The sequence below is a fragment of the Chrysemys picta genome, chromosome 2 (assembly GCF_011386835.1).
Source record: "Chrysemys picta bellii isolate R12L10 chromosome 2, ASM1138683v2, whole genome shotgun sequence".
Taxonomy (NCBI): Eukaryota; Metazoa; Chordata; order Testudines; family Emydidae; genus Chrysemys; species Chrysemys picta.
In genome coordinates this window covers 183,194,720-183,266,808 of record NC_088792.1, presented here as the reverse complement: position 1 = coordinate 183,266,808, position 72,089 = coordinate 183,194,720, and the positions used below count along the sequence as shown (strand labels likewise).

At 42.5% G+C, this 72,089-nt stretch overlaps 1 long non-coding RNA gene across 1 annotated transcript; it reads right to left on the bottom strand.

Annotated features, from left to right (window-relative positions):
* Positions 1-24,946: 24,946 nt before the first annotated feature.
* On the bottom strand, positions 24,947-70,853 carry LOC122174711 (uncharacterized). Its single transcript, XR_006176899.2, has 3 exons — positions 70,735-70,853; positions 30,691-30,771; positions 24,947-28,760 (listed from the first exon to the last, which is right to left on the bottom strand). It is a non-coding gene; the product is annotated as an uncharacterized LOC122174711 (long non-coding RNA).
* Positions 70,854-72,089: the final 1,236 nt, after the last annotated feature.

Genomic DNA, 72,089 nt, shown 5'->3' with positions numbered 1-72,089 from the left:
GCTGGCCAGAAGCCTGAGTGGGGAGGGAAGCGTGCTGCACCCCAACTTCCTTCCAGGGCTCCAGCTTTAAGTTGTGTTCAAGGCTCCATATGTGCTGCGCCGGGGGAGGCTGACTTGGGGAGGTGCTGCCACACCTTGCAGGCCTCCTGCTATGAGGGAGCTTTGTAAGAATCTGCAGGAACCTGTTACCTTATGCCTGAAATACCCCTCTGGATAGGCTTATTACTATCAAGGGCCATGGGGTATATTAATGAAAGCCAGAGCTGAAAGTTTTATGTGAACTACTGTATTATGCAGGATTAATACAAAATCCTGGGCCATATCCTCAGCTGGGGTAGATCATTCACTTCAGCGGAGTGCGTCCATTTTACATCAGCTGAGGGATCTGTCCTAGGGTAGCCAGACAGCAAGTGTGAAAAATCGGGATGGGAGTGTGGGGGGGAGGGGAATAGGAGCCTATGTAAGAAAAAGACCCAAAAATCAGGACTGTCCCTATAAAATCGGGACATCTGGTCACCCTAATCTGTCCCTTAAATACACTGCAGTTGTACACACAGCAGAACCCATTTAGCATGTTATGAAAGTATAGCTACTAGAGTAGGGACCTTTTTTTTTTTTTTAAGAAAAAGGCCAAATCCTGAAGTCCTTTCCCCAGTCAAAACTCTCATTTGACGTTCATTGAGAGATTTAACAGAGTAAGGATTTAGAGTGGGATTTTTCAAAAGCTCTCAGTCCTATTTCCACTGGGGTCCATAGTATGGCAGAGTTGGTTCAACTCGAAGCACCTTTGCTCTATTATTCATATCCCCACAGAATTTAGACTTCTACTCCCACATGTGGATTTCGGTGCGTGCTTGCAGCCTCCCATTTTGTGCACACAAATTACTGCTTGACTTGTGTTCATTTTGCAGGTGCAATTTCAGTTCCAGTCTGGATTTCTAACCTTGATGTCAGGTATTCATCTTTCCTCTTTGCACAACAGTAACCCCTTTCCAGCCCAGCAAGGGCGGCACGGGGAGTAGCTTCTATTCATATCTTTAGCAACTAGCTTTTAAAGCTACTTTAAAAAAAAATTTAGCCAAAGTAAAACTGAAATGGGAAGATTTAACAATCCTGCAAATGTAGCTCCTTTAATAAAATGAACAAGTTTGTTTTCCAGGAGTAGAGCTGACCCTGCTGTAGTTAAAAGGAAAAAGAAGAAGAAGGCTATAGTTTACTTTTGGTGAGTTTACATTTATTGCCAGCAGAATGTCACTCCAGTGCCACTGCTTCTCCGTCCCTCCCCTCCAGGCTACGTGAAAGCAACTTTGGTTTGCTTCTCTCGCTCACAAAAACAAGCAGTGCTGCAATAACAGCAAATGGTCCTTGGAAATCACAGTCACATTAGGCTTCTGTTCAAATAGCTTTTAGGGCTGTGATAATAGGAGGCATTCCTAATAACTGGTGACTCGATGAGACCCTGCACAGAAGGCCTCCAAATGACAGTATGCAATTTAGAATTTAATCTAGGAACAAGTGGCAGTGATGAGATTCCAGCTGGGGACCTTCTGGTCTAAAGACCAGTGCTGTACCAAACACACTAAAGTAACGATTGCACAGGATCAGTGTGTAGATGCCTGTCTTCTGGTTACTACCTTCACAGTAACTTTGGCTCCAACCAGGCTGTCTTTGACCTGAGAAAGACAAGGCGGGTGAGGTAATATCTTTTATTGGACCCATTTCTGTCGGTGAGAGAGACAAGCTTTCGAGTGTATGCTGAGCTTTTCTTCGGCTCTGTGTAAGATCCAAAGCTTGTCTCTCTCACCGACAGAAATGGGTCCAATAAAAGATATTACTTCACCCGCCTTGTCTTTCTAATATCCTGGGATCAACATGGCTACAGCAACACTAAATTTGACCTAAGAAGCAGGCAGTCCCTAGATTCTGTCACTACTCACCCCTGAGCTCAGAGCATATTATTCACTGACAGCAAGTGGGAAAGGTTCAGCGTAATACAAACACACAGACTTTATACAAAAGTAAATTCAGAGTCATGGATCTTCAGTGCTCTTCACTTCATAGACCCCCCAGGACAGGTTTTTGGCTGTCCTGGGTCTGCTATAAGCCTAGATTGTATGTGTGCAGCAGAAACACTGTTTATGTTGACTTACATGTTACCAAGCCCTACACGTGGCAATAGCAGTTAAATAAACAAAAGGTTTCTCTTTTGGACTGGATGAATCAGCTGGCCTGGTTGGTAGTGGAGCACACCTTTACTACTTGAAAATCCAGCTTTGAAACCATCACTCCTTGACTCAACAGGAGCAGAAGGTGTCACAATGGCAACTTCAACAGATTTTCCTTCACGGGGAGACCACTGACCACGAGTGGCTATTGGCAGCCCATGATGAGATGACCAGGAAAGGGGAGAATGGACACCAGAGAAAAATTTGGTGCATAAAGGGGACTGTTATGAACCACTTCATACTAACCTAATATCCCTATTTTCTGCCTTAGGAAGGTAAGGACCCCCTTATTCACTCACCTTTGGAGATATCCCATCTCCTAGAACTGGAAGGGACCTTGAAAGGTCATTGAGTCCAGCCCCCTGCCTTCACTAGCAGGACCAAGTACTGATTTTGCCCCAGATCCCTAAGTGGCCCCCTCAAGGATTGAACTCACAACCCTGGGTTTAACAGGCTAATGCGCAAACCACTGAGGTCTTCGAATGTGCATGTGTAACATCTGCTACCAATGGTGCAAACTCCATGCATGTGAATGAAGAAGAAAGGATACCCCTGCATCAGGAAAGCAGGTCTGGAGTAGAAGAGCCCATGCTTAGATGGCTGGGTCGCATCTGTTGCAAAAGCACAACAATAACAAATTTAAGGAAGCCAAGAGCACATTTACTGGTGGTTATAGGAATAAACACCAGTGTTTGGGAATTTTTTTTTGTAGATAGTCTTCAAATGAGGTGTAATATTTGCTAACATAAGGTAATTTGAATTATCCATGGATAGTTCAAAACACAAAGAGTACATTACCCAGATATCTCTATTTAAAGTAGATTTGCTTTTGTTCATCAGTGCAATGCACATGGCTGGGAAATGGCAAGGTGCCAGAATGAAACTGCTCCTAATTTTCAGAGGAGACCACTGGCTAATTACACAGACTGCAGGTGTGAAGAGAGAAGCTCAAAGTAATCAATAGCAGTAATTAATCTGCTAGTCTGGAGCTAAAGAGCTAACAGCTGGACATCAGAAATGGACACATGCAACAAGATCAGCAATAATTACCTCTTTAAATATTGAATTGCCATAGCAACAATTAGGCATATAAATAAAGGCTTGAAATCTAGGCTCGGCGGCACGATGCTGAATCTCAAACACAACATTCTCCAAATCAACCTTTTTAATAAAACAGCAACAATATGCTTTGGCTGGGTTGACCAGGGCTCCAGTGCTATTGCAAACTCAGCTTCTGCTGCCTCCAGATTCTTTGGTATTTCTTTCTTGGCAGCTTCCAAACCTAAAGGTTCTGCTGTAACTTCTCCTTGTTCAGCCACCATATAAAGAGGACAGGTGCTATTTCAGTTTGACAGGATACAAATCCTGTTTCCCCACCCACCACCCCACCATGCCTTTTGGGTTTTTTATTTGATGGTTTGCCCCTGTAAACTAGGGATGAAATTCTCTTGAAATACCATCTAGACAGGATTCTCATTCCAGCATCTTGCACTCCCACCATGAGAAAAGTGGAACTCTTTAAGCTCTATATTTTTGGCCCCTAAGGACAGAAGTGGAGGGTTGGGTGCTTACAGTGTAGCATCAGAACATTAATAACTGAATGCCATTCATAGCATCATCTGGCTGGAGGTCCAGCATGCAGTCCACAGATGACACTTCTGTTTGAAGATGGTACTTTGAGCATTATAGCATCATGGGAAACACCTTCAGTCCCTGCTCAAGGCACCACCAGGAGATCCCTGTAAGTTTGGCACAAGGCTGGCACACAGGGCTTCAAAGACAAATCCTCACAGCATACAAGTGACTCAGCTTTCACCACTGAGTACCAGGATTCTGTTAGTACCACTTGTGGCAACAGAGCCCCATCTTTCCTCTCTGCCCAGTGTGGAAGCTTCATCACTGAATCAACCCTCCCAAGAACATTTTCAGATATTAAAAAAGACTCTAGCACACCTTCTGTATCTCAGTGCCTGAAGCTGGTGAAACTGAGCTCTGGCTCATCTGATGAAAGAGCACTTCTGAATAAGCAGCAACAGCATGAGATGACCTATGATGCATTGCTAGTGAAGCATCACCTTCATGTAACTTTAAAACTGAGGCCTTCAGGGACCACCACCACCCCCCTCTCTTCGCTTCAGGTTCTGGGAATGGAGACAGACAGAAATCCTGAATGACAGGGTGTGTTCAGGGACACTGGCCAGGTCATTTGCTTATCTCTGATCCTGCCTTCACAGTTCTGCTCTCTCCCTGCCAGATGATGTTGAGTCCCTTGGTGCAATTGGAGGGCCTTTTGATCAGGTGTGGGCAGACTTTGCTGTGAGTAACAGCTACTCGGTCAGGGTAGATTCCCTACATCTGTGTGTCTGTAGGCCTCTGTGTTCCACGAGAAGGTCTAGAAGAATTTTTAGGACCTACCCTTCACCAGGGAAAAACTGCTTGGGCCACAGATAGAATTAACTATAGCAAAAGAAAAGGAGTCTAAGACCACCCTGTGTCCTCTCACATCCCTGTGCTGCCCCTTTCACCTCTCCCACTAGGAAAAGCCTTCACTTAGAAGTGCTCCTTCATATCAACAGCTGGTTGCAGGAGGCCTCTTCCTGTAGCCATTTTTGGAGAAAGCCTAGCAACTTTTATACCTGATGCCCCCCTAACCATCTCTGACTTGTGGGTTTCTAGCATCACTCAGTGGAATTACAAGATCAGGTTTTTAGGAAACCTTCCAGATTGCCCCTCCTCCCTTCAAGAATGCTCTTTTTGATCCTTAATATCAGGAAGATATGCTACAGTAAATCCAACCCCTGATAGCAAAGCAAGCCATCAAGACTGTACCACCACATTCACTGTGTGAGCCACAGTACTGAGTGTATGTGAAATTCAACCCACTTCCCATCCTGCCAATATTTAGAGTTAGGTCCTATTTGTCGAAGAAGATGCTGGACTGCACGAGTCTGAATAAAAGTAAATTTCCCTTCAGAATTTAACATGGAAATTATGTGATCCATTGTAGGGGGAGTTTTTTAAACAAGCTATGTTGTGAACAATCATGATCAGGTTAAGATTCTTAAAATGCCATTCACTTTCAGTAATAAATGAAGGCAGGGGACAAATAACAACATGGTTGGAGGACCAAAACAAACTTGCCTGCAGAAGGCTCTGGCTGTGTTTAGCCTGACCCCACCTAGCAGAATGCCAATGTGAACATCAACAGCGCTTTCTCCGTCCTGGAATGATACGGGTAGTAAGACAATTTCCATTCTAAATCTGATTTTGACCATTCCCACTCTCACCCTTGGGCAACTCACTGTGTCTCAGGCCCGGATGCTAAAGGCACAGGCTACAGCAGACATCTCCTCCGAGGGCAGATCAGTATTCACTCAGTATCCTCCACCAGCCTTCTCTCTAATGCAAATTTCCCACTGGCCTCTTCATCTGTATGGCAAATAGCTATTATTTAATGGCTGAGCACTATTAAAAATTAGCAACAGTGCCTAGCCAGACAAAAATACAGGCCATTTACTGGACAGCCTGGAATGATTTTAGCGGCCTAAGTATCCTGGGCCAGTCTGTCCATGCCTACTCTGCTTATAACTTTAGCGTGCACACACACACACACACACACACACACACACACACCACCCAGCCATCTCCTTCTGACCTGAATTTCCATAATTAGTGTTACACCAGAAGAAAATTTGCGGGGTTGGGAGGGGATCAATCATGATTATTTGTGAAGCCTCAATTCTGATTTTCCTGAATTTCAAGCATTTATTTCTCTATACATTTATCCCCATCTTAGAATTGCCTTGCTTTCACACAGGTTTTTTTCTCCCAAATAGCTAGAAGTAATGGACTCTTCTCTACAACCTTATCTGTATTTTATTTGAGGCCCTAGATGTACAATCCAATAGCATGGACCCCTCAAGAGCTTCACTGATTTCAGCACAACTCTGCAAGGGTCCACACTAGCTGATCTCCCAGGAAGACTGGGATCTATAGCTTGTGTTTTGGAAATGAAAAGTATTTCATAATCACCCTCATGTATTGATTTCTACAACCAACATTCCTGAGTCTCTGTGGTCTATAATATTTCTTTACAAAGAAATTTCAAGTCCCTGTATTATTGATTTATGTTGTATGTCTCATTCTATAATATTTTGTTTTGCACAGTGCTTTTGCAGTCCCAGTATTGATGGCAGCAGTTTTCCGCCTCTCTAACAAGTGGGAGGGGCCTCACCCTCCCAAGAACACTTTTCAGATATTAAAAAAGACTCTTTATAAAAAAAATCCCAACTGGGTTTATTTAAGAAGTGGTTTTTAAGCAGTTTAACTGGAAGCCAAGATATGACTTCTGACCAGGAGGGCACCCACTGTCAGCTTAACCTGTCACTACTAGTCACTGCGTGGTCCCCCTCATCTGTTCTCCTCCCCCTTTCTCTGTGTGGTAGGAAGGGTTCAGCCATTTTATTGCTGCAGCCACCAATAGCTGGGGTGTGGAGAAGCTAGAGCCAATGAAGAAGGGCTCTTTTCTGTGGCTCTGATGAATGGTGTGATTGGTCCATCCATAAACCCTCCCTGTGCTGCTCAAAGCTGAGGTGTGGAATGAATACCACAGATGAAGGGGATACTCTGAGCTACATTGCTCTGGAGAATGGGAGTTAGGCAATAGATATAACAGCTAAAAAAAACCCTGAAAAGTGCTGTCTTCCTGTGGCAGAAGGCAGGGGATCCTGTTCTCCAATGCCTTACATCTTAAGCCTTTGCAAAGCAGGTGTAAACTGCCAGTCTTATCTGGGGATACAGGATCATCTTGTAGTTGATCTACTGGGGCTTTGGGAGACCTGGGTTCAATTCCTTGCTCTGCCACAGCCTTCCTATGTGCCCTTGGCTAAATTACGAATGGTCTCAGAGCATCAGTTCACTATTTTTCTGGGGGTGGAGGGGAACTTCCTTTTTTGCACTCTTTGTCCAGCTTCTCTATTTACATTATAAACTCTTTGGGACAGGTACTGTCCTACTAAGGTTTGTCTACATTCCGCTAAGAAGGTCAGGTTAGTGAACTCCGTCATTTTTGCCTGATCTGGACAAAACTATGTTTGTACAGTGCCTAGCACGAGGGACCAATCTCAATCAGAGCATCTCGGCACTACTGTATTACAAATAATATTCACCAAGTTATGCATTGGGCTGGTGCTATGGAGTACACAGGAGCTAGGCAGTGCACAATCAGCCCCACAGTCCTTGTTCCAGGAGGCTTACAATGTGCGTTATGTGTTTTGACATGGAACATGTCTGCTTCTTCACTTAAGGAAACAAGATGGGTGGATGGGTTTTAGAACATGTTCTGTTCATCACCCAGGCCACATCCGGGTTCCCTAACAGCATCTCTAGGATCATCCCTAGTCTGATAAATGGAGGCAAAATGGAAAATATACATCCCCTTATCTCCAAGTGCAGCCCCAACAATCTTGATAATAAAATACACATAAAGTTTAGTGTGAGAATTAGGCTGTTATTCAGAAGAAACCTTCTCTGATGCAAGGCACAAAAAAAAAATCTTTGGTAATGTAGAGTTAAGATTGAAAAATTTACTTCAGGGAAATAATATCTTAAAGGTCGCCTGAAAAGGATAAATGATAAAGAGGGAAGTTTGCTTTAGATTTTTTGGTTTTGTTTCGGGGTTTTTTTGCAAATGTCTCAGTAGGTCTCTGTGACAGGAATCCATCTGGGAGCTTACAAATTGCATAGGACTCAGGTGGAGCTGGAAGCTGTGCCAGGTTGGAACCTGCTCCCACCTCTGCTATGACTACTGACGGTCTCCCCATCTGCCTTTCCCCTTCCTTCCATCTGCCACATGGACACTCTTACTTCCCTTGTGTGTGTGTGTGTGTGTGTCTCCCCCATTCTCTCCAGACCAGCCCTGACAGCCCAGGTGGTTCCTTGCCTGCTGCTCCGTCCATCCTAGCCATCTGTATCAGGGACATGCAGAATTTATAAAAGCTTTAATGGAAGGCTTTCCAGATTGTGCCTCAGGCATCAGGGTCATGCAAGCTTTCTAGGGCACAAATCATGGCTGAGGCAGTGTTTTGGAAATCCACATCAAGCTGGTGTCATCACACGTGAGGTCAGCAACCAATTGTGCCTTTGCTATGGGCAGGCCCTAGGGTGTAGAACTCTCTCTCACCTGAAATCTATCTCATTACATTTTCCTACCATGTACATACCCACAGAACAGATGTTTGTAGAAAACAGTGTTGGCCACATCTGTAGATATCTTCTTTCCTACCCATGCCTTTTCTCCCTTTTTATCTTTCGTACGGGACCCCGTTCAGTTTGTTTGACTTGTTAATTTAACATAGGGTGGTTTTTTGTGTTCATATTTTAGTGTATTTTTTAGAAATGGGTTGTAAGTATATTTTACAGCACCACCCAAAGCCTCTTGGTGGGGTGATATTGATTAAAATAGTGACATTAAACAGGCTTGGATCTCTCTCTGTGAAGGGGTTGACTCACAACTAAAGCCTCCCCACCAGGTACCTCCTGCTAACAGTCACTCTAGCACTGGGGTAGTCTGCCTTTTGCTGTGACTTGGCCCTCTGGCAAGGTCACTTTAAAGTCTCTCCTCTTACAGGGCAGTCAATGAACAGAACTAAGGGGAATTAACACAAATCGTTCATCCCAAACTTGAGTTAAGACTCTTCCTCCAGAGGGCGCATCTCAGGCTGTGGTCCCTAAACTGAGTTCATAGGTAGTAGAGGGAAATGATTCCTTCTCAAAGGGTGTGTCTACACAGCAAAGAAGAACCCATGGTTGGCCCATGCCCCCCGACTTGGGCTCATGGGTCTCGGGTTGCAGGGCTGTTTCATGGCTGTGTAGACGTCTGGGCTTGGGCTAGAGCCCAAGCTCTGGGATCCTCCCACCCCCAGCCCAGGCCCAGACGTCTACACAGCCATGAAACAGCTCCACAGCCCGAGCCCCACAAGACCAAATTGACTGGCACGGGCCAGTTGCAGGTGTCTAGTTGCTGTGTAGACATACCCAAAGTAAGGTAGCATCTGCTCCTCCCTTCCTTCCGGTGGGGCCTTGGGCAACAGTCATCGGGGAGCTCCTGCCTTCGGTCAGCCTTCTCTCCAGGAGCTGAGGACTGAAGGTCTGCTCTCCTCCCTTGTCTGCCATCAACTGAGCTGGTCAGACATAAAAATGGCCATACTGGGTCAAACCAATGTTCCATCTAGCCCAGTATCCTGTCTTCCAACATGGATAAGTGCCAGATGCTTCAGAGGGAATGAACAGAACAGGGCAATTATAGAGTGATCCATCCCCTGTCATCCAGTCCCAACTTCTGGGAGTTGGAGGTTTAGGACCACCCACAGCATGGGGTTGCGTCCCTACAGTCTTGGTTAATAACCATTGATGGATTTATCCTCCATGAACTTATCTAATTCTTTTTTGAACCCACATCATCTCCTGGCAATGAGTTCCACAAGTTGACTGTGTATTGTGTGAAGAATGCTTCTCTCTTAAGCTCCTCTCTTACAGGTGTGATGGGTTGAAGCCACCTGATCCCACATTTGCCCAGTGTGGGATTTGTATATCCCATTCTCCCACAGCTTTTCTTTCTTCCCTGTATAACCACCCTTTTGCCATTTCATGGAAGAAACTGCAATGATCAATCAGGTCAATACCAGTTCATTAAGGAAAACACCAAGGCTGCCTTTCTCAGGGTCTTTAGAGCACTTTCACCCTGGAAATACACAAGGATAAGAAGTTTCATGATATTTCTGCCAATTCATGTCAGGATTGCATTAATATTTGAGAATGAATACGGACTCAGCACAAAACCAGTCATTAAAGTGAGCCAAAACTTGGCGCAATTGTCTATAGAATACAGTACAGTGCAAATACAGTGCAGTCCTAGGCCCCAGTCTTGCATTGGGATCTACTACCACAGCCCCTTGTAGCCATGCTGACTCCAAGTAACATCAATGGGGTATTCAGAAAAATTGGATCTCTTGATTAGGTGCCTAAATATGAAGTTAGAAGCTTACGTTTAGACACCTCGCTGTGAACAGTTTGGCCTCTGCAGATTATCAATAGTGAGTTCATACAATTTTTAAGACCTTATAAATCCACAAGTCTCAGTCTTTCATTGGACCCTTGTCTGTGTCGAGTCCCATTGACTTGGTGTTTATAAATTCTTGCACTGTGTGTTGTACACACACTACGGTAATTATAGAGTCTTCTCTTAACTTTTCAAAGACATGTATCATTTTATTGAATAACTTGACATCAAATTAAAAATCCTCTTGGGCTAATCACAGTTTGTTACCGCAGGACTGGCTCATTACACTCTAGTTCTGTCTTGACTTCCAGTCGTAAGGATTTAACCTAGGGAGATCCTCAGATTTGCCATATAAAACAGTAAGCTTCAAACAGTGAAAACTTCCCAGGTCCCATTGAAGGGCACCACCGGTTCAATGAAGCCACTAAAATCATACCTGCAAATTGCTTAATGTTCTTTCACTTTTATTGCACTTATACCTTCACAGTGTCAGCGCTATATTCTCAGTAATCTACTTGGTACTTTTTAACTGCCACCCTCCTTAACCCCCTTCAGCATTAGACAATATTTATTATATATGGTAACTAGCTGCTTAACTCACCCGTTGTCTAGACACTGATTTACTGTCAGTGATCTCCAGAATAAATGCGTAAATTAGAACTTTTGCTGTACAACGATACTACAGGCACTGGTGTGTGGATTTCTGTGTAACATCATAACCACTTGCATATTTATGATATGGGAGTGTTTTCATTTTGTCATGTATACTATATGAATAAGAGCAGCAAAGGCACATGCATACATCTCTGTGGCTCTTTATACATTAGAGAAACACTTTCATACCACAAAGCTGCTCTTTTACTTTCAGCTGCTACGGAATGAGCATCAAGGTGAAAATTTAGATCAGTGTGACACATCACAGCCCCTAGATATGGAGAAAGACATCTCAATAGGGTCACTTGTCTATTGCTGGTAACATTTCCTGAAACGCTTGGAAATGACCTAATGCCAAATACAGATAGCTGTTTCTGGAAGACTGAAATTATGATTGTGTCCAGTGTTAAAATACAACCTCCAAGCTAGTGCACTGCATGGTCCAAGAGGACTCGTCATTGAACCAGATGCTGAGCTTCTTATTCACACAAAACCACTGTTTAAGTCCCAGTATAGGACCATCGGTGTTTTAACTGAACAAAGTTTGGCTCATTCTTTTTAGGTGCATGCCCTTTGGATTCTTTACTCAGACTACTATACTTAGAAGACCCACACTCTGCTCTTTCTCCTCCTTAAGCCTACTGTCTAGCTTACATGAACCCATATTCTTATTACTGGCTCCATTGTCTTCCCTCCTACTACACTCATGTGTTGCATCTTGTCTGAATTAGATTATAAACTATTCCAAGCAGGCAATGTCTTTCATTTGTGCCTTGTACAGCACCTAGCACACTGAGGCTCTAATCCTACATAGCAAAGAGACTCCTTGACATTTGTGTCAGGTATTTCTGGTTTCAGTTTTTTGCTATTGTTCTCATTCAGTTGGAGGCAAGTAAGGCAAAATTTAACAAAGGATAAGAACTGAAAATTCTGAGTGCCCGTTCTCTGCACATAGACTGGTGTCACTCCACTGGCTTGATGGAGTCATTCCTAATTTCTGAGGGTCCAAGTGAGAGGAGACTCTCCAGACTCTTCCACTAATCACTCCTGAATCCTGCTGTGCATAGACATGACTATTTTTTCCTTCTAGACAGGTAAACATTCTTAGTACTTAACAAAGAAACGTGCACAAATGTTTGCCATATTGTTCACACAGGAAATCAAAACGGTTTATTTTTGTAACACAGATGTATTTATTCAGTGACTCATTAACAGTAAATATCAAGGACCTAATTTACTGCAACCTCAGCACCCAGACTGTGGTAAATTATGCTACACAAGAGAAACTTCTAGAAAGGGTGGGATTTTCTATCAGCCTTTTTAAGCCTCTTTCTCCAGCCTCTGCCCTTAGCTCTAGTCCCAATCTTATTTTTAAGCTCATGCAACTCAGGTTCTATATTAGGTATGCTTTAGAATGGTACTGGGGAGGAATTTAGGGCCAGATTCTGCTAACACTTACACATGGGAATAACCATACACACATGAATAGCCCGCTTAAAATCTCACAGACGGGCAGGAGGTCTGTCTCTGCTTTGGGGTGAGGTAATGGTATTCTGCCCTCACCAGCCTACCCCTTCTTATACTAGAACAACTCACCTAAGGCTCATCTGAAAACAATGGAAATTGATTATGCTTAGTGCCCCATAGGAGACTTGCCAAGCACCTTGCAGAATCAGTCCCCTAAAAACTTGTATTGAGGAGTTTGTGTAAATGTTGAACGTCTTGGTCCCACATTCAATATCCCGTTTACACTTCCAGGCCAAGATTCACAAGAGTGACTAATGATTCTGGATGCCCAATTTATGCCATCTTAGACGAGCTGGATTTTTCAGAGGCTGAGTGCTCAGCACTTTCTGAAAGTCGGGCCCCTTTAGGGTATCTCAGTTGGGACACCCAAAAATCAGTACTCACTCTTAAAAGTCTTGGCCCTCTGTCCCTCCACCTGACTTAGGGTGACCAGATAGCAAGTGTGAAAAATCAGAACAGGGGGGTGGGCAGTTATAGGTGTCTGTATCAGACAAAGCTATAAATATCAGGACTGGCCCAATAAAATCAGGATATCTGGTCGCCCTAACCTGACTACATTGTAATAATGACATCTCTTCAGTCAAACATAGACTATAAATATTCTGAGAATTTTGTTGACTTGAAACCAGTGAATGTCTGTGTTTAAATCCAATGCTTTCCTTCCATCCCCCAGATTTATACATATAGGCTTCAGTGTTATGCTTTTTTTCCACTGACATTACATACAGCAGCTAAATATAAGAGTGATTAACTAGGCATCCATGCAGAATAATTTTATACCAGTCAGATCAAAATTAATGAAACCGATATTTTCCATGATTTACAATTCCATCCTTCTATTGTATGGTGTATATTCTGAATGTGTATGAATGGATTTTGAATGTGTTTATTACATGTAATGCATTTGTGGTCTCTTGCCACAGCATCCTGGTGAAAAATGCCCCTTGGTTAAAAATGTTTGAATAAATTAGTAAATCCAACACAAAGGAAGAAAGCAAGCAAAGAAATTGGGAAGAAGGAGAAATCAGTGCGAGAAGAGAATATATTCTTAGATATGAACTCCCTTGCATAATACTTTCTTTGGTAGATTGTATTTTTTTTTTTTTTTTAGCACCTGGGGAGAGTTTTTGCAGATCAGAACATTTTGAGTATTTGAAGGAAGACAGGGTGAGTTTCTAAATAAACAAAACTGTAAAAGAACAATAGGCACTTACATCTGTAGTCACTTGTGAGTTATGTTTCTAAGTATCAGCCTGAGAATATGAATTATTTCTAGGCAGACCATGTAGTTCATCATCAAGCCCAGTTCAGTGAGCATAACACCCCAGCACATGCAATTATATGTCTTCAGTATTAATCCCACACAAGACAATAATTTGGAAAATAGAAGCATTGTATTTGTGAGGAGCTTTTAAATCATAAAAAAGTCATTTTCCCCTCTAAACCCCTTTTTCCCTCTCCATTATAGGTACAAAACAGTGCTCCACCTGCTAACACTCAGACCAATAACTTTAATTTTTGGCACTTATTTATAGACTGAATAGATCCATCCACACCTGCTTTCCCCTTAATTAGTTGGCTATCTAAAGGCTGCAGATTGGCTGCTGCCAGCTTCCTGTACTAATAGGAAGATCATTTAGGGCTGATGTAAGAGCACTTAAAAAAAAAAACCTCACACAGAAACACTAAAGGGGAAAACATTAGCACAAAAGGAAGAAAATTAACAAAAACTAAGAGGTGACAGCAAGGTTGGTGCACCATGTTTTTTTAAGTGAACTGTGAAAAACATTAGTACTTTATCAGACTTTAAGAAATGTACAGTAAGTAATATAGGGCCTGATTCAATGTCTATTGAAGTCAATGGGAGTTCTTGTATTGATGTCAGTGGGTTTTGGACCAGGCCTATAATCAATGCTCTTAAGATCTAAAAATTTTAGCCTCTTACCACCACATGTTACAAAAAGAACCACTGTGATTGCAAGATTCAAATTGATATTAGATTAGTTATTAACCAAAGGGAGGAAAATAGCTAGCAGAGACTCAATTTACATAGTGAAATCAGCTGAAAATATAGAGTAGCAGCAGTGTTGAAATACTATAACAGAAGCCATAAAAGTACCTAAATTGATAGAGAATGTGTTAAAAAAATTACACTGGTTCTCTTCTACCATCTTAATAAATCAGAAGTAATGTAAGAAAAATACAGCAATTTTATTAAAAATAAAACGTAGCTCCACAAAAGTCTGGTTAAATCAGGGCTATCTATGATGCAAACTATAGTTTTGCTGTAGAATGCCACCGTGGTTAGGGTTAAAATACTATCAAGAATATAAAAGAATAGTCGTCGATAAGATCTTATCTACACTAAGGGTAGAATTTTCAAAATCCCCACTTTTGGCCTAAGGCTGCTCCCACGGAAGTCACTGGTGCTCAGCACTTTTGAAATCCTTTGGCAGTAGCAATAGGAGAAATGCTAGGATGGGTAAGTCATCACTGGTCATTAGCATTTTAACCGTCTTGTCTTAGTTAGTGATTGTAGCTCCAGTAGGCACACCCATGCTAGCTTTAATCTAGCTAGCATGGTAAAAAATAGCAGAGAAGATGGAGCAGCTCGGACAAGCCTGCCCGGAGCCCTGGGTATGTACTTGCATTGCTAGCCCAGGATCCATGCCACTGCTTTTTCACTGTTAGTTTAGCAATGCTAGCTAGATTAAAGCTAATGTGGTTATTCCTACACGGGCTGCAGTCACATCTCTGACTTTGACATGACAAAGACATACCCTGACTTTGAGCCAACACACACAGCAGCACCCAGTTACGGTTGCCAATTTTGATTGGATGTGTTCCTGGAGGTTTCATCACATGACATAATCTTTAATGAATAATTAATCTTTCATTCCTGGAAACTCCAGGGCAATCCTGGAGGGTTGGCAACCCTACTAGTGCTCCCACTTTTACTACTTAATACCGGTACCAAATGCATGCTCTTCATTCACAGGGAGCAGCAGCAGGAAATATCATCTCCCAAGTGCTTTATGGAGCTCTGCAGAGCTGCACCTCTCCCTAATCAGGGTTTGGGGCTCAGTATCACAGTCTAGGAAATGATGGCAAGGTGCTCAGAGACTATGCTGAGAAGGAAGAATGGTCTTGTAGTGAAGGGAGTGGGACTCATGAGATGAGGCTTCAGTTCCAACTTTGCCACAGACTTTGTGTGACCTGGACAACCCAGGCCTGCCGATAATGAGGGGCACAAGTAAGGGCAGCGGCTTCAGCAGATGTTACTGAGCATGCTCAATCCGTGTGAGTATGCTCATTACACGTCAAGCAGTTATATCTGGGGGGCACGTGACTCCACGTGTCGTCTTCCCTTGACTTGATCCAATGCCACTGAAGTCTTTTAATTGACTTAAGTGGGGATTAGAGCAGGTTTTCTGTTCTTCAGTTCCCCATCTGTAACTACACTGATGTCAGTGGATTGTGCAGTATCTAAATCAGGGGTCGCAAACATGCGGCCCGCGGAGCTCTTCCCTGTGGCCCGCCAAGCTCCCAGCGCCCCTCCTCCCCCGTTACTTCCTGTCGCCGCCAAACTCCCCTCACCCCTGCCCCCCCGCCGAGTTATTTTATGTGGCAGCTAAGCTCCCCGCGCACTGCTCCACAATGTTTGGGGCCGAGTCTCTCCCTCGGCCCCGCCTGCTGCCCTCACAGACCTCCCCCGAGTGTAGGGTGACCAGATGTCCCAATTTTATAGGGACAGTCCCGATTTTGGGGTCTTTTTCTTATATAGGCTCCTATTACCCCCCACCCCTGTCCCGATTTTTCACATTTGCTGTCTGGTCACCCTACCCGAGTGTCTCCCGGGCTCACTTGCTGCCCCCTCACCGCCATGGAGCCTGCAGCTCATGCTGACTCCGCTCGGATCTGCCAGCTTCCGGCATTACCTGCTGCCTCAGGGTCCTAGTGCCCTCTTCCACTAGGGCCAGGGCAGGCTGCCCTTCCCCTGCCCTAGTCCTGAGCATCTCCAATGCCCCAAACTCCCCAGCCCCACAGCCCTCACCCCTGCACCCCCCTCCTATCCCCAAACTCCATCCCAGAGCCTGGACCCCCACCCAGCACCCAAACTCCATCCCAGAGCCTGCATCCCAGACCCCCTCCCCCATCCAAACTCCCTTCCAGAGCCTTAAGCAGGTGGGGGCGGAGTTTGGGGGGGCAGGTTCTGGGCACCACCAAAATTTCTACAAACCTGCCACTCCTGGAAGAGGCAGAGCAGGGGTGGATGGTGGTGCAGCCCAGTGCAGTGGGAGGGCTTTACTGAGTGTATATTTTATATTAAAACCGCTTGGAGGAGGAGGTGGAGAAGAGACGGGGCCTCATGGAAGGGGTGGAGTGGGGGCGGGGCCAGGGGCAGCAAGGGAGGGTGTCGGTGATGCGGCCCTCGAGCGAATGCACTAGTCCTCATGTGGCCCTTGTGGGGTTTGAGACCCCTGATCTAAATCAAAGCAGAAGTTGGCCCCTTGTCTTTATTTAGGCTCCGATTAGGCAATGTACATAAACCCATGCTTAGTTATTCTGCAAAACACCATAGCATATACATAACTTTAAACATGTGCTCAAGTGCTATTGAAGTCTATGGGTTTTAAGTATTTGTTTAAAGTATATGTTTAAATGCTTTGCCGAATTGGGACCTCAGTTTTTAACCTCCTGACTTAATGTACATTTGTATAGCACCCAGTAAAACAAAGCTCTGATCCCGCTTGAGTCCTCTGTGTGCCACCATAATACAAACAAATATTATGACAATTCTAGTCCTACCACTTCTCAGACATTTCAGAAACGCATTCCCCTGAGCTTTATTTTGAGGAGAGTAGCGCTAGCCAGCACATCATTTTTACTGTTTCCCAGGCACAAAGAAAAAAAATCAGCACGCAGTATATGTTAGGACAGATTAAAAAATAATATGTATAATTAAGTACATAAGGATGTAACAGAACAAGTAAGAGAGCAAGAATTAATTACTCATCTGAGAATTTGCTTTGACCTGTTATGTTGCAGTCACACCTATTTCACTATAATGTCTCAATAACCCATTTTGTTCTGCTCCAAGGCTCAGACCTGTGATACTGCATTAGATGAATTCCCCACATTGTTCTTTTCTCTTTGGAAAGTGGTATGATTATAATGACTGGTTTTGAGAGCAATAGTTTGAAAACATTGCCTGAGGCATGCAAAAGTTCCATTACTTCTTAATTAGTCACATCTTTCTCAGGGGCATTTTATAGCTGTTTCTTGGAATAAAGTTACTATTTGATTATTACAATTGTCTACTATTGTCTGTATGTTGAAAACAAAGATTATGGAATATCTGAGTATATTATTTATGATACTAGGAACTTCCTTGTGTTATGACTAATGTAATTATTTTTGAGGGCTTTGCCTCAGAGTTTTTAGTTTCTCATGCAGTATATTATCTACAGTGTGGAACTGGAATGTATAATGGCAAACTACAGAACCTGAATTGAAAGAGTTACTGACAATAGGAGATGATGTCTGAAAGCACTAAAACTGATCACCTACTGAAAACACAGATTTGCAAATAAATGACTTCAGTTTCACAGACTGTTATTGGGAGGCTACTAATAGTAAGTGTCAGGGCTATGTAAGTACCTGGCCAGAGAGACAAATTCATAGGCTCAGACTGTTCATTATTGATGAATATTCAGATGGCTGACAGTAGTCATTAAAGAGACAAGGTAGGTGAGGTAATCTCTCTCTCACCAACAGAAGTTGGTCCAATAAAAGATATTATCTCACCCACCTGGTCTCTCTAATATCCCGGGACTGAGACAGCTACAACAACATTGCATACGGTAGTCATTAAAACATTTAAGAGACCTATCAGTCCCACAAATTCATACCAGGAGCATATTATTCACTATGGAGAAGTTTTTCAATAGCACGTAAGGAATGTAGGAGCACAAGTCCATTGGAAAATCCCATTGTGACTTGTGCTCCTAAACCCCTTAGGTGCTTTTGAAAATCGCCACCAGTACACCTAGGGTGACAATTAACACACACCTGGCTACACTTGGGGAAGGATTCAGTCCTGGTAAAAGAAAACTACATTCCATTTAAGGTTTCACAGCATCCTCAATGGCAGAAGCTTCTTGAGAGGTTCACTGAATCAGTTTGTTTCCCACATGCCATAGCCCTACCCCATCTTCATCTGGTCCCACCTAGTTTTCAAGGGATGACAACAAACTCCAGACCCCCTGGTAGAGCAGGGGTTAGACAGATATGGGCACAGTCAAGTTAATTGAGACCATGATTATGCTCCATTCATAACTAATCAGCTGTTGTACACCTGATGGATAAACAATGTTGTCACTATTCCCCCACCACAAGGGTAAATCCATCATGGGTTAGTTATTTAGAATGAAAGACTACCTGGCCTGGCTGGCCACTGCCTTGCATTTGTGCAACGTGAGTGAAAAAGGCCCTTTGCGCAGATGTAAAGGGCTACACAATGGGCAAGCTAATAGAGAATCAGGCCCTATAGCTCATGTAGAAATCAATATATATTCCAGATCCCTGACCTAACCCTCAAACTGGCAGCTTTCACTAGACCAGAGACTCTAACTCTGTAGACAGTGTAGTTTCGTCAAGATCAGAAGAGAGATTGTTCACTCAGCAGTATGGAAATGATCACAATTGAGCCAAATCTGTATCAGTGTAAGCCCAGAGTAAGCCCACTGAAATCCACTGTATCTACAGTACCTACCTTGAGCTGTACATTCATTGTATATTTTTACTTAATGTCATGGAAAAAAGCCGTTAGCTACTTATCTTTTTTTTTTAAAAAATCAATAACTTTGACTAGCCATATGGAGTCATCAGGTTTGCTCAAAGGCTATTTATCTTACTCAGAAGCATTTGAGTTTAGAAACACTTAGCTTTAGTTCCTGTTGTTTTGGCTTACTGGAATAAATTTAGATTTTAATTTCTCAATTAAAGTGCCCCTCTCATCTCTTTCATCCCTTGCTTCCATCAGAACATCTGAGAAAGCATCGATGTCTTTTGCTCCTATCCACACAGCTCCTTCTTTCTACTAAGAGAAAAGAAAAGGAAAAAGGAAAGGAAAGGTCAAGCATGCAACTCACCATTATCAAAAATCATTTTTGTAAACTATGGATATTCTACAAAGCCCCATCTCCTTCTTCTCTTAATTGGACTCTTTAAAGGGCACCAATATTCCCAGGGAAAAGATGCCTTCTTCTTTTACTGCACCAGAAAATGCATTTCAAACATAAGCTAGCTGCAACCATATCTTTGTTTGGCAAATGGAGTATTCTCATCACTGAGTCCTGTTCATAGCAACACACAAAAGAGTACTCTGTAGCCAGGGGTAATAGCTGATCCCATAATCTGGCACTAACACTTAGAAAGATTAATTACCCTATTAAAAGCTTAGACATTACTAAGAAAATCTTTGTATAAGCGTTTTAACTCACAACAAATGCAGCATATTTGGTGCCATCAGTTTGTTGCACAATAAAGGTTCTCACCTTCCCACACTTGTTCAGTTTTGTCTCTGTCTCCTATACTATATATACGCATGCACATGTGCACATACACAGAGAGCTTTTGCTGTTTTCCAATACAAAGGAATAAAGTACAAGTGTGTTTGGAGCAGATAAAGTAAAAACTCCTTCTGTCCTCAAATTGGCTGCCTCAGAGATTAAGCAGCAAGAACAGACACTTACTGATTCAAAGGCTGCTGCTATATCAGAAACCCGAGGTACCTAAACAGATTCAGGTTGTAATCCCTACATAAATTATATACCCAAATTATGAAAATATGAGGAGGGTTACATTATTAAAGCATGTTATCAAAGACACCTTCTAGAGTACATCATTACTGCTTAGTGCCATCAGATGCCAATACAAAATAGCTTGTCACCTTGGCGTGCTTTCATACTTTCCTCTTATATCTCCCTCTGCCACACTGTCATTGGCAAGGAAAGCTTTAACAATATGAACAGATCTAAATAAAGCAAATGTTAGTCATGCATCAATGTTTAAGATCAAAATGATTGGCCTGGCTACTGGACAGACTATGTCATATGAACAACATCTTGTGCAAGTATGAAACCAATACTGCAGTCTGTCCTGTAGGAAAGTAGACGGGTGAGTAAGAGCTAAAATGCTAAACGGGGAAAGCAAGCTCATCAGAAGCAGAAAGTAATGCTATTGCTATCGTTATAGTGCTCGCACTCATACTTTAAGGACATGTATATGCTCTCAAATACTTTTTTCTTCAAGGGTCGTCTTCCCTGCTTCTTGGTAAGCCTTGAGTCTTCTCTCTGACAAAAAGATGGTGGAAAGAATGGAAGCTTCCCTTTCTCCCCTAGAACCTAAGACATGACCACTGCTGGAATAGTGTGTCCAGGTCTGGTGCCCACTATTCAAGAAGGATGTTGATAGATTGGAGAGGGTTCCGAGAAGAGCTATGAGAATGATTAAAAGGATGAGAAAACATGCCTTATTTTGATAGACCCAAGGAGCTCAATCTATTTAGCTTAACAAAAGAGGAGTTAAGGGGTAACTTGATTACAGCCCATATGTACCTATATGGGGAACAAGTATTTAATAAAAAGCTCTTCAATCTAGCCGCGAAAAATATAACATGATATAACTTCCAATGGCTGGAAGTTGAAGCAAGACAAATTCAGAGTGGAAATAAGGTATACATTTTTAACTGTGAGGGTAATTAACATTTGGAACAATTTACCAAGGGTCTTCATGGGTTTTTAAATCAATGTTGGATGTTTTTTCTAAGAGCTCTACTCTGGGAATTATTTTGGGGAAGTTCCATGGCCTGTGTTATACAGGAGGTCAGACTAGATGATCACAATGCCTCTTTCTGGCCTTGGAATCTATGAGTACTTTACACACACGTAATGATTTTTAGCCAATGATCTCAAAGCACTTTACAAAGGTGAATGTTACTATCCCCATTTTACTGTTAGCTCATGCTTTGTCAGACCTGTGTTGTTTTAGATCAGTACCTGTATTGCACACATCTGTGCAAACTGAAATTGAGAAAAGGATTAACCCTGCCCCTGAGACATTTACCTTCTTGTGGACACATTCCAAAGTAATTGAATGGTTACCAGCCTTGGAAAGAAAACACTGAGTGAAAAAGCTTTCCTTGGTTTCTGTGGCACCTGATGATGACGACCAAAAAGACCCAATCTCCCAGGTTCTTTTTGTCTGACTTTTTGCTAACCACTTGAGGCTAAATAACTCTTGGATTTAGATGAAGAGAAACCAAATGAAAACAAAGTAGGAGGGATGGGTGGGGAAGGGGAAGCATCACTAAAACCTTTATACTGTATAACTATTATGCTTTTTCCTGGTCCAGGTACACAAATAGCCAGATGACAATATTATCTACCTATGTGAGACTTGGAGCTCTGTGCAATGCCTTTGAACTCTTGTTGCCTGGACTTGCTCACTTGATTTTGCTCTATTCCTAAAGAAGCTGGCTTTGGGAATAAGCCATCAAGCATCTGGGGACCATTCATGTCTGAATCACTATTTCCTTGCCACTCATTATAGCCCTTCTTAATCTTCCAGCACAATTTTTTCCTCCTTCCTCTGTTTTTTTAGGAATAAATCTTATATGGTGGGTGTGTATGCAGCCATCACTAACTGTACAGGAATATCCACTACAGCTTCATTCCTTCATTGGGATTCCACCTGAACAGCTCATGTTATTTAAGTCAGATATTGGCCTCACGAGTTGCACGTGCTTTACAGTTCACATCCTGCTGCCGAGAGCAGAGCTCATCCCATTTCCAATTCTGTCTCTATAATCACACTCACTAGAATACAAAGGTAACTGTGCAACTTTTGCTCACATTGCTGAGCACTTATTCATATGAGTAGTCAATGGAACTACTTGTGTAAAATGTACCTTGATCATCACCCATTTCTTCACTGTTGCCATCTGACAATTTCCCTGCTACTCGATGGCAGGAAATCTAATAGCCTCTGAAGCAGCATCCTTTCCATGCCTTCTGGCCTGACTGCTCCTGTTGCAATGATTATGGAGGCAGCAGTTGTACTGCAATTAGGATCCTCATGGGTCGGCCAATCTGACTGAGCAATGGAGGCCAGCTGCTCCACTGCCAGCAAGATCTTCTTGGCACTCTTCCTTTCCTAGAATCCATCCTCACTTCCAGGCCACTGGCAATATTCAGTTAGGCCTCTGGCCAACAAAACCACCTCATTTCCTCCACAGACCAAAGTCACTTAAACAGCTCTGTAAAAGCACCACCTGTGACTGTGACCCACAGTCTGTGCTTGAGGCCCAAGCTGTGCTGGAAGTAGATCTTCATGTTCTTAGAATCCTCTTTGCTGCCTCTTTTTCACTGAGTGTAACAGATCTTTTAGACCTTCCACTGGGAATGCTAAATCCTTGCAGCACTATCCAGTTCTGGTCTTTCACTAACCTTCATATTCCCCAATCTTATATGTCCATCTAATACAGCCCCCTCCACCTATTGTTCAGTTTTTGTGAAAACCCACATATGCACAGCATTTTCACCCATAGTGGATAAGAGAGAGATAAGGTGGATGAGGTAATATTTTTTATTGGACCAACTTATTGGTGAGAGAGAGAAGCTTGTGAGCAACACAGAGCTCTTCTTCACGTCTGGGACAGGAACTCCCAGCCTCACAGCAAAGTCCAGGGTGAAACAGATTGTTTAGCATAAGTAGTTAGCACATATTATAAGGGACCATTCAAGGAAGAGTGGCTACAACTACACTGCATATAGTGGATAAAGGCATTTTACTTAGACAAAGAAGAGAGGAGTGAGCTCCCCTATGTTGTTATACTTCATCCTCTTCCCTCACTGGTGATGATTCAGTGGATTACAGCTATTTTGGCTCTCTTCTGGTTATGACTTCAGAAATTTCATGAAAAACTATTGTTTAAAGTTTCATCTTTCTAACTTTTCAGAATTAACATTTTGTCATATGCTTGTTTCACTTTTATGTTTAATTAAAGAGGGAGAAACATAACATAAGAATGGCCATACTGGTTCAGAACAATGGTCCATCTAGCCCAGTATCCTGTCTTCTGACACTGGCTAGTGCCAGATTCTTCAGAGGGAGTGAACAGAACAAGGCAATTTATTGACTTACCCATCCCATGTCATCCAGTCCCAGCTTCTAGCAGTCAGAAGTATAGGGATATCCAGAGCATAGGAGATCGGCTCCTTGCTCTTCTTACAGACCCAATGGCTCATGCGGACAGGTCTCCGATCCCTCTTCCAAACTTTGTGAAGAAAGGGAGAGGTATGATCCCTCTGCAGTAGGCTCAGGGTCAGATTGCCTGGCTAGTTTGTACCATTTCTGGTGATGCAAAGCAGCTGAGAACACAGATTAAGTGGCCACTAAAAACAAGTTTATGGCTAAATTGCATCACTAGAGCGGCACATAATAACTAGAGTGTAATGGTGAACCTGGCCTGTGATGTTTCAGCCCACTATGCAGATGACTAGCCAAATGTTGGACTCTTCATATGTCCTTAATGAGCAAAGACAACAAACAGTGCCTCTCAGAAGTGAGAGACAAGAACTTTAATACCCTTGAAATATTCTTCACCATCAGGAATGCTAACAGCTAATTTCAAACTGTTGTAATCATCCTCCTGGATTACCTGGAGAATCATCATGCACTCAGATGTAGAAAAAAAATAGCTGAAGGGTATGCTGCTCTTTGGCAGATCCATGGGTTAACGTGGGCCACTCGGTCTTTCTACCAGCATGGAATTTTGTGGTTCCAATCTTTCATTTCTTGGTACACACTAGAAAGTCAAAACTCTCTCTGGAGTATATTACAACATACTTCAGTTCCACATTTAACCAACCCTCCCCACAAATGTTAGAGCTCTCTTCACAGTAATCATTTTATGTTTTACTTAGCATTACTGTATTAATGTGAAGAAATTTGAGAGTTAAGGATTTACATGAGATCGAGTCAGTGTCTCTTTGGAACAGCTCTGGGTCTTGTATCTTGGGCAACATTACCTGGCTTGTTTGCAGCTTCTCCTTCCCAGAGCAGAGATGTACAGAGTTGGGATTTTAACATGACTATCAGCATTTGGTTGGCATGAAATACCTTCTGCCCTACCCTCGTCACTTACCAGGTGAACACATTAGTGATGGAGTCCAGTTTCTTCACCAACAAACCAGGAGGTCACTTCCCACAAAAATTCCCCAGCTCCCAGAGAACATGGCTAGCACTTGTTGACCGATTCCAGTTGCTTTAAAGGGACAATGTTCCTATCTCTTGCTGTTCCACATTCATCATCTACTCAGTGAAGCTACAGCTACAATAAAGGTTTATGTCTTTCCAAAAGACAGCTCCAAGGATGTGTCCCTTTGCCCCACAAAAGACAATAGTAATATCTCTCTTTTTTATTTTTATTTTTATTTTGGTTAATAGAACACAGTTTTCTCACTAAAACCACCAAAAAGAGCATTTACTTTCTTGCTTGAGGTGGATGCACAGATGAGTAGATGATAAAAAAGAAGTAAAACAGGTGAATAATTCCATGTAGTTGCCCTCCCTCTAGTGACTAAAATAAAGATTACAATTCACTACTTATATATTTGTATAAGCCACAGCAGATACAAGGGAAATCCTTTGCAATAAATGTTCTGCATCTCAAGTTACACTAGAGCAGAGGGGCCGAATTTTCAGACTAACCCTTCAAATTGTGCACAGAAAACAGGGGGCTTCTGCACACGAAAACTGGGGACTTAGATGTGCAGTTATCTGATTAGCACTTGCAACAAAATTCCTTTCCAGGGTTTCAGAGACAGCATTTGAAATTTTGATCCAAGAAATAAGGACACATCTTATTATACAGACAAGGACAAAACAGAGTGATAAATGTGAATTGCCATCAGCCTTTTCATTCCTTTTTGTCTGTGTTTAATGATCATGGAACTTATAAAAGAGCATGTGTCTTTGCAACACAGCTTGGCAAGGCTTTTCAAATATTTACAAAATCTATTTTGTATGCCATGCTAATAATAGTCCAATAGGTCCCCAGATAGAGCAGTAGAGACTGAGGCGCTCTTGTTCTGGCTGTTATTTAGCAGCCCTCCTTCATAATGCTGAAAGACTTCTTAGTTCTTGTTAAAAGGGTAAGAGACAGGGAAACAGATTGCCGAGGTTTTCAGATGATGTTATTTTAAGAACTATTTGGTTCAATGAGGAAACTGAGCAGTTTGAGAAACCAAAAGTGTGTCATGACCTGTATTCTATTTCTTAGACACTCACTTTTGTTTAAATGATTAATTAAAAACAAGAACACATATTTAAAAATCAAATTGTCCAGCTGGAAACCTCTCCCATGCTTGTCTTTTGTAGGAAAATTATTGCTGTTTTGACCGAATCATGTTTCAGGTCCAGAAAGGCATGAACCAAAACTCCAGATTCAAACAAACATTCAAACTCTGAGGGAACTTGGATTTGCTCTTCACATCTAATGACTATCTATACTGATCCACACCCATAAGTCAATCCCAAACTACACTGAACTCATATTCATTGTAGCTAGTTGGGGTAGGAGGGAAGCAAAGGTGGCTCTAAGCAACCTTTAGGCCTCCCCTTAATCTGGGCTGACTGAGGGAGCCAAACAGACCCTGTCACAAGTAACCACAGAGCTGCTCTACCCTACTCTGGCCAGAATAGACTCCTCGGGAGGACCATTATGCCAGCCAGGGATCAGCAGAACACATTGTGTTCTAGTCCCATCCCTCTGATCCCTGTCACACATCTGTCCTCAGGTGGCACCAAGAGACCCACTATGCTGAAAGTAGGGAGTGTAAAGCTGCTACGACACCTTTATACTATCAGAGCATCCTTGCCCACCCTGCCATAAAGTCATTTTGCACTGCCTATCCCTATAATAGGCCAGATCCAGCCCCAGAGCTCCAGTAGCACTTATGATCATCATCCAGAAAACATGTCTGAAGCCCATCTTTAACTTCGTATGGGTCTTGTAAATCTACTGAGGTACATAATCTAGAAATCCCAGATTTCTTCCCTCTCACTGATTTGACACCACAGTGATTTTCAGCCTAGTTACTCCTGAATTACAACAGTGCAAGTGAGGAGAATCAGCCCTACTGTAACTTTGTTACTATTTAATCACTTAAATATTTTAGCCAAATTCTGATGATCACAGGATTTGCACCCATGTAAATGAGATCTGAATCTGGCCCTGTATATTCTTTACTTTAAGCATGTGCCTAAGTCCCATTGACTTCAGCTGGACTAAAACATGTGCTAAAGTGCTGCCCTAAATACGGATATTTTCCTGAATTAGAGCCAGAATGCTCATTTCTTAAACTATATGCAAGGATAAGTAATTCTCATAAAAATGTGGCAGGCCCAGGCATTGTCACAGCCTATGAAAAATCTTGGCTGCAGTGTGTTAGTGAACAGGTAAAAGAGTGTTCACTGGTAGGAGAAAATGTTTCCTCTGATGTGACTATGTGTTCTTTGGTGGGGGGAAAAAGTCACTGCACATGTGTTGGTGCCAGAAAAAATTAACAACAATGCACAGCGGTGGTGAGTCAGCTCCTGTGGGTTATGTCTGTGACTCTAGAAAATTTGGACTGAAGCCAGACTCAGAGGAGTCATGCATCTCTCCAGTTTTCAAGAATGCCATAGCAGTCATTCCAAGGGCACACATATACTTTGCATGAAGGCAGTCCACACAGAATAATAGGAACACTGACTAGTTGGAAGGAGATTCCATGCGCTCACCATTCTTCGCTTTTATACCTCAGCATTCTGCATTGTCTTTGGTTCCCAGGCTTTGAACTGGCATTATAGCGAGCCATGAAAATGAAACCAAAATAAATGACTTACAACTCAAATATATCATGGGCCTCCACCCTGCCCTGTATTTCAGACTCGACCCTAAAATCTTTACATATTATATTTACAAATTAATTTTTAACTCAAAGAGCAACAAGATGTATACATAACACTGAGCTCATCTCATGACATTCACAGTCATTGCCCTTACTCTCTCAGGCCCTTGCTCCCTCCATTTTGTTTGCTGTCATCACTAATTGTGTTCTATCCAGCCTACTTTGTAAATCCTTTTATTTGCCTGTAAATTGACATCCGCACCTATCATTTGTATAAGAAATAATGCATGCAGAGACATTTGTACCCCATATACTCCCTATAGCAATGTGAGCATGTGCAGAAGTAGACACACTAGCAAAAAGAAAAGAAGATCCCAGACCTTTCCAAAACAAGTTTGAAAACCTTCTTTAAAAGCAAAGTAACTGTCAAACTTGGGGGTGCTAATCAGACCAGTAAGGGGTTGTTCCACCACTTGCCCTGCAACCCTGGGTTCCTTATAACACTTTACGGCTGTAGCTAACAGCCTGGGATGCTCACGGCCAGTCTACAAGCGTGCAAATCACACCCTGAGGGTCTGTGTGCTAGACAGCCGTCGTGCAACAGCTCTGACCCCAGTAGCCTGTCTACAGCCCCACTCTGCCTTCTAGCAGTTATAACCAGCAGGGTGATTCCAACACACTCCCAGTCCTGAATTTCCCCAAAACCATGTGCCCTGAAGTGTCCAGTCCTCCCCTGGACCACTCAGAGAAATAATGTTTGTTGCTACTTTAAAGAGTCAAAAGCACATTGCCCCAGTTAAGTTAATAAGCTGTAAATACACTGTTTCCTTCAAACACAGCACTGAGCTGGTTTATAGTAAAAACAAAAAACAAATGTATTAACAATAGGAGATAAGTGATGCCAAGGAAGAAGAATAAAGTTAGAAAGGGTTACAAGCAAATAAAAGTAAAAAGTGCATTTCTAAAACTTAATCAAGCAAAATACAGGCTTTGATCAAGATGGCTTCTTACCACTTTTCTTTCCAGCTGTGCCTGACTCTCTCTGTCAGGACCTTCCATAGAAGAACAAGGGCCTGGTTTCCCTTGTCTTCCTAGGTGAAAGATCTCTGCCTGAGCAAGTTTCTTACCTATATTCTGTTTCAAAAGACCTCAACCCCCCTGGGTTGAAGGATCCATCTTTCTCAGCTTGCAAGAGTCCTGTTCCCTTGTCTCTATCTAGAGATGGTTGCCAAAGATGGCTTCTGTTCTTGCTTATATCTTCCAAAGTTCAATGATCTTGTTTCAAGAGGCAGGATGACCTCATGCTGTTTTTCTTCCTGTGGACTTCCCACCCTCCTGTATTGGAATGCAAGAGAGGCTTCCATTGGTTTTTTTTAATCACACCTTGCTCAATTTCATTGCAGACAGGTAGATAGCTGTGGCATTCCCTCCTACCTGCCAGAGACCTGTTTGTCCCTTTATTTGGTCACAGACTGTAAAGCAGAATATCAATGAGTATCCATAATTTCGTATGTGGTGTTAATATGTACAATTAATCACCAGTGTGTCATAGGCATTCATAAAAATCTTCACTCTATAGACTTTTATAATACAGTAATATTCTATACAGTCAGTTGGTTCAATTGCTTAACAGATGAGGTTCAGCCCCTCCCTTTGTCTTTATAGACCAGTAAACCTTTGCAAGGTTTTCTTTGAAAAGTAAAACCAAGACCAAGCTTCTCTCTCCTGGTAGGTGTAGATGCCATGCTGTCTCCTCCCCAACTTGTTAGCTTGATAGCTTTGTTTATCTAATATGAAAATAGACCTTCTGCCTGACAACCTGGCTGGTCAGAGAAGGAAATATGCATTCTCTTGTCTAGAGCAGACCTGTTTACCAACTCATCCTGACATGCCTGGCTTAAACACATTTTAATCATCACTTCAGCATATATCATAACTCAATGCACACTGCAAACATACAGTACACAAGAATATTAATGATCGGTGAGCTATTCATTTTCCAATGGCATATTACATGACACCTTTTAGATACAGATTATAACCAGAGTGAGTTGCATTATACTGAATTTGACAGTCCAGCTGAAACTCATTACCTTATACCAATGAGCCCCTTGCCCTCTGGCTCTGGAATGCTCTTAGGGTCATGGTAACGTGAGACATTAACACAAAAGAGACAAATGAAAGTTTGCCAAAGTAAAGGGAAAGGAATTTAACTGCACCAAAGAGTTTCAGGGATGTCTTCATTTTGTCTACCTTGAGACTTAATTTGAAGAACAGAAAACAAATGTATGATGAGCATATGCACGTAAGAATGTGTCAAGGACAAGTGTGAGATTGTGGGAAGGTAGGCACTTGTGTACAGCCATATTCTGAAACCTGTTTAGTACATCTGTATGATTATGTACTCATGTAACTGAAGACTGTATCTGCATATGCACAATGTGCTTGAATTAAGGTTGCAGAGGCAGATCTGCCTCTCTCGCCCCTTCTCTCTCCACTGGCTCCCAGTCCCAATCTCCTTGCCTGGCTAGTTCCATTTCCCTCTTCCCCAATTCCAGTCTTCCTCTCACCTACTTCTCCCAATCTACCCCACCAACTCCAGGTCTGGCTTTTGACTCCTCCACACTACCTGGACATCAAAGGGGCAGGAGCAGGGGGTGGCATCGAGAGCACAGAAGAGAATGTCTCTACTTTCAGTTCCAGTGCCTAGACATGGATCAAAGCAGCTCAAAGCAATCAGAAATTATACTTGTAGGGAAAGTCTGGAGCATGCTCAGTGTGGATGAAATCTTCAGGGAATTTAGCTGCATAGCCCTAGTAACTCTCTAATGAGCATGTGCAAACTGATTTTTCAAACGTTTATAACTTGGCTAAATTTAGGTAGATTGTCAGAGAGACAACAGGAGGCACATTTCTGATGAAAAGTCTACCGCCTGGCCAAATGTCAAGTCCCTACTCCAAATTATGGGAGTGCTAGAGCTTCTCAAAGAAAAGGTCATTTAACATGGACACAACAGGATATTTTTCTCTACCCTTGTTCTTGAATCATTTTGGCTGAAATTTTCCAAAACGGAAAAAAGTTCAGCATAAGGCAGACAACCCACATGTGAAATTTAACCCCAAATATATGAAGTATGGCAGGATACAAGCAACTGAACACAGGGGTTTATAATGGGAAGTGTCAGGCAACCTTAATAATAGGTGGTGCTACCAGCTCCACCTATAAGTCTGAGGGATCATCTATGGCTGTGGGGAAGTGGCTTACCTTTCAACATTTGATGCTGATGTGCTTCAGTTTTCCTCTGGCTGGTTGGGCAGACTTCAGTCAATGTGGTATATTGGCCCTCTGGTAAAAAAAAGAAAAGGACTCCTCTTCAAAACAAGAATTGAACAAAACATTCATTGAAATGCAACAAGTCCCTCTACAGATAGTTCAATAGTCCTATGGCCCTCTGATTTACCAGTTATTTTCTCCTTTGTGCAGGAGTTTTCCTTATGATCTCCCTAGATGGTATCATAAGAGGGGCCTGTGTCCTCCTAGTATGCATACCAGCCCAAGTATGCATAAAACATAGTCAGTCACAAGCCCATACTGCCCTGCTTCACCATTTCCCAGGCTACTTCCTATTTGAGGTTTGCTTTATCAGCCTTTATAGACAGCTCTACCCAGGTTCCTTTGCTGTTCCTGCTCAGCCAGGGAATCACCATTAGTCTCACTCTGCAGCCCTTGATCCTAGAGGGCTTTCCCAGTTAGCTGCCATTGACTCTGGACCTCTCTGCTGTTGGGTTTCTAGGCCAAGCCTCTGTCCAGGTTTCCTTCCTCCTCACTGGGCTACTACAGAGAGATTAGAATGTGTTGGGTGGGGGTCTCTCTCTTGACTGAGTTGGAGGTAACCTTAAATAGACTAACAGTTGCATGACCCTCTGCTTCCAGTTCTCCAGTTTAAGAGAAACCCCAGGTACAAGTCAAAGCTGGGACATGAACTCCATAAAGGCCCAGCTCTCTCTGTGACAATGAGTGTGTTTAAGATTGTGAGTATACAGACATGCAGGAGGGGTAGCCTGTAGGTGTATGGGGACTGAAAAACATGCAAATGTGCCCATGTGTTTCTATATATTTATTTCACTTTTCTTTAGGTTCCTTAACAGAATTATCTGATCCCAGCAATATTTAGTAAACTGTGCAACATCACTGGGTACCAGATACAGTTATTTTCTACACATGTGATTTGTCCTTCAGAATACTTCAAAGCCTTGTCATAAATCTCTTTGATTTACAGTACCTGCTGCTAGCTGGAGCACACAGATGGGGGGTCAGTACTACAGACTGACAATAAGCAGCCAGTAACACTGAGGGGGGATGTGTCACCTCTGTAGAGGTTAAAAATAGGACAAAATATCAGATAATAGAATAAACTACTGAACAGGCTATTTAAACCTTCTAATTTGAATATTCAGACCTAATTTGATATTTTACTTCAGGCCAATTAGACACCCGCAAAATTATATAAAACCGGGTTGCTGTCACTGAATAGGTTGGTTTTGTATTTTTTTCTACTGGTACAGTTAGTCACTTGTTATTTGATTGTCAATTTAGTAGTAGGTTTTGGCAAAAAATAAATTCTCTAATGGAAAAATTCATTGAAATACCACTGAAAGATCATTTTTCACTGGTCATTTTAAAGTAACCAACATTGCACAAACTGGTTATCTTCTCCCTTATTATATTATTATCTCCCTTATTACCTACCCTTATTCAGCACTGGTTATCTTCTCAGTGCTGAAACCACAGTTGCATACTCAGCTTAACGTAATGTGGAATGAGAAGTGTTTCTGAATGCTGTGTTGTGAAAACATGAACACAGTTTTACTCAATATAAAATTTCAGATCATTTAAGTAGGAAAAATCTAAAGATTGACAAATTAATTGTGGGAATAAGTCAAGTTTAGCCTTGAAATAAGGACCTAGGATCCTAGATAAGGAACTGGATATAAGTAACCAAATTAAGCCTCAGCCCCAGCTAGGCTCTAATCCAATGTGTTTTAGCTCGTGGGGTGACTTGGGATGTGTTGTGTACCCATCTGTCTTGACTGGCTAACAGCTAGAGCACATGGGAAATGCTAATGTACAGATGAAAAACTCCATGAAAATTTTTAAAATGTAGTGCAAAAAACTTGAAAGGGTGCTTAACTGAGATTTTTTCCCCCCTTTCTCTCTTCTTCCCCCACCTCCACTTCCCCAATTCCAATGTAATCTGGATCTTTAAACTGTGATTCTCTACTCAACATAGTTAAAAATCAAAATATAAAAATATGAGGCAATTGATAATGTGGTGCAGCCACCAACCCACCAAAGCAAGAACAACTCCTCCCCAACCTACAGTCTCATAATCCTTCCCTTGTTTCTTCCCACAGCCCAAATCTTCTGATGCTGCAAAGGATTGTAGGATGCAAAGGGGTCACAGGACGATTTTTTGGCTATTTTATGCATTGAGGCCACAAATGCTGAGAACTGCAGTCAAAACAGGCTGAACCACAGTTCATTAAAATGCTTCAGTTTCAATCCATTCAAATATTGTTTGGATTTTAATAACTTTTACTTAACATCTAGTAATCAATTCTGTTTTCACATATTTCCCATCAGAAGAGATTAAGACTGTTTCTAATCATATATCATTTGTGTGGCCCAAAATGTGATTGCATATTTATCTTCCTACAAAAAATTCAATCCTGTTGCTAAGAAGTAAGGTCATTTCAGTCCAGTTCCCAGTGCACAATTAACCACACAATAAAACTAGGACTAGAGTTGGCACCAGTTAGCACCCAGGATGGCAGTCAGGAGAAGCCAAGGACTGCATGGGATAGAATCGAGACTAACTTTTTATTTTTCTCATGGCTAAACATGATGCCCTTCAGCACATACTAGCAGGGCAGTGTGTGTAAGCTTGTGCCACTGTCTGGACTATACCTGTGGGGTAATATAATATTTAAATATTCAGGACCACATATCCAGCATCTTTCACCAGCACTGAATTCATACACACACGTTTAAGAAAAACAAAGTCACTATATTTTCCAATGGTCTTTTATAATTGCCTCTAGAGTGCATCCACTTTTCGCCCCTGGAAGATGTGTTTAAACCCAGCAGCTGAGATTCTGTTGTTGTTGTTGTTAATTATTTGCATTATATTAGTATCCAGAGGCCCCAATCCAAGTCAAGATCTGTCCTTTGCCTTCCCTTACCCATCCCCTGACATAGGCATTGTACACACAGAGTAAAAGGACAGTCCCTTTACCAAAGAATTTACAATCTAAGAAAATTAAGTAGTCTACTGTTGGCACCAAGGTGATGTTCCATTAGACTTTTGAAACTGACCTTTGCAAGGACTGGATGGGAAACTCAAGGGGTCAAATTCTGCCCTGCGGTAAACCAAGCCCAACTCCCATTGACTTCACTTCAAATTGTACTTGCTCACTCCAGGGTGGAATTTGGTGCTCTGTCTGTGAGAAGAACCAGAGAACTGGAAGGGACCTCAAGAGGTCATCTAGTCCAGTCCCCTGCACTCATGGCAGGACTAAGTATTATATTATCTAGACCATCCCTGACAGGTGTTTGTCAAACCTGATATTAAAAATCTCCAATGATGTAGATTCCACAACCTCCCTGAGCAATTTATTCCAGTGCTTAACCACCCTGACGGTTAGGAAGTTTTTCCTAATATCCAACCTAAATCTCCCTTGCTGCAATTTAAACCCATTGCTTCTTGTCCTCATCCTCAGAGGTTATGAACAATTCTTCTCCCTCCTCCTTGTAACGTTTTATGTACTTAAAAACTGTTATGTCCCTTCTCTTCTCCAGACTAAAAAAACCCAATGGGTTTCAATGAACCTTTTAATTGTAACCTAAGAGTATCTTTATGAATAAAATGCCCATAGTTGTCACGTACACCAGTATTTCTTATCCATGTAACTTCCAGGGTGGTCTGATGTGCTGTGGAGAGGTTGGGGGAAATCCATCATTTTAGTAATGAAGGAAGCCAAGCTTTTGCCAGTCAAAAGCTGGAACCAGCTGTGTTTGGCCTGTGGCAAACCAAGTGCTGGCTGAGGGCTTGTCTATGCTTGAAACACTACAGTGGTGCAGTGCTGCAATTGTACCACTGTAGCGCTTCAGTGTAGACACTACCTACACTGACAGGAGGGGTTCCCCCATCAGTGTAAGTAATCTACCTCCCCAGAAGGCAGTAGCTTCTTCCATTGACCCAGCTCTGTCTACCCATGGGCTAGGTCTGCTTAACTGTTCAGGGTTGTAGATTTTTCACACCACTGAGCGACATAACTGGGTCAACCCTCAAGGGCTCATTGTGAATCTCCAGTTGTAGGGGCAAGCTGGCAGCTGTTCCAGGTTTAGCTCTTCTCACTCTCTCTGGTCAAGCAGGGGCCTGAATAGATCATCAGAATTCAGGCATCACCAGAGAGGAGAGTGTCAGAAGACAGAAAAACTCAGAATAAAGGCATGTCTATGGAACAGTGGCACAGCTATGCCATAGTGCAAATGCTTCCTATATCAATGGGAGAGGTTTTTCCATCAATGTAGTTAATCCACCTCTCCAAGAGATGGTAGGTTGGTCAATGGAAGAGTTCTTCTGTCAACTGAGCCACGTCTACACCCAGGATTAGGTTGACCTAACTACAGCGCTCATGGTACAACATTTTTCACAGCCTTGAGCAACATAGCTAAGTCGACTTAAAATTTAGGTGTAGACTGGGCCTTAGAGAGAGGGAAATGAAAGGACAGTGGACACGGGAGTTCAAGACATCACTGGGAGCTTGAAGAAGCAGGAATCTCAGAGAGAGAGAGAGAGACAGAATGTGTCCACTGGATTGCAATCCATTACCAAAATGGAACACTAAAGACTAATAGTTTGTCAAAAATAAACACTCTGTAGGTAAATAAATAATAATAATTTCTCACTCTCCCATCATTCCTACCATTTTCTGCTTTTTCCCTACATACTGATATATATATTTTTTAAATCTTCTAAAAATTAAAGCAGACCTTAGGTCTAGCAGTACATACCATGGGGCAGATAGCTTGGGGCTAGTATCTCATACTGAGAGATGGATGGAAGCTTTTTAAACTAGACCTACAGCTCTGCTGAGCATGGGACTTGCGAGCTTTGTGACTTCTATTAACAGGTTTCCTGCCCTGAAAGGCCTACATTGTGCACTCCCAGAAGGCTGTGGCTAATGAAAAGCTCCAGAATGAACCCAAGAAGAAGAGGCGGGGGAAAGACCATCCTAAATAACTTCTGCAGAGTGACTCATCCTTTCGCTGACAACATTAACATCTCAGCTCCTGCCAGCTGGACAGCTGCTCTGGCCATGTGAACAGTGAGGGAATGTTTTGTTCCAAAGAGAAAGAAAAACCCTCTGTGTGCATGTGTGTGTCTATATGTGTGTAATTGCTGTATGATTTCAGCTATTTTGACCTAATAAGAGTTACTGCATTAGTCACCAGGCCTGGGAGGAACAGATGGAGTTGTAAGGATTCAAACAGAAAAATAAATGAGACATGCCGCCCATCCTGGTACATGCCCAGGCCAGAAGAACTTCCCTTTGTCAGAAAGGTAAGAGGTGACTATATTTGCCCCCTAAGAAGATAAGCCCCTACTTCATGATATACTCATGCTGCAAACAGAATCCAGGGAGATACTACAGACTGGCAAGGCATTTGACTTCTTCAGAAAGGTTTGTTCCCCCTCTACATTCTGACCAGATCAAATCTGGAGACCATATTTTTGCTTCAAATAACCCAAACTGATCATTAATGACAATAAAATTGTTATCTAAAATACTTTCCTTACAAAGATTTTTAAAGAAAATTTCTTTTAAAAGCTCAAAACTTTATCACGAGGGGGCCATGGCTTTAGGTCCCATGTCATGAAGATGCATAGCCAACTATTTATGAATAACCTTTCCCTAAGGGCATGATCCTTCTGTTGTGTTGGGGGCTGCCCAGCAGCTCCAGGAGGCATAAAGATGGCTCAGAACTCGTTTTGCCTTCCCTTTCCCCCCAAGCCCTCAGCTGAGCCAAGCACGAGTTAAATGCAGCTGGGGACTGAGCCCATTGCTTGTTCACATGGGAATGAGGAAACTCATCAAGGGTCATGGTTATTTTAGAACTGCCAGTTTCTTTGCTGACGCAGTGGCTCACCTAACCCTTACCTCTAGGAATGTGAGTGAGCAGAGATCACTGTCATTCTGCACGGAGAGATGGTGATTTTCTTCTAATCTATTTCCTAACCTTTCTCCCTACTTCTTTTCTCCCTCACTTCATGCCATGCACCTTCCATCCAGAAGTCGTCCTCCCTTATGTGTCTCCTTTCACTACCAATAGAAAGCAATGAAGCCATCCCCTTATAATAATAATATATGGAGATATACTTATCTGATAGAACTGGAAGGGACCCTGAACGGTCATAGAGTCCAGCCCCCTGCCTTCACTAGCAGGACCAAGTACTGATTTTTTGCCCCAGATCCCTATGTGGCCCCCTCAAGGATTGGACTTCCAATCCTGGGTTTAGCAGGCCAATGCTCAAACCACTGAGCTATCCCTAGGGTGATCAGATGTCCCAATTTTATTGGGACTGTCCCGATATTTACTTATTTGTCCCGCGTCCCGACCGATGTTCGGTCGGGACGCAAATTGTCCTGATATTTTGCGCTCCGGTGCACAGGCAGAGGAGGCTCGCACCCCCATGCTCCAACTGCGACCCCTCCCTCCCCCATTGGATCCCTCCCCAAATCCCCGCCCAGGCCTCGCCTCTTCCCCACGCATGCCGCATTCCTCCTCCTCACCCCTCCCTCCCAGGCTTGCGCTAATCAGCTGTATGGTGGCGCAAGCACTGGAGGAGGGGGAAGAAGCAGGATGCGGCAGCTAGCTCAGGGGAGGTGGAGGCGGAGCAGAGGTGAGCTGCGGGGGCAGGGTGTGGAGCTGCCGGTGGGTGCTCAGCCCCCACCAATTTTTCCTATGCTCCGGCTTTTATTTTTTTTTTTTTTTCCTCTGCTGCCCGCTCTTGGGTTTTCTTTTTTTTTCCCCCTCCACCACCGGCTCTTGGGGTTTGTTTGTTCTTTGTTCTGCCGGCACACACACACACACCTCGTGTCCCGATATTTCACATCTCTCATCTGGTTACCCTAGCTATCCCTCCCCCCAACACAGCCTTCTCCAGTCCTCCCAAGAAATTGAACATATTCCCGTATAATGGCTCAGTCCTGTTCCCATTGAAGCCAAAGGAAAAAGTCATTGACTTCAGTGGTGAAGGGTATAACCCTATGTCTCTGCTCTCAAATTACAGCCCACTCCTGTTTGTTCTTGTCCTTTGTCTTCTTCATGGACACAGAGACACTTTTCCATGGCCATCTAAAAGGATGCTGGTACCCTCAACCCAGCCTGAGCAGAGAACTGTAGGCCAGTGTTTCCTAAAAGTGTGAGATTCACCCAAGGCATGGAAGATGCATCAGTTGAAATGGCTTTTTAACAACACAGGGCAGGGTTACAAGGGAGGCACGATTAGTTTCATTTTTGTAAAAGGGAACTCCACTTTCAAAAATTTGGGAACTGGAAGCACCTCCATAGGCGCTGAACTTATACAATGAACCCCATACTGTGAGCGGACTGAAGCGGGGGGGATGGGACTTCCTGCATTAAACCATAGTTAGGAACTTAACTGTAAACATCCCCAAGAGCTGAACAGTTGTAAAGGACCTGTGTAAACATTTACATTTTCATTTCAAAATATAAAGATAAATTCAGGAGCAGAAAACTTTTAAAGAGTTGATTGGAAGATTTGTATGTAGACAGAGTATTGTTTTCTTCTCCTGGCTCCCTGGGTAGCAAAACAGAAAAATTATATGTAATTAAATGGAAACAGTATCAATTAGCAGTGATTCTCTGAGCTGAGGAGAGAGTAAGCCAATAAGGAAAGACTCATCTTTTCCTCTGGCAGCCTCTTCACAATATGCTGAAGAAATCTCAAATCCACTTAACCATATAGTGTGCAAACAAAATTAAAGACATTCATGCAGGTGAAGGGTTATTTTCCAGCCAGCGTAATCTTTGATCAGAACATATATTCTGTAAAGATCTAACACTTGAGTCTCAATAATGTATGATCAATTGGTTAACTGTTGTATCCCTTGTTCTTTCCAGATTGAACCCAATACTCTATATATCACCCCTTGATGTGTTAAGTCTATATTACACTGGAGCAGAGGTTTATATCTTACTTATTTGTAAAGTGCCCTATTTATATAAATTCCAGAGCAAGACAAAGTTTTAAAAAACAGTTCAGGTTAGTAAGTAACTATTAGATCTATTGAACTCAAGCTCTTAAAAGCAAGGAAATAAATAGCTAAGGAGATTATAAAAATTTAACACTGCCTTTATGGGGATTTTCTTATCAAATACAAAGAAATGCATATCTCATAATAATATAAACTCATAGCTATTTGTTTTTTATTCAGTTATTTTTGTTATCTTATTTTGGTAGCTAAATATTTTCTTTTAAGTGACATTATTAAGTCTGAAATTTTACGGGTTAATATCTATCAATTCACTGTAAAAAAATTTGGTCAAGTACTTCTTATTCTGTTTCTTGGCAATAATGTACAGAACATGTAATTTAGCAGAAAAAAATATATAACCGCCTTATTTTTGTTTAAATGTCATATGTAAATAAACCTGTATTTGAGGCTGATCACTATGAGTAATCCATGTGTAGATATACAATTTTTACATTTCTTGTTTCAGAGAGCCTGCTCCCTACACGCTTAAAGCACATACTAAAAAGCTGTGTGGAATAGGCCTGAAATCTTGACTCAAAGTTCTGTGTTCTAACAACTAGACAGAACACACTCTGCATACCATACCTATGTTTAATTTAATGAACATATATTGTTTCCTTCATTAATGCTAATAGGAGTCATGCAGAAAAATATACTCTTCTGTGTACTGTATTTATTCCTTTTATCACCAGCAAGAATGTAGTAAGAACCATGTAATTGCAGAGTTATTATGTGGACCTTCCCTATAAATCTGAGTCATCAGGTTCTAAAAATGAACAATTACCTGGTCACTTGAACTACTTAGTAACTCTAAGTATATTTTTCACACAATGTGCAAGAATACGTACTATTGTACCAAGGAATTAATATTGGCTTTGCTACATACAGTAAATATAGAATCACTATATAATATGTTCTCTGTGAAAAGAAAGAACACCAAGATTTTTTTTTTCTCAAGTGACTGAACAGCAGTGATTTCTTTCTAATGAATGGGTAAATAAATTGTTTCTTCTGGACTAACAGCTGGAGCCTGATCCTCTACTGCCTTGCACCTTCTGCAGTGGTTTACACCTGTGCAAAGTGAAAGAACTTCAGTCTGGATTCCCAGCAGTGTAGTTTGGACTTGGCACAGCTGCAGAGAGTGGGGAGGAAAGGTAGCTCTAAGCTCTCCCACTCCAGGGTCAGCCATGGGCCAAGATGGCTCTTGGCATAATTTAGAGCAGTCTAAGTGCTGCTGTAAAGTGTGGTAGCTGTAGTGGTCTCACACAAACCAGCTCTAGTCCACGATTGCTATGCACTCTGTCCATCCCCGCCCCTGACATGCCTCCTTCCAATCCCATCCCCTTTACACAGAAGCTATGCCAGCTTTACCCCACTCCAGGATTCCCCCATCTGGGAGGCCTAAAATTATTTGCTGAATAAATTTTAATTCAGTTTTAATATCAAATAATTAGCAAATGTCATGATCTGCTTGTGGGAAATTCACAAACAGAAACACAAGCAAAATTCAAATGAACTGTTCACTGCAAATTGTCCTATCAGATCTAAAAAATATACTAACGTTGCTGGTACATTTTGTACAGTCAAATCATTATACACAGGCATTGACCTTCATCAGACAAGTACAGCCACACTTTTCTCTGCTAACACTTATGATTATACCATTTAGTTGATAGGCAAAACTCACAAATGCAAATTCCAGGGATATTACAGAACGAGGTCAGATCTAGTGACATACTAGTTGGATAATTTTGGCCCTCAATGTTATGCCTTTCTTGTAAAGACTTCTGGACCATATTTACTCATAATTTGTATCTAGTTCTAAAATAGGGACAACAAAAAAATCACAAAGGGGTTTGAAACATAACACCACACATCACAATTTAATGATACCTCTAGGGCTACCAGAAGCAAAGCCTCCTTTCCCTGGCGTGTGCACACACACACACACACACACACACACACACACAGCATCTTGCTAAGCACCCCAGGGCTTCACTCAAAGAAAGAAGCTATGATTTGACAAAAACTACAGTTGTTTTGTAGGAATGAGATGGACTTTTGTTTTAAAAAATTATATATGTATATTCTCAGTGAATATTTGTGAAGGCTGTAAAGGAGGGTCAGATATGGTAACTGAAATCTTTTTTATTTTTTTAAATCCACAAGTGAAGCACAGCTGGGCATCTGAAATATGCCATTTTTCAAAAAAAAAAAACCACCCATTCTTGGCCTGGCAGAGTGATAAGGAGGAGTGAGAAGCAGTTAAGCCGGTGCACAAGCTCCATCCAAGGCCCTCCTGAGCAGAGATGCCAACTGTCCCCATTACGTGAAGTGGTTTTGTGAGGTCATTTAATGGCCCCACTATTCCTGACATCATACCAACAAATTAACTTTGAGGCCTTAAATTCTATTTGATTTCTAATCCTAGAGCTGATCACCTGATGATGATGTGTTAATCTATTTGCTTTCATCAAAGAAGAGCAACTAAAAGCTATGAGCACTAAATCTAAGCCCCCCTTTCTCTCTGACTCCTTGTGCCTGATTCACCACTTACTTTTACTTGGTGTAATGTCAGGAATAACTCTACTGCTCTCAATGGAGTTAAATTGGTGTAGATGAGACTAGGAAAATGTGGCCCATTTCAAGATTGCTCTCTTCTCCCTGTCCTATGGCTCCTAATCTTCTTTCTAGTGCAATAAACAAATCATTTTACCTCAGTCTCCCAGTTTTACCATGATCAGTACTTTCCTCCTAAATATAACCTTTGTACTCTTCCTTCACAGGATCCTACCATAGCCATCCATAGAAGCTGCTTGTATGATATAGTATAACCGACACAAATTACCAGGATTTGTATATAGTACAGACTAATCCACTGTGAAGCACTTTGTGATGCCTCTGTATGAAAGACGGTACATTGTTTTACAAAACGTGGCTTGGGATGGTTATGCTGACACTAAGTGCTATTGTATGGCATGAATATGTTACGGGGTGTCAGAGAAAAAGGTGTAGGTCAACTTGATGGCCTACAGCACAAGCAAGCATGGCACACTCTAAATGCCTCTCAGTAAGGCACCATAGAACTTCCCAGATGAAGAGAAACTTGCCCAACAGCATTAAACCAAAATGACTACAGCTTCTGACAGTGATATTAAAGAAACAAGGAAACAGGTATACGACAAGTATAAAAACAGCTCTCAGCAAACCAAAGCTTCCTTAAGAAAACATGAAACTTCAAGAAAATTCTCAAGCCCCTGTAGCCTCATTTATTTACGGTTAGTGTTAAAACTGGGCAGAGCTGAGGGTCTCTAGCTCCTTCTCCTAATTTACTGGCGGCCAGATAGAAAAGTCACTTTTAAAATTGCTCACTCTTTGGCCGTTGCCCCCAAAGTGTTCTGCTGCCATTGTTTACTAGCCTGTACACAGATACATGCTGTAAATGACTAACTATAAGCTTCTGTGGGTACATCTACTCAGCCAAAAAAAAAAAAAAAAAACCCACCATGGCAGTGAGTCTTGGAGCCCAGGTTAACCGATTCCAGCTCATGCTGTGGGGCTAAAAATAGTAGCAGAGTTGTTTGGGCTCGGCGTGGAGCCTGGGCTCTGAAACCCAACAAGGGGAGCAGGTCTCAGAGCCCAGGCTTCCAAACCCAGGCATCTACACTGCTATTTTTTAACACCCCCCAGGGCAAGCCCCATGAGCCTGAATCAGTTGACCTGGCTCTGAGGCTCAGTTCCCACAGAGGTTTTTTGCTGTGCAGTCATACCCTGTAAGTCTATTAGTCTATTTTCAGTTTTCCTCTTGACAAACCTTTATGACACTGAATTAATCCATCTATAGAGGAATAGGTATGCATTCCAGCCAGCTGAGATAGTGAGGGAGTGGCACAGTTACCACTCCTCCACACCTGCTCTCTTTGTTCTCTACCTATCTTTTTTGCTACCTTTCATCCTGTTGTTGGGAGATATGGAATTTTTTGCACTGTACATGCTGCTTTAAATTTGTTCACTTATATTTCATCTGAAAAGCGAATTACCCTTCATTATCTTTAGTGTTCTGTTTGCACATTCTGTACTGGGAAGCTTTTTTAAATGCTTTTTTGCTTTAAGAGACAAAGTTTGGACTTGGAAATTATTAATTAGTAGTAGTAGTATTGGAGTGCCTAAGAGCTCCAGTCATGGACAAGGATCATAAAAGGGTCGTGAAGTACAACTGAGGCTGTGAGCAATTCAAGGCATTATGTAGTGTAAGCCACAACAAATAAATATCATGATAATGCATTATTATTATTAATATTGCAATAGCAACTAGAGTTCTCAACCAGCAATAGGGGCCCCACTGTGCAAAGTGCTGTACAGACATCTAGGTATTGCTAGATATTTATAAAAATGTTGATGGTGCTGGCTTCTGCTCATTCAATCCTTCTCCTGTTAGACTTTGAAATTATGTAAATTATGTAAAGTAAAATCAGCTTTTCCAGAGACCGACCAACATAGAAATCCACCCTGGCTAAAATTTGCAATGGACAATTTCAGTTAACGACAAGGTTTTAAATAAAATTTGAACACTATTCTAATTCAAAATTAATTGATTAAAGCAATTTGAAATTTGAATGTTTTTTTTTGTCAGTTACTAGACTGAATCTGCAATAAAAATATATGATTATTGTAAAATTAACATTAATTCCCCCTATTTGCAAAGAAAACAGATGAGATCATATCTTCCCACAGCCCTTTCTTATATCAAGGCTATGCCTAAGACACCAGAAAACAACATAACAGGGAACTATACAGATTAACAAATAAGAGATAAAAAAGATTCATGAAGGTGGAATGTTATTTTCCAACTTGGGCAGTTTTTGATCAGTAAACATGCTCCCTCAAAGAGCGAACACTAAACTGACCAATAAAATGTGATTGATTGATTTATAATACAAAGTGTGTTGAGTAGCCTTTGGGAAAGGAGGGAGCTATCTTGAGACAAGCAAGCCAATTGTTTGCCTTCTCTCATGTTCACAAAGTGCCCTGCGGTAACCCTCATGCTCTCAAATACTCATATTGGTTATTTCAAAGTTGGGTGCAGAGCTGTGCTTTCCCATGTCTGCCACTAATGACTTGCAGCTGTTGCTAATCTGTGCCTCTGATTTCCTTTGATTACTATGTGTATTGATGCCTGTGGTAAATAGGCATCTGCCAGGTGCCAGCACAATCAGGGGGAAAATATAAAAAGTTCCCTGTTTCAAATTCAATGTGACATTGTGCAAGTTGAGAGGCAGCCGTTTAACTATTTAAGGGAAACAGTTTCCTGGGATCATCACTGGCCTCCTGGCTGTGGAAATTCCTTGGTTTTGTAGCTACAGTTCCCCTCCTTAGACCCCCCATTGCTTGCATGGAAATAGTTATACGCAAATTTTGGCTGCTTGGGGGAAGGTCCTTATAGTAAATCTTCCCATGACAGACAGTTTTAGTGAGAGGATAGTTTAGTCCTGTTTTCCATGGAACTAGACTTGCCAATGTACCATTCCCCAAGACAGCCACCCTTACTGTAATAAAATTCTGGTTTCCAAAAGTAGAGGCCTGATTCTCCACTACCTGGCACCTTGCACAGCCATTTATTGCTATGCAAAGTGGGTGTGAAATATCACCAAATAAGAGTAACAACATTGTACACCAATGAAAGTCAGTGGAGAAGTTCAGCCAGTAAATCCAGGATAAGAAGAATGCAGCAGCAGCATCTCAGGATCTGGTAGAAAATGATATGGCTTTCAGGAAGCCAAGGCTAGTTTTAGGTTTTCCAAAATGAAGCACAGAAGGTCTCACAACATGAACGGAAATATCAGTAGAAGGTTTCCCCAGGTAGGGTGACCAGATGTCCCAATTTTATAGGGATAGTCCCGATTTTTGGGTCTTTTTCTTATATAAGCTCCTATTACCCCCCACCCCCGTCCCGATTTTTCACACTTGCTGTCTGGTCACTCTATCCCCAGGAGACCGTTTGTAAACCATTTGCGAGGCCCAGTGCATTTGCACTGTCTATGACACACGTTCCCTTAGAGCAGAGTACGGTAGAGCTCTGTCAACCATTTTCTCATGGTATTTCTCATCCTATCTATACAGTATCAGTCAGTCAAAGGTGCCACCAAATACTGAGCAGCTGCTCGTCACTTCCATCCATCATTCTTCTTTCTAGTAGTACGTAATTATTTCCAGCTGTTAATTATCCAAGATTATAACACCTGACCCACATTGTTTGCCTTTCATTTTCACCTTGTGTGTTCAAAAACAAATCTTCAGAGACAATCAAATAGAAGCCAATTACTTGCTATTGCCAAAGCGCAGGGGCAGAGGTAGCCTCCTGATTCATTATACCCAACTGCTGAGGGGGCACGGATCACCCACAGCAGCACCCTACACCCCAGCACCACAATCCTAAACCCACCCTGATGCTTGGCCCCAGACACGCTTCTGTCACGATGGAGAGGCAGCTGGGCTGAATTTGAGTGAGTGGCACTGTGACCCCTTGTACCAGCATGCAACACTGAAGCAGGGAGCTGGGCCCAGCCCCAAGGGACAGGAGCAGTGCCATAACAAGGGCAAGGCGAGTGAGGCACTTGCCTCAGGCGCACAAAGCCGAGGGGCGCACAAAGTGGCAGAGAAAAAAAAAAAAGCCATGATCGGCGGTGCTTCAGCGGCAGCTCTACCACCGCCGCTTCATTCATTCTTCAGGGCGCAGAAACCGGCGGAGAATTCCACAGCGGGGGAGTCCCAGATCTGTCTGCAGTGAAGGGAGGGGACAATAAAAGAGGGGGAATTTCTGATGGCTAGGGCAGTCTGTGGGGATGTGGGGAGGGGATCCCAATCAGTGTGAGAAGGGACAGAAGGAGGGAGGTCAGTCTGTGGAGTTGGAGGGAAATGTGGCTTCAGGTTTTAGTGAGATCATTTCAGAATAAGAGCTCTGGTATCCCAGCCAGAGGGGAGGAGAGGGGTGGAGAATTAGATGAGTTCACCCCCATCTAGAGGGGTGAACTCTAGATGGAAGGGGGAACCTGGGCCCGAATGGGAAGTGAATCTCCCTCACCCCCAGGGTCAGGGCTGTGCAGCAGCTGGTGCAGAAAGGGACCTAGGGTTTACCTTGCCTGAGCGATCCTGTGGCTAACTTCACCTTGTGGGGCCCCTCTGGGCTCTCTTCAGATTGGGGTGGGGGGGAGATAGGGCAGGGGCCAGACCTCTCATGGTCAGAAGGAAGTTAGGGTTCCATGGTCAGCTCATCTCTGCCCCAGTCACCGGAAGGAGAGTAATCCTGCCCTGCAAACCTGAACTCCCAGCATTCTCAGGACACATGCTGATCCCTAGTGGCCACTGCTGATATCCAGCACTTCCCTCCTCTTTTAACCTGTGAGTCCCTCTCTGGATTGGAACTGGACTGGAACCAACAGGGCCGGCTCCAGGCACCAGCTGAGCAAGCTGGTGCTTGGGGCGGCAGACTGTTCGAGGCGGCATTCTGCCCAATCCTAGGGTGGCACGGCCGCTTTTTTTTTTTTTTTTTTTTTTTTTTATGTGTGTGTGTGTGTGTTCTTGTTCTGCTCCAGCCGCCCTGTAGGGGGCGGCGGCATGGAGAACCAGAGCACCCTGCAGGGCAGTCCTCTTCCTTCCCTCCCCGCCGTCCGGAGTGGGGCCCTTGCAGCAGGCGGCGGCGCAGCGGGAGGGGCCACATGGCAGCGCCCCTGCTGTAGCCCTGGCCGCCCCCTTCTCTCTGTCTCCCGCCCGCTCCCTCCCCCTTCCCCTCCCCCCCAGCCAGTCCCCCTGCACCCACGCTCTAGCCGCGACGCAGGTTTTTTTTTTTTTTTTTTTTTGCTTGGGGCGGCCAAAAAGCCAGAGCCAGCCCTGGGAACCAAAGACCATCTTGGAAGCAACATTACCAGCCCAAGCAGTCAAAAATCATGAGTTAGACCCCCCGCAAAATCACAGTCTCTACCACTGCCACTTCATTCATTCTTCAGGGCGCAGAAAGCGGCTGGAGGGTGGGGAGCCGCGATCAGCGGCACTTCGGGACCCGCCGCCAAAGAGCCGGCCCTGGGGGAGGGCACAATTTTATATTCTTGCCTCAGGCGCAAAAATACCTAGTTACGGCTCCGGACAGGAGCTGCTGCTGCAGGGAAAGTCTAGGGCAGGTTCATTCTCCAGCCCCTCCCCCCTCCCGGGTTTTCCCCTCTGCACTGGGCCAGGAGAAGTGTATCTGTGACCGTTTTTGCACCCTTGGTTTCATGATTTCTGCAGGGGCAATTGAGCCCATGAACCCACACTAAAGCTGCCCCTGCCAAAGACAGACACCTCTGTTTGCCTACTGAAAGGCTACTCTTGTGGTCAGTGTCTTCAGTTTGTAAAAGTCATCATCCGTGTAACTATCAGCTGACATTCCAGTGGCAGCAACAAAATGAGGGCATAGACATTAGCTATTAGAAATGTATAATGCACATATTCATTCATATGCTCACAAGACTGACACACTCTAGCCTCACTGTTTGCCTAGCTTCCCACCCCCAGCCTGGTTCCAGCCCCTGCTGTAAACAGTACAAGGATAGTGTGGGCACAGCGTGCATCTGCAGCAAGAGAAAGCCCACAGGGCTCTGATACATGGAAATAGATATTGAAGCAGAACTACATTTAACCAAAGAATAGAATAATTCCATTTTACATGGTACAGATTTGACCTCATTTGGACTACCCAGAAAGCGGTGGTTGCTTAATTTAGAAAACGCCATCTGAAGCTCGGGAAAAGTTGCGGTGAAGAGCTACAAGACGTGAGAAGTACAATGAGCTATGTCCTATGGGAAAGAGTGACATACGTTTGCCAATGTTCAAGATCTCCCTCTGTCCCCTGACAAAAAGGACACTGTAAAGTTATAAAATCACCTATTCAAATATAGATGTGTATGTACAGTCTAGCGATGTCCTCATCTAAGGTTAATGAAACTATATGAAAAAGATATACTTTTTGAAATGTATGCAGTTGCTTTAATTTTTGCACTGTACCCAGCTTGGATAGCAAAAATAGACTAGTTAGGGTTTGTCTACATGAACATTTAGCTCATGGCAAGCTGAGGTGCGAATCTGCTCCACACTAGCCTGTGGTGCTCTAACTGTGTGGATCCTGCTGACTTGAATTAACAGTTCATGAAAGCACTTTGATAGAGTCCAAATGAGACAAGACCAAAGTGTCCGAGCAAATTATTAATGCGTATCGGCAGGGGACTGTGAGAGCAGAAGCAGACTATTGAGGGGTAGATTCACGCCATAGATTGCCAGAAACTAAATGTTCATATAGACAAGCCCCTAGTTTCACTGATTGTTTACTGACCTACAGAAGATAAAAGCCCTATTACTACTATGGCAAACAGCTGCTGAGTCTTCTTCAGCTCAGGGGATAGGGACCTTTGTGTTTGGAACAACAGGCCCTGAGCTGGGAATGACTTTTTTGAGATGTCTTCCTGAGGAAAAATGTCAGCTCATCTAAACCAAAACTCTACTGGGGGAAGAGAGGGGAGGACTGCTTTGATGAATTCCTTGACTTAATTTTTGAAAAAAAGTTTAGAAATTTTTCAGAACATCCCATTTCAACATTTTCAAAATGAGACATTTTGGTTTAACAATTCAAAGCACATTTCATTTTGAAACTTAAGCTGATTATAGTAAAAAAAAATGTAAGTTAAAATGGTTGAAATAAAAATAAAATGTTTTGAAATGATCAAACCAAAATGTTTCAATTGACCAGAACCTTTTGAATTTTTTTCCAGTTTTTCACTTCACAAAAAAATTGTGATATTTTGACATTTTGTCACAATTCAAGCGAGGAAATTTTTTTTGAAATCTCAAATGTTTTCCCAGGACAGGAAAACTGTGTCCATTCCAGCTCCAGTCCTGAGTTGTATCCTTGATACCAGAGACATGTGATTTAGTTGGTGATCATGTCTGTGCATACACAGTTCTAGATTTGTTGTTGTTGCAGCTGAAAAACAGGAAATGTAATCTTGATGACTGCCGTTAGTTATCAGGTGCTGCCACCAATTAGCGATGGGCATATCTGTGGGTTTGATTCTCTACCACTCACACACAAAGCAGAATTCAACATGACAGAGCATGACACCAGCAATCAGCCAGCAATCCATTAGGTAGATTAATAAACAATAGTAAAATCAATCATATCTATTTCTTTTCAGTTAACACTGAAACTCCAGTCAGTTGTTTTCAGCAAAATCTCCCCTCCCCTGCACTTTCAAATAAGAAAGGAAGTTTGAATACAGTGGCAGAATATAGTTTACAACACTTCCCAGTTAGCAGTTTACACCAAGACATCAATATGTTAAGAAATACTCTTGCTCAATTGTGGCTAGGGACTAATGAGGGCAGGAAGGTTTTGAATTTCACCATTGAGACCTGGCTCCCAAAGGTTTTTATGAAGAAGTCAGTAAGTTATTTAATACAAAAACAAGAACTCCCATCTGGGTTTCTCTTTTGTTCAGGGCATGCTTTGTGTTCACACATTGGGAACACCTTAGGTGGCAGCTGTGTTTCTCTTTAATGGGATAAGGGAGATGGGACACTTGTGCTGTCATCCCTGTTGGCATATCTTGTTTCTTTAAACTTACTTCGTGCAACTAGGCAAAGTTAGTAGAGCTGAGCTGTGTTTTTAAGAAAAAAGAAAAATCTTTGAACCTTGGCCTCAGAATGCCACTGGAAATTAGCCATGCCTCAGAACGTAACTGAACTATTCAGCTCTTTTTTAGTCACAGAGATCTCCCAGGAGAAAATATTTAGAGAACTGGGAGCAGGGGTTGTATTCTTATGATGTACAGTTTTAGAGGTATGGTTTATGCAGCACGGGAACCTGGAAACACAATCAATCAGATTCAAATACTTCACACAATCTGACTAAATGAGCCCAGCTTCATACCCATGCAGTGGGGTATGAGGGTGTAAGGAGATAACTGGATTGCCAGAGCCTGCATGGAGGGGGACGGCAGCCTGTGCTGGGCAGCTATGTCCCTTCCCACATAGGTGAGAAGGGAGTAGGTGGGAAGTTATCGTGCATGGATGGGGAGTCAATGCAGCCAAAGCTCCACCCCCCAGTGCTCCAGCTCACACACCAGAGCTAACACAGAGGGGAAGTCATCTGCACCAGCGGAAGGTTTGGCAGAGATTAGTCCCCCCCTGCAAGGGGGGGAAAAAAAGACCAGATCACAACTCAGATTCACAGTCTGATTCCTGCTTTGCTCCTGGAGCAGGCCATCTACACGCTGTCCCTTATTCAAACTGGATTGTACAGCTATTGGCCAGTCCTTGAGCGTTATTTCATGTATCAGGCATGCTGGGCAACACACACCACCAGTGCTGTCCAGCATAACTGTATGGTAACAACAACATACCAGATACGGTAACAATTCCTTTGCAGGCTGCCATGTTCTATTACCTGATAGAAGCAGCAAGTGGGGAATAGCAGCAGACTAACAAAAGCCAGGACGTGCCCTGTTAAAGTAACCACTATATCACACTAATCTCTCCCCATCATGCCTACAAACTGTTATAGTAAAGATAAAAGAGACAGAACTCCTGTTCACTGCTATTGTATCAAAGCAGATCTGCTGTACATGGGTTTTGTTCCATTCTATTGTATTTTCTCTCTGTGTGTTAAAATCTATGCTAGGAAAATAAATTGCTCTTCAGCTGAGTGTGTAAAAGTTTTCTCTCTTACTGGCATCTTTATTTAACTTTATCTGATAATGAGACTCAAGTAACTTCCTTGAGTTTCTGCTGTTCCTAATAATGATGAAGTGAAAAGAAATCTCTTACTTTCTCTCCCCACTGACTCATAATATCAGGCTTCTAGGGAATATAGCCAGGGCTACTAAAAGAATTTCCAGGCGCAGGGAATCCAATCCATGTCCTCTGTCTCTCTCTTGCTGTGTTTTGTCTTAGTATTCTCAACCCCACATATTCAAAAATCTTCGTTCTGAAACCACTAGGACTAGTGCTTTTTTTTTTTCATATGAGTGCTGAGATTTTCATGTAGTCACTTGACTCCAGCAGCTGGGGCTTCAAGAAAACCCTCAAAGATCACAAGACTCATGATAAAATCCAAGTCAGCAGCTCTTCCCTTTCTCATCACCAAAAATTATAACATGAAGCTTTCTGAGTAGTATGGCATAGCACTTCTTAATTTATCCTGACTTGTGCTGGTGACTCTGCCTCTCTGTGCTGCTTCAACACCTCTTGCTCAACACCCATGGCTCGCAGTTTTCTTTTCACTCTGGATGTACTATAGGCAAAACAGGAGTATAGATCAAAGCCCCCTCCTCAGGAATAGACCTGACAAAGCATTACAGTGAGAGCTTCTAACCATGAGCTACGGGGAGCCTCTCAATGGACCCCTCAGAGGGAAATCAGGACCACCCAAACACCATGGACTAAGGAACCATCCCGGCATGCTCTCCCTCTGGTAGCCCTACTTCTAGCTGCTCTCTTAGTTTGCTTGGCAAAGGGATACACTGTTGGGGCATGATCCAAAGCTCATAGAAGCCCATGGAGTCTATTGTGATGTCCTGTCCATTTCAGGGTTCACGCACTCTCCCATCCTTCCCCAGTTCATGTTGATTTCAGTTTTGCAGCCAGGACAATAAACCATTGCACAGCAGCTAACTGTGCTTAAATAAGCTCCTCTCTGTATTTCCTTCTCTGCTGGATCTAGATATAACACTATTACTTTCAATGGGCTTTGTATCAGACCATTAGAACTTCTAGTCATCCTTCTGACTTCTCCTACTTCTCAAGAGAAGCTGACTGTGATAACCATATGTATGCATGTGCCTGTATCCAATTGTTTTATGAGTTTACACCTGACTGACATTTTGTGATTTCATAAACCCCACATTCTCTAAGTTTTTGGATGACTTATCTTAACTAGTAATGAGCAAACCTCAAAAGGTTCTGATGCAAGGTTATCCCAAAATCTTGATTCTTCTCTCTTGCTGTGTATGTCACATGAATGGGAAGTGGCACATCTCTTTTCATCCAATCACATAAAAGAAAACATCCCTTCTGCACCCTGCATGACATTGTCTTACATAGACTATGAAGAGGCATCCACATTTTTAACTATATAGAGAAGTGGCATGACAGAGATCCAGTCTCATTGACAATGATGGTGAGAAAAAATAAATCTTTATGGTCAAGATTTTGAAAAATGACACATAATTTTAGATGGCCAACTTGAGACACCTTAAATGAGATGGGTCTGATTTTCAGAAAGTGCTGAGTACCAGCTCTCTGAAAATCAGGACCCTATAAGGTTTCTCAAGTTAGGCATTCCCACACCACTGGTGCCTTTTCGAAAGCCTGACATTTTTTTGCTACAACCTCCTGATGGCTATGATTTCATGCTTCTCTTCTAATCTGAGGTGCCCTCTCTTGGGTGAGGTGATGAAGCTGTGTGCAAGGAAGGCCAAAGGTTTTGATTTCAGCTTCTTATGCCATATGTGTAATTTTGGCTCATGATCATGGGACCTGTGCTCATACTTCATGCAGCCCCAGGTCATCACATCATGAATGATCAGTTACCCAATCTATGACAAGTATGTGTTTGTGCTGAGTTGAGGCCACTAAAAACACAAACAAACTCGCTATTCAAATATTAGTCAAATAAGCCTTTCATAACAGGTTAAACAAATTTGTTCCTGTCATATTGAACATCCTGGGCTTTCCCTCTCTGGCCCTTCATCCATAAGTGATAATCCACAGAGTAAAAGGAACACACTTCACTCTAATTAGGGAGGAGCTAATTATCCCCCATCAATTAGATCCTACAACACTTATCTGTAAACAGTTACTGGTAAGGTACATAACAGATTAGTGAGTGAAGGCCTAATTAATAAGGAATAATGAGCTCCTTCCTACACAAAGTGGAGGAAACGTGTTCTCCCTTTGCAGTGGCCATTGAGATAGAGTTATAGTGTTGACCAAGATGTATGGCAGAAGTCATCTAGTTTATGACTTCCTTCTAATTTTTATATCAAATATGTAGTATTTATTTTACTGACTTAACTGTACAGCAATATGTTATTGTGTTGCTGACTTTGGTTTGCTTTCCCTGTGACTCACAGCCAGAAGGAAAGTGGACACCACCCCCAATGAGTGAGAGATTTCCCGTTCTGTATTGCAAAGGCTGTACACTTATTGTTTGTATTACAGTAGTGTCCAGAGACACCCCCCCCCCAACCAAGATCAGGGCCCCACTGTCCTAGACACTGTACAAATATATGGTAATATGCCATCTCTGTCTTGAATGTCTGGGCCGGTAAGAGACAAAGCATGGTAGAAAAAGCAAATGGGAAACCAAGGCACAAAGCGACTAAGGGTGGGATTCACCAAGGTATTTAGAAGCGCATGTCCTCTTGAAATCAATGGGAGTTAACCACCTAAATACCTTGGTGTATCTCACCCCTGGAGACTAGCCTAGGCCACACAGGAAATCTGTGGCAGAACTTGAAAACTTGAGTTGTTTTTTTTTAAGTCCCATTTTCCCATCGGAAGGAACCTATGACCTTTCAACATTTTTCATAAAAAAACAGAAACAAAGTCCCCATTGTGGCCAACAGCCCAGTGGTTAAGGCACTCACGTGGGATGCAGGAGTCCTGGTTTTAAATGCCTGCTCTATCTGATTTGGAGCAGGGACCTGAAGCCACCAGTAACCTAACCACCAGGTTATTGGCTATTCTGTGGTGGGCTTCTCTCAGTCTGTCCTGTTGAAGCTGTTCCACTGTGTATAAAGAATTAAATATTCACTGAAGAAAGGACTTGACCCTGGCTCACCCCCATCACAGGTGGGTGCTCCAACCACCAGGCTAGAGAGGCAATCTCTCTCTCAGTCTGGCCCAGTGTACACTGCATTATTTATCCAAGATTCCTGACAGGCTCTAATTGAACCAAGATCCCCTGAATCCCAACCCAGTGTCTTAACCACATGACCCACCCTAATCTCTGTTTTCAGAACATTGAAAGATCCTAAACTATCTTTCAGAGCTGGGGCAACATCACTGCATGGGAAAGTCATATGAATAAGTCAAATAGGAAACTGTTCATGTACAGAACTTGGGGTTAGGAAGGATGTAGTAAAACATAAGACTTTTTTTACCCCCTTATCTCTCAGAAATCATTGAATCCATTCATTTTTCTCAAGGGGAACCCAGCATATTGCCCATTGTGGGTTGGTTTTTGTTTGTTTGTTTGTTTTGCAACTTAGCAGCAAATTTTCAAAGCTGCACCTGTGGATTTGCTCATTAACAGCAATAGGAATTGTTCACACAGCCGGTATCAATCCTGTGCACACCAGCTGGCAATTTTACCCCTTGATGTTGTGCTGTGAGTATGCCTAGAATTGCACAGTCTGTACTGAAGGAAGGACATTTTGAGTGTTAGATGAAGAAGAAATGTGTAATGTTCTTCTGTTGATGTACACTGCTAATGTTGGTGTTTGGATATCAAGGTGATAGGGGCCTTAGGAAGAATGGACAGCAAGTCTAATAAGATAACTGGCAGAATGGAGAGTGATAGATATACTTTTTTTACCATTATAATTAGGACCTTACTAAAATCATGGTCCATTACGGTCAATTTCACAGCCATAGGATTTGAAAATTGGTAAATTTCATGTTTTCAGATGTTTAAATCTGAAATTTCATGGTGTTGCAACCATAGGGGTGCCGACCCAAAAGGGGATTGTGGGGAGTCCTGCTAGTAAGGGGTCATGGGATTGCCACACTCACTTCTGTGCTGGGCAGCAACTGCAGAGCTTCCTGCAGCTGCAGGAAGTTGCCGGAGGTGGAGGTGGATCTGATCTCTCCCACCCCCAGAGCGGCTGTGCAGGGGATGGACAAGTCCCGTCCCTCCCCAGCCCAGCCAGAGCTAGGAGCCCCCTTTGTGGGGCACTCCTAGGAACAAGGGGACATCGGATTTCACCAGGAAGGGCTTATTTCATTGTCTGTGACATGTTTTTCATGGCCATGAAATTGGTAGGGCCCTAATTGTAATGTGGTCAGAGGTGGGTTCGGTAAGATTCTGGCCTGAGCAGCCCACATAGCCAAAGTGGCTGTCCTATTTCTATAGTATAGTGGCTATCACCCACATAAATTCAGCCGATATAGAAAGTTATATTGTAATTTCAAGAGACTTGAAGCATTTCATTTGCACTATTCTTTGAAAGGCAGACGGATATTGCTATGAACTCTATCTTCCAAAGACTGATCCTGGTACTGTTCCTCCCAGCCCTGTGAGAGACAGGGAAGACAAGCAGACATAGCTCACTAGGAAGGTGATGCTCTGGTATTAAGCCATATTAAAAAGTCTCTCTGTGACACATCTGATCTCCTCCATCCAATGGAAGAGACACATATGCCAGGGTGCAGTTGTGGGATTTCTGCAGCCTGCTATCCTTTGACATTGGTTTTCTTTATTTACATTTCTCTGAAAGCACCTGCAGTATCTGTCACTCTAGGCACTTACGTGAACGTCATGAAAAACACAGAAGAAATTACACTGGATCAATGTCCCTATGAAATGTGTCCTAGCCCACATCAAATAAAATTCAGCCCTATTCAACCCCATTTAATCTGCCTTCTCGTTGCAAAGCAGGAAAAATAGATAAAACTTGCAGCACATCATAAAGTTGAGTATTTTGAACCAAGGAGGAAGCAGGCTCCAGAATCAGAGACCATGGAAATATCCTGCCATTACCAGTCCCTTTTCATTAGCTCAAGCACTTCAAGTGATCACAACTGCAGAATCACATGAGGAAAAAGTGGCTTCCAAGGAAGCCAGAGACCATACCATCTAGGCCCATATATAAAAACAGATTCACATAAAGCTGAAGAGCTACTGAATATATTAGGGAGTGCCTAATCTTTAAACATATATCAGGGCAGCCGTCAAATTAAGGAGGGGTCAGTAATAAGTTTTGAAACACACAAAACCAGACATCTTTATGCCTCAGAGTGGTTATTGGGCAAGGAACACAGGGAAGCGAGCTGATACCTTTCTAGAAGAGTTGGGAGGACCAATTTTAGAAGGCCACACTGAGACTGAAAGTAAAGCTTGTTGTCTCTGGCCGTGCTGGGACTAATAATCAGCAAAGCCACCAAGGACAAAAGATTTATGATCTCCCCCTCACAAAATAGCTTGCATTTGTTAATTGTTAGTAACTAGTGTAGCAGAATTATTATTCTACAGATTCATAGACCCATGCAAAATATGGTAGGCTTTGCGAAGAACATAATGACCTATATTTGTCACTTTCAGGGAGCCAGACATATATTAACTCCATTTGAACCAAGCAGCAATTTGCCCTGCCAAAAGCTGGAGCAAGATGTATGACCAATAGAAGCTGAAGAATATCAGAAATTGTGTTAGAACATATGAAGGCAGCCTGTGGTTACTGGTCAGAGCATATGGTTGGTATGACAGCAGAGCTACTGAACAGTGATGGAAGATGCCTGAATTATTTCACAATATCTTTCTAACAGTCACTTGGGATATGCTCTCATTCTGTGACACTGAGACTGGCTGTGCCCCATCTGAACCCTGCTAAGAAAACACGTTGAGAAAAAAGGGAAGATCGTTATTATTGGATTCCTGCTAGAACAGAAACATAGCCAGCGAGAAAGAAATGTCAGTCAATGCTGCAGTCCAAAAATTCACAGAGGCCTAGTCTCCTGGAGTGAAGCCCCATTTCATAGTGGAATATGACACGTTTTTACTTCAGAGATAGACCACTCTGTTGTAATCAAACAGCGTACAGGCATATTGGCTGACTCAAGATCTACATGTCTACTACACTGCAACTAACACTGGACAAAATTTCAGTGAAATTTTCCAGCAAAAAAATTCAGGTTGAGTGACATCAAAACATTTCATTAATTTGTGTCGATTTTGCAAAATTGTTTCAGTAAAAAAAAAGCAAAGAAGAGAAAAAGAAAAAATTGAAATGACATTTTGAAACTAGAAGTCTGTGGATTCTAAATGACTTTCCATTTCAAAAATTTCCTTTAATTCTATTTTAAATTTTTTAAAAAATGTTTAAAAATGTAGTTGACCTGACCTGAAATGCTTTATTTCAAGTCATTTCAAAATTAAACTGTATCTTCCAATGGTGCCATATTGCTTCAGTGGCATTGTAATTCAGGTGCCTGATGGCCCCCGTTTTCCCCTATAGGCTGGGATCCCTGACTGGACAAAAACTCCTGTGGAGAACCGCAGTCATTTGAATCCCATGATCCATCACAGAGCTCAGTCAGAGGGGAGACTATGTTGCATCATGGGAGATATAGTCTGGTCATGGAGCCTGACCCATACGGAAAAATGGGGACATCAGGCACCCGAACTATGACTTCCATGAGGCCAAAACAAAACAACAACAGATCACAAAAAGATACTGACTTTTTTTTTAAAGAAAATGATTTTTCACAAAAAAATCCAAAACTTTAATCAAAAATGAAATAGTTATCAAAATGGTGTTTATGAAACATGTCTTTAATAGTTTCTATAAAACTTTCACAAATATTTTTGTAAAAGAAAAACAAGGGTCTGCTTTCAACCCTGCAAAATGGAAAAAAAAAAGGGGGTAAGTGTCAACATTTTCCATGCATTTCTTTTCAAACCTACTCTAACTTGTAGTGCATATTTTCATGGTGCCTTCGGGTATCCAATAAGGGTAGATAAACCATTTTGGATAAGATATGAACAATCCCTCCTTGAATTAATTCCTCAAACTCCAATGAATTCACATTGCATCTTTATTGAAATTCAAATAAATTAGGGTAACATTTTATCCCCTTACATTTCATTTTTGTGTCCCTCTGCCACTCTGAATGCCAGCCAATGCAAAATGCAGAAGTGCAAAGAAAGGTCCTGAACCTGCAAATTTGTGTATATGGCTAGACCCATATAGCTTCTCAGGTCCCTACTTAATCAAGAATCACTGGGTCTTCCTGTCAGGGCCGGCTCCAGGGATTTGGCCGCCCCAAGCAGCCACACAAAAAAAAAAAAAAAAAAAGCCGCGATCGCGATCTGCGGCGGCAAATTGGCGGAAGGTCCTTTGCACCGAGCGGGAGTGAGGGACCGTCTGCCAAATGGCCGCCGAATAGCTGGACCTGCTGCCCCTCTCCAGAGTGGCCGCCCCAAGAACCTGCTTGCCAAGCTGGTGCCTGGAGCCAGCCCTGCTTCCTGTAATATGAGCATGCAGAATCAGGGCTGTGTTGCAAAACAAGCTGGTCTCACTAGATTCCAGCCCAATTTTGCAGGCATAGATAACTTGGGTAAGGTTCAAATAAGCATCTCAACATACGGATCCATATCTGAACCAAATCTAAATTCAACTTTTTAGAGTCGCCCTTTACTAATGTCTGGGCTTGTCTGGTAATGAGGTGTGGATGGGGCCATCTCTATTCGTAATATCATCACTATGATCCCTATTAATTTTGCTGGTTTAAAGCCGCTACAAAGTTTTTGATCTCAAAATTTCTAGGTCTGATCCCAACTAGGAGTCCTATTTCTCTATCATATACCTCCAAACAAGCCTCTCACAGATTTCGCTGTCATCTCCTGAACTGCCTGATTGTGCAAGTGGACAGTCAAATAAAGCTTGATTATTCAAAACAGTTCTCTCATTAAATTGTCTAAAAGCATGAATGTGTCTCTTACTTTATTTGTCCACTGCCAGGCCTATGTTTGAAATATATTTTGACACTTCAAGTGATGTACTGTGCACACTGATAATACAAATGCCTTACTGCAGAAAGGGTGGATTGATTTACTGCCCTCTAATTCACTATGTGATTCAGTTCTTGTATGAAAAAGAAAACAAAGTGAACAGGAGTAGAAGGTAACTGTGGAAGATTTTGGAATTAAAATTTTATCATGCAGAGCTCTGCTTAGTTTAAAGGTGGCTGACCTGGGTCCTTTTTATATGATATTTTTAGTAATGCTACAAACATAGCTATCATTATCATATTATTTAGCTTTTCAAGCTAGTTTATTAAATAGGGAGGTGGTGATGTTTACTTAATAGGTGGCACAGTTTCCTCTAAGCTTTATCAAACCTATGACCCAACTTTTGACATTGGGGTATGATGTGTACGCCTGCAGGTGCTGTCTTTGATGAGAGATACATTTGAGGTTGCAACTACTCCTGGTCATCAAGGCCAACTTTTTCAACCCAAATTAAGCTCCTTAGTTCATATTTAGGCACCTAGATAAAAGTAACCTGATTTTCAAAAAGTGCAGCACCCAATTCTTCTGTGGAATTTCTGGATAGCCAGCACACCTGAAAACCAGACCACTTTGTATTTAGCCCACTAAGTACAGATTTATATCTGAGTGAAAATGTTTGCCTCAGTGTCCCATGGTACTCATGGGAAGAAGAGAAAAACTCATCCTGGTGTTCAGGCCAAAATCCAAAACTGGTAACATCCAGCCTATCTAAATCCCCTCAGAGATATAGGATCCTTCACTGTCTTCTAAAACGCTGTTGTGGTGTGATGCACTGTTAAATAACTACTACCTTTCACCCCAAAGGCACAAGAACTGCACACCAGCAGTGAGTGAAATAAGTCTCATTTGCATTGTCGTAGGGCAAGCTGCCTCATTTGCAACCCCTCATGACCCAAGAGCAGCTCTGCAAGCAGACCCTCTGCCACAGTTTCCCCCTTCAAGGGGCTCCTTCAATAACTCATAGACCCTTATCCATTCACAGCCTCTCTCAGGTTCTGGTTTACTAAATGAACACACATTCAAAATAAACTTATCAAATCCCTCTTCAAGTTTATCCATTTACCTCATCAGATCACTTCTGGGCCTTTCCTGCCTGTGTCTCACTCCCCAAGTTCCGGGTTTCTCGCCCAGAGCCTACTTGCTTCCAGTACCACTATATTCTACTCTGGTCTCCCTGAGAATGCTCCCAAGTTTCTCTGCTAGAGCCGACTTACCCTCAGCAGGCTCTGTACTCCACTCTTGTCTCCCTAAGAACTCGCTTTATATATAAACTTGCTGCTCTTTATAGGGGAACCAGCTGATCCATGCTCAGGTGTGTCTAATTAGTAACTAGGGTTGACTGACCCCACGTCTTTAGCCCTTCAAGGGGCAAGCTTCTCTGGTTCAAGCGTAAAGGCCAGTGTTCCTTGAAGATCTCCGTGTAACCTTGAAAACTTGTCTCTCTCACCAACAGAAGTTGGTCCAATAAAAGATATTACCTCACCCACCTTGTCTCTCTAGTGTTCCTTCAAATATTTACGGCCACCTATAACTACTTATGTGAGTTGTCCCTTCATCTCCACTAGGGTTACTCCAAATTTTCTAAAGCCCTTTCAGACCATGTGGAATAAAAAGTGATGGAATAATGTAAAATATTATCATTCTTAGATATTGTACTTAGTACTGAATTTTACAAACAATGTAAATACCAACAAGGCAGCATGACCCAATGGACAGACCACTGAACTGGTAGAAGAGGGCATGGGTTCTATTCCTGCTCTTCCATTGATTTGCTGTGTGACTGTGACCCTAAACAGGCTCCCAGTGCAAAAGGGGAAAGGGCTCCCTGCTATCTGGTAGTGAGTTTCAGCTGGCCTGACCATTCAGCATACCCCAACTCACTAATGTCATAACCTGTATCTAAAAGGTATCACATAAGATATCAATAGAAAGCTAATACCATACAAGTCATTCATATTATTGTGTGGTGTATACATGGAAGACAAATTCAAAATTACAAACACACTGGGAACTGTGTTCTTTAAATGTATCTGCCAGGCAATGCTGAAGTTACTCCAATGTACATTAAGAGACAACAGGAATGCAATTTACATAAAAGGTAAACCGGATCATCAAGGCAACAAGGGAAGGAGATAACCATTCAATATCACAGCAGGGGAAGGAGATTGCAGTAACAGATTAATTTGCATTTAGCCAACACCAACATGGAACTTCCGTCAACATGAGATTCCATGTCTCCTTCCTCACAGACTGACTGAACTTTATTTTGAGGGAATAGCCTTCAGAAGAATCCATTTCAAAGGCTCACTGGACTGTAGAAGAGAGGGGCAATGAACCCCAAGTGATCTTTCATCTAAGATGACAAAGGAACTGTACTTTGGACTTTGTGGGAGATCCTGACAAGAGAGGTGGTCAGCCATCTTGCTGGAAGGTAGATTGGTAAGGAAACTACCTTGAACAAAGGCTGTAGCTTCATTTGTTAAGTCTTAGCCTCTAGAAACTGATTTTGTTTTTCATTTTTATTTGCTTGTAACCATTTCTAACTCTGTCCTTTATACTTGAACTCACTCCTATCTCCTTTTGTTGATGAACTTGTTTTACTTGTGATCTAAACCAACCTAGTGCTGGGTTTGAACTGAAATGATAATTAACTCCAGTTAAAGTGATAAGCTATGCATTTTGTCTCTTTAGAGGAGCAAACAACCTTATTATTTGGGAGTGTTCCAGGAAAGGCTGGACACTTCAGGGCAGATGGTTTGGGGGAAACTTTGGGACTGGGAACGTGTTGTGGTCCCCCCTGCATAAGGTAATTGGTTGAGAGAGACTAGAGCGGGGTTATTGTGTTGCAACCAGGCTGCTGGGGTCATAGCGGTGAACCAGAGCTGCAAGGCACAGAGATAGTCAGGATACTTGTCTGCTAGCTGCTGCATGCTTGGTCTGCTGATTGTTGACGTCCAGGCTGTGAGCCACAGCATCAGAGCATTTAAGCACCCAGATGCTACAGGACAGGCAATAACATAGCCGCTCACTGGCCTGGATTGCACCCCAGAATGTAACAGTGACATTATAACTTTTCAGAACAGTAATATCTTACACAGAAAGATGTCATCTATTGGTTACAAACTGAATGAACTACATCATTTTAATAAGATTTTATCCTGTCTAATTGGGAGAAATGTTCTGATATTTTGTATAGTTTAATATTAATAAATGTTCCCAGTTAGGCCTTGATCTTGGACAGGGACCCATATGAATAATTTCATGCACCAACATGGAGCCTCATTTCCTTTGATGGAAGGGGTCTACTTAAAAGGTTCTTGATGCAGGATCAGCACCTTCTCATTGTACTACAACAGGGATCGGCAACCTCTGCCACACGGCTCGCCAGGGTAAGCACTCTGGCAGGCCGGGCCAATTTGTTTAACTGCCACGTCTGCAGGTCCGGCCGATCGCGGCTCCCACTGGCCACAGTATGCCGCTCCAGGCCAATGGGGTCTGCGGGAAGCCGCGGCCTGCACATCACTCGGCCCGCGCCACTTCCCGCAGTCCCCATTGGCATGGAGCAGCGAATCGCGGCCAGTGAGAGCCACGATCGGCTGAACCTGCAGACGTGGCAGGTAAACAAGCTGGCCTGGCCCGCCAGGGTGCTTACCCTGGCGAGCCGTGTGCCAGAGATTGCCGATCCAGGTACTACAAAGTATGAAATGGAGCTACACCACTCATTTCAAAGTCTGCGGTGGCCTTCTCTTCATTAGTGGGTCAATCTCAATGTCTCTGTTTGTTAGTACTCATAGTATTTTGTGTTTAGATTGGAAAGTTGCTTGATTGCAATTTTGTGTAGAAATCTTTGCAAAAACATATTTAAAGCATTGACACTATTAAAATGTATTTATCTGAAAGCTGAATGCCACTGTTACATGTAATAATAATACCTGATTATATTAAAATTGAAAGGGTAAATTGGCCACATATACTAGGTTTATTTCTCTTCCTCTGGTAGAGTTTATTCCCCTCTATTGTGTGACAAAGTTCCTCCTCTATTTTGGTGGGTCCTGCACTTATTGGCAGATTTTCTTGCCTCAGAGATTCACCATGTGGGTTGGGGAACAGCCCAGAGACCATCCCCTCTGGGAGAACCCAAAGTCCACGTCAATTGGGAGATTTGGGGGGAACCCGGGCCTGCCCTCTACTCCAGGTTCCAGCCCAGGGCCCTGGGGACTGCAGCTGTCTATAGTGCCTCCTGTAACAGCTGCATGACAGCTACAACTCCCTGGGCTACTTCCCCAGGGCCTCCTCCAAACACCTTCCTTATTCTCACCACAGGACCTTCCTCCTGGTGTCTGATAATGCTTGTGCTCCTCAGTCCTCCAGCAGCACACCCTCTCACTCCCAACTCCTTGCGCCTCTTGCTCCTCGCACCACAAACTGAAGTGAGCTCCTTTTTAAAACCCAGGTGCCCTGATTAGCCTGCCTTAATTGATTCTAGCAGCTTCTTCTTAATTGGCTCCAGGTGTCCTAATTAGCCTGCCTGCCTTAACTGGTTCTAGCAGGTTCCTGATTACTCTAGTGCAGCCCCTGCTCTGGTCACTCAGAAAACTACTCATCCAGTGGCCAGTATATTTGCCCTCTACCAGACTCCTGTACCTCACTGGTCTGGGTCTGTCACAATTGATACTGCTAAACCTTTCAAAAATGGTTTATATGTTGCTATAAAGGCTTAATATGATATTACTGAAAACAAAATATTAGGTTGCATCTAGTTCATTTATTATATTATACACACACACACACACACACACACACACACACGAAGTGGAGGATCCCCAGAATGTTTCTATTTTCTCCCTTTTCATTCCCATCTCTCCCCTCCTCCTTTTTCAGTAATTTACTACAGTTTGGGACTGCTTGAAATATATTGATGAGGCTACTTACATTGGCCTGTCTAGCCCTGACTTTTCATATGTGATTTCAGTAGTTTCTAGACCAAGATGGTACATATAACATCCAGAGAGAACTGAACCTCCAAGCCTTTATTTGGTCCCTTATCACTAGGTAGAAGACAAAAGTGAATTGTGTATTTGGAAACAAAGTGCTAACCAAGTGAAGAAATGATTTCTTGAAAGAGAGCTTTCTTCTTTGATTTTTTGTTGCACATGGACACTGTGGAGAAATCTTTTTGTTATATGAATGCTGTACCATGGGATAAATCGACCAGTAAATTAAGGATGTGTAACCAACAGTGATGTTTTCTCTTGCACATATTTACCACTAGAGGTCATTATCAGCCTTTTTCAACAGAGAAGATGGCGCCAATTATAACAATGCTACAAAAATAAAATTCTGTAAATACGCATTTCAGTAAAAGGTCTTCAGATTTGAATAATCTGTGAAGAAGTACCGGCAGAAACTTCACAACATGGAACTTCAAAATGTGGTCTTGTGTACATGCAGGTACTTTATTCTATGATTTTCCTATTGGATTTCATGTACTGCCATCACTTTAAAAAAAAAAACATGACCTATCTACTTCTTTCATCTGTCCACCAAATTGCCACAATTTTAATTAGCAATATTTTGCCTTTACTACACACACACTTTCCTGCCTGTCATACAAAGCAAGCAAAATCTTTTCTGGAGGGTTGTTTTTTTTTTAAACCTACATTCAATCTAATACCAATTTGTCATAGGTTGGTCTTCAAGCTTTCTATTTGCTTGGTTCCTAACACAGGAGAAAGCTTTATGGAAGTTCAAATCTAAGATAATCAGGACAGCTAGACCTATTCTTTTTTCCTGAAATGTTCCTTCACTTCAGTTAGTGAATAAGGTCATCGTGAGAGTAGAACAGAATTGATCTATTTTCACTTATTGGAACTAGTTATCTTTTTATGTCTATAAGCATTTGTATCAGGTTGTGGGGATTTTTTGTTAAGCATGACCTCTTCTAGGGTCTGATCCCGAGGACCTCCTGCAGGCCTTTCTCTTTTTAATATTTTGCTAAAATAAAGAGAAATAACTTTTGAAATCCAAAGAATTTTAGAGTTTTGAAAATAAACTGCCAGGAAAAATGTGTGAACAATGGGATTTGACATCACCAACATTTGGGACTTTTGGACAATCTGCTAATGAGCTTGCATTATGTACTCTTGTTATTGCCATAATAGAGTCATAGATTTTCAAGCCAAAAGGGATCATCTAGTCCAGTGGTTCTCAACCTATTTATCATTGTGGGCCACAAAGTGTTAGCTGGGCCACAGGTTGAGAACCACAGTGCCCCACACCTAAACCCTCCCACAAACCCCAATCCTCAGTGACCTCTGCCCAGAGACCCCTCCACAAAGTGGGGCCAGGAGCGGAGAGCTAGGCATGGGGCAGGGAGCCTGACCACGGACCCTGCTGCACGGGGACCCCAACCACCGCTGTGCCAGGACCCAGGGGTGAAAGTAACTTACCGGTACACTGGAGTCCTGAGTGGGACATGGCCTCAACCGGAAGAGGCGGGGCCTTTACAGATTTAAAGGCCCTGGGACTCCAGCTGTGGCTGGGAGCCCCAGGGCCTTTAAATCACCCTGGAGTTACCAACTGCAGAGGTGGCTGTGAGCCCCGGGGCTCAGGGGCGAATTAAAGGACCTGGGGCTCTGGCCACCGCGGAGCTCCGGGCCCTTTAAATCACCGCGGGAGCCCTGCCACCACTACCCCCGGGCGGCAGGGCTCGGGCTAGGGCTGGGGTAGCAGCGGCAGGGCTCCAGCCATGATTTAAAGGGCCCGGGTCTCTGACCGCTGTGGGGAGGCCTGGGCCCTTTAAATCACCACCGGAGAGGCCGGTCCAGTCCAGCACAGTGTACCGGCTCTTGCCGGTACGCCATACCAGACCGTACCAGCTTACTTTCACCTCTGCCAGGACCTCAACCCTGGACCTTACCAGGACCCTGGACCCCACCGTGCGGGGATTGAGAACCGCTGATCTAGTCTGACCTCCTGCGTAACAAAGGCCTAGATTTCTCCCCGTGATTCATGAACTGAGTCCAACAACTTGGGGTTGAACTACAGCATATTTTTCAGAATGACATTCCATCTTAATTGGAAGACTCCAAGTGATAAATAATTTACCACATCCCTTGGTAAGTTGTTCCAACACTTAATTACCATCACTGTTAAAAATTTGCATCTCATTTCCAGTGTGAACTTTTAGCATGAATATGCAAAACTGTGTGTGCAATTTGTGAAGAGTTCTACGAGAAAAAAAAGACCTTTCTACTCATCAGTGACAGTTAATTAAATATTTTGGGCAGTGTATTCCCATGGTATTCTTCATGAGCTAGATTTCTCCACACTACCCAACTGTGACTATCAAACAGAAAATTATTTTGATCATTGTCTATGGCTGCTCAGACAGCACCTCCATATCTGTGGAGTATATAATACTTTGACCAACAAACAAAGCTTATAAACTTCTAGGTTCCACGGTAACCCCTGTAGATGGTGTTCTTGAATATTGTGCATCATAAAGCAACTTCAATCCAAATCTAATACAAACGGCTAAGTGCAATTATTTTTGAAGGGAACATCCGGCAGTTAATGGATAGTCCTTCATAACATTTTTAAAAGACATCCCAGCTAAGCTGCAGATTTTTTTTGCCCTGGGCTCCTCTGCTTGTTGACAATACAGTTTAAGGAACTAGCCCTTGTAAACAGAATGCAATGCCCCCAAAAGGCTACAGCATCATCTCCTGCTGTTTCTGTTGTGAAAAACCCAGGACAAAGCAGGAATTCATCAAACAGCAAAGGGCTTTATTATTTGTATATTATCTTAATATGTACCAAGGGAAGACAAGGGTAATCTGCCTGCAAGCAGCAGGGTCTGAACACAAGTTACACTGCACAGTCTTCCTGAATGCACAGTAGGAAAGCCATTCACCTTGTGCAAGAATATTACTCTTTGGAGAGAGCACACTGGCACTGCTATTTTTAATTTGAGTTTCACCACCTAAGGATAGTCTGCAAACCTGCAGGAGCTTTTTGACTTTGAATCACTTTTGCTTTGTACATCCCCAGAGTTCAAAAGGGACAGCAAACCTGTCATTGGGAAGATGGATCCACCTTTAGAGAGAGGAAATATTACCCCACTGCCTTATTAGGAGGCTATTTGCTCCAGGAATGTCCCTGATACATGGCTCCCAATTTCACTGAATTGCATTAAAAACTCTCCCAGGTAGCATGCATATGAGCATGTTTTTAAAAAGAAACCTAGTCCTCTAAAGGGACCATCATCATTGATTTCCAGCTAATAGTCTTTTTAAAAAACAACTAAAGTGACACCATATTTTTTACGAAAATTGCACATTTGTTCTTTTAAAAAAATCATTAACCTTGGATGGTGGGCAGTGGGCTCAGCACTGTACTCTACAAGCTGCTTCGGGTACCACCAGGCCAAGGATTTAACCTGTCTCATGCGATCATGGCAAAGCTTCCATGATGGTGGAAGTGGGGGCCATTCAAAGTAATTTACAGCCATTGCCCTGAAGAAATGAAGAGCAGAGCTGATTTATCATTATTGGCACCATTAATCCCAGGGGTGACATTGAGCAAGGATGAGAGTGACGCAATGGTAATGGGGGTCCTATGGTATTTCCAGTCTATTCCTCCCAGCAGGTGAGATCTTCGTATTGAGGTTCCTAGGGAAACCTATGTCACGGAAGGAGTAAGGGGGAGATAAGAAAATAATGATTTGTAGCAGTTTTTTTAATCATTGCTCCTGAAAGCCACGTGTACTTTAATCATTGGCTGAAAGTAGAGGGGCTGAAGTCTGCCAGGGCTCAGGGGGTGCAGGAGAAGGTGCTGCTGTACAGAAGGTCAAGAAGAATAGGGGAATGATTTGTATCTGGATACTGTGTTCATTTTGGGTCGAATTTACACACAAAGGGGTATCAGCTCAGCAGGCTTTCCGGGAAGGGTTCTAAAATGAGGAGATACATCCAAGTTCTTCTACATTGATTTATTGTCTCTGAATTAACTGACAGATTCAAGAACGTTAGGGTGAAATCCAGGCCAAATGGAAATCCAGAAATTTCTCCCTTGACTTCAGTGAGGCCAAGATTTTACCCTTAACCTTTTGTTACTTTAAAGCTTGGGAAGTGTGGATTTTTAATCGGATTTTTATTTTGCTTAATTTAATTTCTTACAATATTAGGGTAGTAGAAAAATCTTTTTGTATAATGGCATCACATGCAAACAATTGATTAACACTGTATTTGTATTGTTAGCCTTCTTTACACTGCTCTATGGAGGGTTTATAATCTAATGGGTGGTGGACTGTCATTGTTGGAATAGCTCTAACTCTATTTATACTTTGTTCCATTTTTAATGGACCTATTGAAATTTAAATAAATGGTTCTCAACTATCAGAATTTTTCCCAGGGGCCTCTTGCACTGTGCATTAGGATGCAGAAAGAGCCTTTTGTATAGCAGAGTAATGTACACACTCACAACATAATTCTTCCAATTTGGAGTACAAGTTCTAGGGAGGGAAAAGGTAGGTTTTTTTTGTTTGTTTGTTTTTCTCTGCGATGCAAATAGCATTACTCAGTGATACACTGGGTCCATGGATAATTACCTGTTAGTGCCTCATTGTAATTAAACTAGAACAATTCCCACAATTATTTTGCCAGAGCTCTTGTTGAGAAAGAAGGACAGCATTTTTTTTTCCTTTGCTATTTTGTTCTGCCAGTCTGGTGGCCCTACTTTTCCTCTGATAATACAACCAGACTCCCGGATTATAAATGCCATTGCAAAAGCCTGTTTTTAGTTACCTCTAAAAGTCACTAGATGGCAGCAAACATCTATGCTTCAAAGTCCAGTGACTACCACATGCTTTATTCTGTCAGTCACCTAAAACTAATTTGATATTTCATGTACACAGAGCTTAAGTAGATAGCCCCAAACCACATAATTTATATCCAGATTTCAAACCCCTCATAAATCAGTCAGGAGAGGGGGGATGGGATTCAGTGTAGAAATGGCCCAGACTCAGTATGGATTGAGATTCTGAAAATCAGCAAAGTTAAAGATGTTCAAAAGCAAGGTTTTGGCTTGGTCTCATCTGTACATTTAATATATGCTTTCTTAGCCCTAAAATCTATGAACCTGATTCTCTTCCCACTTGCAGGAGAGTAGAGCTGGAATAACTCCATTGAAGTTACTGGAGTCATACCAGTATATAGCTGATCTTAGTGTATCACTCTGTTTCTGTCCAGTTATCCTCTCCTTAGTCTCCCTCATCCTTCTGCTGTTCCAAAATGATTGCCCTTGTACGGTAAGGTGCGTGCACTAACATGAGGGCAAGCACCTTCTGTAACTGTTCTCTAGCTGTACGCAACACAAATTGTGCAAACTACGGGAAGGCTTTCCCCTCCACCCCCAGCCAGAGCAATATCTCCTGCCAGAAATATCACCTCAGCCTTTATTTTTCTACTGTGGATGTGTATTTAATTAACCACCTTTTTTATGCTGTGTGCAAAGAAGACAGGAGGTCACATTCACTATAAAATAGCATTAATTAGAAAGCTGCTTTGTTTTTTTTCTTCTGAACTACACTTATTATCAGGTTTTCCCTGCCTGACTTACTATAAGCCTTGTACTAAGAGTTTCACCTTGCCCTTCCCAACCTATACCTCTTGCCAGGCTTTCTCCCTTCCCATGATAGGCCTTTGCCTTGTAACAAGTTTCCCCTCTTTTTCTCCTCACTTGCGCCTCACTTTCAACAAATATATATTTTTAACAGATTTTTTCCATACACTTCCTGACGCATGCTTTGTCCCAGACTTTCCCCTCCTCCTTCACCTCATAGGCCATTGCTTTGTACCAGGCTTTCCTCCATCTTACCCTTCCCCTTTTACAGCTACCCAGGGCTGTCCTTAGGCATAGGCAGCATATGCGGCTGTGTAGGGCACCTGAAAATTTGGGGCACCACTGGATCTTAGTGTCCACCCTCCTGGCTTTCCTATCCCTGTTCTGACCCTTCCTCCAGGCTCCCACAGCTAGCTGCTGCAATCTGGTGACTCTTACTCCAGAGGGGATCTAGTAACTTAAAAGTGAAAAAGCCTTCCAGCCTGCCAGATCTATTAGCACAACATTGAAACTGTTAAAGAGCCATTCAAGTGGTAATGAAGCCATTTATCAGGCATTGGCCAAACCCCAGGTATATACTGTCAGTTTCTGAATTTACTGACAAAAACAGTTGTGTATTACTGTAGTATTTACTCAGAACATGTTAGTCTACAGGATCTTAGTTTAAAATTTGCTTTAAAAATATTTCATTAGTGAGTTGGTGAAGATTATAAAATCACATCTCTAAAAAATCTTTGCATTTTTAGATGCACAATCATCTTTAGCCTTTTATGCTTGACTCTTCAGACAGTTTTTTAAATAAATCCTTCAAAAGACCACCCTTATCTAAAATACATGTTTTAATTTTAATTACTAAAGTAAAAAAAACTTGCTTCCAAAGTCTTCCTGTCCTTTCTGTCCATCCCTCTCCCCTCCCCCTTGAAGAGAGTCCTTAAAGGGACAACACCCCTTTCCTTCCAAATAGCTGGACAAAGATTTTCCCTTTCTTTACTTTTGACTATCTGATTAACTAGTTTTAAGAGAACTCTCAAGCAAAATTAGTACCTTAGTAAGATATAAAATCCCTTGTTATGCCTAAAATCTTTGGAAACATATTTTTTAGAGTTGGTGAAATTTCATAAACATGTCTATTGTTATTGAGATCACACAAAGTAAATTAGTGTTCCCTTTTTCTAAAAGCAATGCACATTGTTATGAACACACTAAACCTCTGTGACTGATTAATATAAAATAATGTCTTTGTTTCAGTGAGTTAAATATGTAGTAATCTGGAATGATTACTTTATGAAGGCTTAAGAGTACATTTAAAATATAAAATCAGCTTAGAAATACTGATTAAGAAAATGTAAAACAGAGAAGAGCAGCATCAGGTATTCCATAATATTTAATGTTGTATTCAGCAAGACAGCTGATTCACCTTTACATAAAGGTTTTGCAAATAAATCTCTGACAAACTTCAGGTTATATCAAAAAACCTGTGACTGACATTTTTTATTCCCAAGTTTAGTGCTTTTAATTAGGTACCTTCTGCATGTCCATACTGCGTGAAGGAGAGGGAACGCGGGTCTCTGTGGGGAACTGCGACTCTCCGTAACCGTGAGGCGGGCCAGGCGTCTCGCTATCCTTTGCTGCCTCTTTCCCCACCCCCAGCCCCCAAGGCTGCAAGCCCGGGCTGCCGTCGGGCATAGGGGCACCAGTTTAATAATATTGCATAGGGCCCCATAAATCCTAAGGATGGCCCTGACCCTCTTCCTCTCAGCAAAATATGGATTATGCCTTGTACTAGACTTTCCCCCCCCCACTCTCCACTGACTTATGCCTTGTACCAAAACGCCCCTTCTTTTTTCATTACCAGGCCATGCCTTGTGCTAGGATTTTGTCAGCCCTCCCTGGACCTTACACCAAACTTCTGCTCACACTACTGGACTATGCCTAATGGCAGGATTTTTCTGCTAGGTTAAGAATGAAAAATAAGACTTTTTGGTACACACCTAAGTAACTACACAAGATTTGGGGGCTGGAGGGAGAGGCAATAATTATATTAGTGAAATCATTTTGTTTGACTGTATTTTTAGGGGTTATTTATTCACCTTGATGCCTTTTGCAGCCTGGGAGACAATGCATTAGGCAGCCTTTTCCCAAATGATATCCCATTACAGATCTCTTCTGAAGAGCTGTGAAGGTTACATCAGTGCCACTGAGCCCTCCCATACATCCTGTCTTTGCTAATGCATTCTGCACATTCTAGCCAGCCTCATAAATAGAAACAAGGAATGAAGCTATTTAAAAATCATAATGAGCTAGCTGACTAACTCTCAAGTGGCACTAAGGTTGCAGAACTCTGAGACTGCTCACAGGTTTACTTTCCTGGCCTGGTTTGTTTTGTCCTCCCTCCTGCCCATATGCATACATCTGCTTACACCACGGATCAATTTTTAGGAAATTATCACAAAGGCCGAACGTATAAAGCCTGTTACATCAGATTATGCTTTGCATGCATCTCAAAATAATGAAAACATATTGTCTAGCTCGAATAGCTATTTTAAGGATCCATGTTATACAATAGAGGAAATAAGACTGAATATCCATCTCTTCTACCAGGCACAAGGCAGTTCCCACCTCCTTTTCATTTTTATATGACAAGCAAACAAAGAAGTGATGGGGAAAGGAAGGGAGCTTCTACTAAGTGAGGTGATCGATTGCCAGGGTAAGGGGTAGGGAGTTCATAGGATGACTTGCCTGGGGTTGCCATGTGCAATGAGGATGGAGGACAGTGGGTTGGTATGGGCAGGGGGAAGGGTGCTGGAGAGGAGGATGGATTAGGTTGTGGGCAGTAGATAATGGGGATATTAGTGAGGGAGGGTGGGCTGGGGTAAGGT